The following is a 52,315-nucleotide window of genomic DNA, read 5'->3' on the forward strand; positions in this document are numbered from 1 at the left end:
TAAGTCTCACTACAAGATCTACTATGACATAAGACATCCTGTCTTATGGTGTGTGTGTGTGTGTGTGTATAAAAATAAATCATTTATGATTTTTTTGAAAGTGATGAAGTTGTCTTTAATATACAGCAAGATGGTTTCTCAAGAATCATCTTTCACACAAAAGTTAGTCTAGCTCAAAGCATTAACAGGAATTCCTTTGCATTAATAGTTAACTTTCAACCAGTAGGAAATAGCATCTGATTATGTTCTGGACATGTAAAAAGTAGAATTTAACAAAAGTAGATAATGAGTGCAGCTGAGATCTAACTCGCTAAATCTCCTTCAAATCCAGATTTACCATTGCATCCTAATGCTGAGTTAGGTTCTGCCTCTTGCCCTTGGGGTGTTGAATGACACCCTCAGGGTCCTGCTGGAAAAGAATAAAAGCTTTTCCTCTCAGCTAACCATTAAAGAGCAAGTCAGCTGCACTCCAGAAACACCTATTAAAGCCTAACAGAGTCTCATAAAAACAGTTACTTAAATATTAAAGCCATTTCATTAGAAGTGGCTGGAACATAAGAAAGCAGACATTTCAACTGATTCAAGTCCCTATCGGTTTTAAAAGAAAATTTGTGTCTTGATATTTATAGGCATATGCATAGAAGCAGTACACTAGCCAGTCATTTTATTGCTAACTTCAAAGAAAATTCATCTTTAAGCCACTTATTTCTTAAATCCTGCAATTTAAAATAGCATATAAGCCCTCTACATCAGGGCTACTGTAATCAGCCATTTAAAGGGCAGATAGTCCAAAACAGATCACGGTCAGTCAGACTCATTAATATCAACGGTAGGGTCAAAATTTACAAATTCCCTCAGGGTGCAAAAAACATCAGAAACACCATTTGTCTTTAGACAGATGTGAAGGCACAACAGACCATAGACTTATAAAGCTACAAAGAGTGAGAAGGAAAACAAAAGTAAATGAATACAAATAAATGACCTTAAAATTCTCATCACTGAATCCAAGATAAAAATAAAACTAGTCCTAAAATGAACTTGTCCTAATTCCATATTTGCACCAAATCTTTAAGATGTTGTTTCCCTGAAGTGTAATTCTAAAATTAATCACTGATATCAAAGTTTATTTTACTCTTTCCTACTCTCTTGTTTCACATCTTCTACCCTAAAAACTAGCAGAATACATTTTTTTAATTCAGAGAAATTCTGTTGTGAAAGTAGATAAGAGAGGACACAGTGCTTTCTGCATGAAACATTCGGGCAGCCCCCAGGTAGAAACCTGGTGCATGCAACTTGGGGTTGGACTGAGTGTCCTCACTGGCTGCTCTCATTTGAAAAACAGTTAAGTTTTGACCAAATGGGAAAAATCTTGCATATAATTAAAAAAAAAGAATTCTATGTAAGAAATAATTGAAACCTTCATTTATTCTTCTGCTGCAAAACACAAGAGATGGAAGAAACATGAAAATGAAAGCCCAAGAGTATGACAGCAATGCCCATCTGTCAAAGGCACAGCACTCATCTGAAACCATCCAGTTCCCTTTTGCAGGCAAACCATAATTAGATGGTCAAAGACAGAACAGAACAAAACGAGCTATGACTCAGCACTGAGAAATGGCAGCTTTGCCCACTCAGCATCCAGAGCCACAACTTGCTGCAGCTCAAATAAGGAATCATAAATTAGAGCTATCCATCTCCTTTACTCTCTTACACTGAAGTAAGATCAAATACATTATGCAATTCATCTTACATTTTTCCTTTTAATGATTTTTATAGAGACTACTGAAATAATACTGTAAATTGATATCCTGAGGGGTTTTGCTATTGAACAGAGATGGTAGATTATCTTTGCTAAAAAGCCAAAAGGTCACCTTGGTAACATAATGGGATTCCACTCAGAGTTTACATTCTCATCAGTAGTTTATTTTTTCTGCTTAAGGACTGCTCCTTGATAGATTTTATTTTTTTTTCTTTTAAGAACTGACTTTAAAACGTATAACAATCCAAAACTCTGAATGAATGTAGCCCTACTCCTCTCCCACAAACTCTTTTAGCCTTTGTAATTTCCTAAGAGATACCACATAGAAGAAATTATAATTAAAATAAAGCAATTGCTAGGCTTTGCCATCTCTGTGGCAGTCTGTAAAGCTTAAAGAACATATACAACAAAGTAATATATTTCCTTGAAGAGTACAAAGGAAAACAATGATTAGAATTTGCCCATTGCTTCTTGATGTTATATATGTAAATTTTGGGAATTAAATCCCCAAGCTCATTATCTTGAAAGATTTCTTGTGCTGGAGAAAAAAAAAAGAAAGAGGTAGAGTATGAACAGATCAGTATGAAATTTTTCTAAGAATGCTTCATACGGCATCACTAGGGACTTGCAGTTTGCCTCCTCTCAGCACCGTATTCAATATGCTAACATATACACAGCACTTGACCACAATGCTTATTTGCCTGCTCACTTTGCCCAACTTTGGTTGGGCAAAAGACACAGGTGTTTCTTTCTTGAGTTAGATCCTAGAGACTGTGATCCTAACATTTTGCAGAAAAGGAGACAATTCCTTAGCTTGTGGGGAACAGTCTGTAAAAATAGAAATTCAAAGCAGCCATTAGTTTCTCCTTCTACTTCTGAACAGGTATCAAAAAGCAGGTACCAAACTCTAGTTGCACAGACAGAAAGTTTAGCCCAGCATGTAAGTACACTTCTTCCCCACCTGGTTAGAAACTGACATTAGTATAGTGAGTGTCACTATGAGCATGCCTTTCTACAAGGGCACGCTTCAGAAATGAAGCATCTACAGGACAATCCCAGGTTTTAAAGTAGGGTCTCTAGCTCTTATGAGCGCTAAGAGATGCTTTAAAATAGTTCCAATGGCTTACTAAATATAGGGAAGTCAAAATAACAAACAGCTTCTAATCTTGTAATTTTTAATTGAGCCTCATGTTCTTTAGGTACCAGTGATTTCAGTATTGATATTGTCACGTTGAACAGGTTCCAACGTGCAGATCATCCTCCTCTGTATATCCTGTCTTTAAACACTTCAAGGAAGATACTTGGTTTTTTTTAATTCAATTTTTTTTTTCTAGTAGTAGGATACACAGTATGGAGAATTACTTCAGTACTACAAATTTTGAAAATAAAACTTATTTTTCAGTCTTTGCAGGAGAGCTGGAAAGAAAAATAAATGCAAATACTGCGTCCATTTAAAATATGCATTTCATAGCTCAGGCTGCTAGTTCCTTTCCCCTGAGTCAGCAGGAAACTGAAGGAGACAAGACAGCTTCCCCCTAATTGCTTCAAGAGGCTAACCGGCCTAATTTGATATCTTAGCAGTTCACAAGAATTGAGCACAGAAAGTGGATAGCTGGCAGGACATTAACATTCTCTAATTTAAATGCTAACATCTCCAGGCTTTTTAACCCACATTTTAGCATGATGATGGATTTCTTTGCTCCCTTTCACTCTGTCAGGGCATTTTTCTAGAACAATACCATTTGACGTCGGCATTGAAGTGTTTGTGCTTCAGGCAGGTGGAATGTGCTGCCTAAGGTATGGAAAGACAAACACACAACAACTTAAGACAGACCTTGTGGGGGAAAAAACCCACAAAAATCCCCAGGAATAAAAACATAGAATATATCTTAATAACAGTGCTTTGCTGCACAGAGAAATACAATATCTGAACTGTAAAAAGGGCCCGTTATACTTATATTTCTACAGAGAAAAAAGCTAATCAAAAATAGAAAGCATTTAGGAATTATTTAGGATCTATCAAGCTGTTCTGATCAGGAAAAGAGTTATGTGCAAACAGAGCTATTATTAGCATAATCCTAGAAGTGATCTAGGTACTATAAACAATTTGATACATTTACTAATCATAAGGCAACATTACACAGTGACTGCACAAAATATGGTCATACAAATATTTTTTTTTAAATGTAAAAAAAATGTTAAAATGTTAAAAGAAGTGAAGTAGAATTTTGAAAATTAAATAAAAAAAATCCTTTTGGAATGATATTGATGATCCAGAAACAGCATCAGAAAGCAGTTAACCAGTTTAGACTACATTTCATAGACTTTTCATTCATTTAACCATTATTTTGCCATTATTTCCTAATAGCCTTTCCTTAAATCCACCCTAAGTGTCTGGAACTTCCAATGAGCAAAGAAACAGAAATGGAGACTCAAGCATTGAATCACAGCCAGAAAAAGCAAAGCTGCTGCCACCATATGTTAAATACATAGGTACATGACACTTCACATTTGAATTCAAACTTCCTTGCAGTGTCTGCAATTTCATTTAAAAAGTGTGGGATGATATGAGTAGATATTTTAATACCAATTTCAATACTTTCATAATACTACCTGAGCAATGATTTTACAGCAAGCAATCAACCACATTAATAAGAGATGTCCATAAATTTATTAATGTTTAAATTAAAAAAAGGTCAGTAAAGTCTCATCTATATAAGCTCAAAAATAAAAACACCACTGTGTTGTAGGATAAAACATGAGGGCAGGAAGGTGAGGAAAACAAACAAGGGAAAAGAAAAATAGCATTTAAAAGCCACTCCAGAAATCAGCAAAACATACTACGTTTTCAGAAGGGTGGTGAAGGGGGTACACCAAAAAGTATCAAGCGCCAGAATTTCATGCAGTATTCTAAAAACCTTTGATATAAGTTTACATACAGAACTTTCAAGTTAGTGACAAAATAGTGAGTTATCAACAGGAAACAGAGGTGCACTGAATGAGCTGCACTAAAAACTGATTAAAAAGATCTTTCGCTGGACTGTTGAAACATATAAGCAAACTTCTTTCCATCAGAGCAGTCTAGAAGGAAAAAAGCCATTTCGGGGGAAAAGAAACATATGCTTGCTAGGTACTACACTCAATTCCAAATAATGCCACTATGTAATCCTTTCACTGAAAGTAAATTAAGAAGTTCAGTAGGCATTTGGTTACTTAAGAAGGACAATTCTGATTACAGTAACATTGAACAACAGCTTAGTTCTTTCCAGTTACTGAAAAGTTCAATAAAAAAAGAAATACTGAGGATTTAATGAGGGCGTAAGTTATTGTTTGTCTCCTACTCTGCTGCTACAAAGTCTCTACAAAATCTCAAATCATTAATAAATAGGAAAGCAAATTACAAGAAGTTCACCCAAAGGTCAGTTTCTGCACCCTGTCAAATACGCAGAGCCAGTAAGAAAGTCTTCAATGGAACCAAACTGTGTGAAAAGAAGCAGGCTTAGCATAGTCAGAAAGGCTGGTGAAAATGCATTTACCTTGGGGAAAAAGAGAGAGAGAAAAAAATCTGTGTACAGAAACTTAAGAAAGAAACTTCCAAGAACATTAATGTATTTCAGCATTCTAGGAAGGAAATGTGACAGTGTGTAATTTTAATTAATACAGTATTAAATTTGCATTGCATTATAATACCAAGGTTATCCAATGATATTTTGATCAAGGAATTCTCCCCCCACCGCTGATCTTCCATTCATGAAGAATTTAAAAATGAATCGAGAGGGAACTTAACCAAAAAAGAGCAAAACGATGAAGGCTTAAATCTTTTGCAAAACAGCACAGAACACGTGGTGCACTGCAACTGATCTCACAGAATTAAAACTGTTCAAGAAAAAAGGTACACCATTACTGTTGTTGGGTTTTTTTTTGTTTTTGTTTTTTTTTTTTTTGTAGATTTTTTTGGGAAGTGAGGAGTGAACTTATAAGTCAGCAGTACATTTCCAAATACTTAGGATAAATTCTGTCTCCCAAACACACACAAATTCTTTTGTTCTATGAACGTGTTCCAAAATGTAATTACTGTCTTTCTACATTCAAGAGGTAAGATATTCATAAGATAAGCCTTAGCTGTAGGTACACATATCTTATTACAGTGTACCAGATATTGCATCAAGATTTTGCATGCTAAGTGATTTTTAATTACCTAATGCAATTATTTCAAAATAAAGGTAACCAAAGGTTCTGATTCCAATGCACTATTATCTGAAGTAGAAGCACAATGAACGTGCAGCAAGAAGTTCAGTTACTATTTAAGTATTAACATTATCCATGTTCACTATGCTGTAATTGCACCAGGATTATAAAACAACAGGAAGATAACTAGTACAATTATAGTGCATATAATCTCCTAACATTTGAAAAAAAAATCAGCGGCCATTTTCAGCAAAATTGGTATGAGGGAGAAATTGCATAAAACATAGTTTGCTCACTCTCACTGCCTTTACTTTTATTTTTCATTTTATTACCTAGAACACACTTGATATATATGGATAGGAACAATGATCTGCCATTGAAAATACTTCTGCTTCACATGCTCCTAGAAAAAAAAAAAACTTGGTGACTTTCCATGCAGGTTACAAATGAAAAGAAGAACATAAATTTGCTCCATGAATTTTCTGATAGTTGAAAGCATAAAGGTTCATCTGCAAAGAAAAATAAGACAAAATAAACATTTAATGATGTATGAAATAATCACAAGTTCTATTACTGGTGACCAGCTATTACAATCATACAAAGTAATTCTATGTAGCTCTGGAGCATCTTACACCAAAAATAGCAATACGAATGTCCAGAAGTTACAGAAAATTCAGTGACTGAGCTGTAGCTTTTTTGTTTCATATGAAATCCAGAGGGATCACAATTTCTAGCTGGAGGGTAGCTGAAGAGCCAATGGTAAGCTCAAATCTTAAATCCAACACAAATGGGTTTCCTACAAGTTCTTGAGACAGTACATGGCACTGGAGCTGATGGATTTTTTGTGTCAGCCAGCTGCTGAAGTTGTGTGGAGGGAGAGCAGGGACAGATGAGTGGTCTCAGCAGAACACTGTTGATCAAAACATGATGTTGGGATATCAGGGTTTATAGGAACACACTGTAGATCATTCCTGTGGAGTCCACGGGAAGCATTTCCTTTTCAATGCATTTTCAGTACGTAGATACAGCCAATTTGTGAACTCAGGTGCCAGGAATAAGCAGATAATGTTATTTATGCTTCATGAGCTCTTGCAGTTACGAAAAGAAACACAAACAACTCACAGAAATCCATAAGTTTAGTAAATGCAAGTATGAAAAAAAAAGAATGTTGAACTCATCATTAGAGATTTTGTGATTTTCAGGCTAGCCTTGCAATGGTTAAAACACTTGGGTTTGAAGCTAGTGATGCTGAGGAACCAATAACTTCACACGTAGTAAGTGGCAAAAATGATAAGGTTTAACAGCACATCAGAATCCTTAAGTTTAGAGTTTTATTTTTATTTAATATTATTTCCATGTTGGCATAGCCAAAGAGCTAGTTGAAAACTGCTTTAAAGATTAAAAAAACTTTTTAATTACCCAAAATTATCCAAGTACAGACTCAGTCTGTATTATAAATGGCTGAAAATGATAATTAATAATGAAAACACCAGCAGAAATTGAATTATCCACCATATACAATAGCGTAATTACTCTGTGCGGAGGTAACAGAAGCGCTTACTCCTCTACAGGCTGCAGATCTCCATAGCTGTTAGCACCTTAGGATGCATATCTCACATCCCACTACCACTTCCTTTGCTGTTTGCCATCCACTGGTTTCCCCATCTTTACTCTGTACTCCCACAAAAAACAAAACCCATATCAAAAGCAACCACCAACACAAAGCAAATCAATTTGGCATAACACTCAAGACACAGATCTTCAGTGCATCTGCAAGGATGTACTTACCCATAAAAAAGCAGATCCAAACCAGATGTTCAATTTACACGACCATCAGAGCTCCGATGCACTAATTATCTGGAAATCAGAAAAAAGGAACCACTTTCTTTGACAAACTGCCCAATCCAGATTTAAAAGACTGTACAGTGAGTTTTAATTTTATCAGTGTGGACATGGATCTGACCAGCTGCAGGTAAAAAGGAGAGCCAATGCTACAAAAGGCTGTTCACAAAAATCAAGTGATCTCTGTACAAAGCCCCATTTCTCCAGGGCTGGATTCCACAGTTGTGAGGCAGCTTCCCTGTCATCTGTCACCTAGTTGTTTCTCTCAAAGAAATATCAACTTTTCAGAGAAATAAATCATTAGAAACACATACTGTGGGCCTAAAGTAAAATCTGAATAGTTTCAATTGGGCTGCATGTTGAAATTCAGCAGCACAACACTTCAGTCTTTGCTATTGTTAGAAGAATTAGAGTTTAGAACTTCTAACCAGGTAAACTAAGCACTTACACATTAATCTCTCTTGATACTCCATGTGCATTCCTTTTTCACTCCAAAAGTAAAAGAATTCTACTGCTGACCCTCCTGCATACAGTATTTGATTTTACTGCATTAAAAGCTCTAAATGGGAGTGTAATCACAACACAGAAAAGGCAATAGCAGACGTTTATTTTCAGAAAAACCTACAAGTAGTACAAGTTGTACTGGCTGCATACGTTTTAGTTAAGCAGATTCTAATGCTCTGATCACTTCTGATTTTCCCCAAGTTAAGTGATATAGGCACAGAATTCACTGTAAAAAAATTTGAAACACTGTCTGTTGCATATGCCAAGAAAAGTAAAAATCAACTTCACTTTCCTAGAATAAAGGGCAAAGAAAGGGAAAGGTGCTTCTCAGTAATTTGTCTTTCCATTTTGAATCTTTTAATCATTCCTGGAAGCCTTGTGCTAAAAGAGCCAAAAGTCTTGTTTGTTTCTAAACTCTTTTGTGGGTTTTTTTTTTCCCTGTTGCTCTTTTTTTTTTTTTGCCTAATAAAGTAGTAGAGAATTTGACATAGACAAAGCACAATGCTACTTGTACTAATTCTATAAACTAATACTAGCAACTGTTAGCTAACCTGGTGGTATTACTAGCAGGCAAAGTACATGGAAAAGAAAGGCTAGTTATGAACATGGTTTTGAGTGCTCATCAAGACCCATATAGATTGATAATCAAAATAACAAGCTCCTGGATAAAGTAAAAATGAAAATTTTATCACAGAATGTGATGGTAAGAACTCTCAGGCTAGTAGGTCAGCTTTCAAACCCATTGTCCTTACCCTAACCCTAACTCTTAAGTACCGGTTTCTATTTTGTATTTTTCCCTCTTTTCTTCAAAACTAGGCTATTACATTGCCAACTGACCAACAACTTATTAATAGGCATTGATAGCAACTTATTTTTAATCCGCTATCTCTTAAAAACATTCATGGATAATGAAAAATAAGAAGTATTTTGTAATACAGTTGTCAAGGGTTAAGAGAAAGAAGAAAAACTATGTACAGCAATCAGAACTTTTTCCTCCACCAGAGACCACAATTAACCATCCCAGTCAGGCCTTTTTTGGTGTCACTATATCAAAACAAACAAACAACCAGGAAAAGAAAAACACACAGAAAAGGCAAACAATCAAAGCAAAAGGAACCGGAGCAAAACAAATCCCAAGCTTTATTCATTACCTTAACTTTAATTTGCTCTTTCATCTGTTGGTGGCAATTTGTTCTCCATCACAGAAGAGAATAAACATGTCTTCATTCTCAGGAGAATTTAATTTTTTTCCTTCTAGCAAAGACCTGCCATGTTTTAAAGCAACATGCTGAATATGAACCAGGCACATAAATTACCATTTGTAAATACTAGTTACTAAATCTTTCAGTGTTTTCTCCACAAAAAAAAAAAAAAAAAAAAAAAAGCTTTGATACTTATTTGACTTTCTTCAACACCATTAAGTTGCCTCACATAACTCAGCACAAAAGCTTCACGTAACAGTATTTAACGCAGACAGAACAACACAGGAAATATAACTGAAGACTAAAAAGTTACATTTAGTTTTCTTTAGGGGTTTTTTAAGCCTCAAGGTTAGAGAACCTATTACCAGTATCACCATTGCGCAAGTCGGCTTCCCCTCCTGCTGTTGCTACAATGCATAACAAGAGTACTTGACACCTGCGTTACCACCCTTTTTTCTGCCAGCGTAACCAGTTTGACACCAGCATCAGACTTCTGTCAAGCAAAACCAAGAGCCGGTTCTTGCCTGCTGACTTTCTAGTTGAAAAGCAGTCGGTGGCCGAGCCTGGGCATGTCTCATGTTTACCTTATCTCTCTCTCCCTGTTATGTTTACTACACTCTGATAAGATGCAGGTAATCACTTCCCTCAGGAAATTCAGCTAAACACACTACGTTTTATGGTACTACTTCACCTCAATAGTTGGATTTAATCACAAACTGAAACAAGCCATTTTTCAGCTCATACAATGCTCTCATACCCACTATGTATAAGCATATCTCACCATAAACAGGTATTCCTAAAAAAATTTAAACATAGAAGTTATGCTTTGATCCTTAATAAAGTGCCACGCACACCAATTCACGTATTCAAATTAGCTACACTAACAGTAATTATTACAAGTCACGGTAGATTAAATAAGCACCCACAAATATATTTTGCAACATTATAACACAAATGTTCCAAAACTCTATAACAAGAATTCAAAAGACAAAATGCAAAACTAACTGGACATAGCAGGCACTGTTTTCCTGGCAAAAGAGTCCAAAAATTCAACAGAAAAAAAAAAAAAACGAAGAATCAGAAAACAGGAAAATATTACCATACGCATCGGAAGCTCTGGCAAATGGGAAAATTTGGAAATAGTCAAAATAATTAGCAATACTTAAAGTTACCCAATTATTGTAGTAAGATTTACCCTAATAACATTGACAATGAGTAAGCGTGGATACATAATTGAATTACTGTGAAATTAAGCTCCTTTGAAGAAAGACAGATAAGTAAAAACTCTTGTTTTATAAAATCAGTTTTCCTGCTCTAAAGCAAATTCACTGTAGGACACAGCTATACCTAGACATCAAAGCAATGTACTTATTCATATAGACACAATGTTGTTATTCATGGAGGGAAAACATTTAAGACATACCGTTATTAAACTTAAAACTGTTATATTACAAACACCTGAACAAAGGCAGAGAAAAAAAGCACAACTATATATATGCATGAGATAAAAATTTATTGCTATTAAAGCATGTCGTCAGCCACTATTACTCCAAGAAATGAGGATTATTGCTGGTGGAGAACTCTGTCCCCAAACACGATGACTGGGACACATCTGCTGGCTGGCTTCTCAACTGCCCGGGCCTTCAATACTGGCATGATTTTGGCGGGCCTGATCAAATCACTGAACTTCAAGATCACAGGAAAACACCACTGGTCTCTAATGGTAATTACCATTACCAAATTATACTTGGTATGGGGAACAGAACAATTATCAGATAATACAAAGATGCATGTCATACCTTTAAGACTTCCGTTTTTAAAGAAATCATGTACTGACAAAGCAGTGATTTATTTCATCTCCTATTTTTATTGCAAGCTACCAAGATCTTAAGTGTCCTTTAAAATGAATGCATATGGCCATGAAGACAACCTCTAAGGCAGTTGTGATTTTCAGAGGATTTTCTACAAACATTTAGTTCTTTTTTTCTTAATCAGCATCAATGTTAGCATCTGTATCATTGTGATCTTCTTAATCAGAAAACACAATACTTTATCCAGTCAGTATTCAGAATTCCCTCTCCTAGAAGCTCTTCAGTGTTCAGGTATTTGGATACTTGTAGTTTTATGTCCAAATGTCTGCAATTAATTAAGATCTGATGTAATAAAATCATGTGTATGCTACCACTCAAAGCATTCGAACAGTAAGCTCATACTTAGCCAAGGAATAAAAATCTGCTTAGAAATGTTTACTGACCCACGTTTACTTACTCACGTTTTAAAATGCCACACAACCTGCAAATTTACATTGGTACAGACAATGAATTTTCTTGCACAGAAACCACCACGAGGTCATGCTATTGTGACTAGTGAGTTGCAGAAGTAACAGTGACGTTCAAAATTGAACTTTCTATTTAGAAAACATGTTCACATAGATTCCTAAGGGTTAAAAATGTTAGAAACATAGGCACTAGGCTTATTAGTAAGAATAAACTCAACAGGATGTTAGTTTATCATCCCACATCTTTATAGTTTCACTCAGTCCTCCTGTTAGCCCAAACAGCTGCAACCTTCCCTTAGCCAAAAGGTAGGGACATTGATGTGTATTAGAGTAGGTGACTAAGAGAGCACATCTGCTAATCAGAATGAATCACATTCACATCTTCAGCTTAAAATATAGACAAGCACTTTCACACTGACTAACTTGAAGCTGCTAACTAACACAGCTGAACATCAATTAGAAACAGAGATGCAACTAGAGCAAGCAAGAACAAAATGCTCAACTAGCTTCTCAAAGCATCTCTCCCCAGAGCCCAGAAAATCTTATAAGATGATTATAATTTAGGGACAATAGTTAGATTATAATTTAGGGACAATAGTTAGTTACAAATAGCAGTGACTCAGATTACTTAAAATTAATTTCCTGAACTGATCAAGATCAGGTTTGTTCAAGAATTGTTTTGCCAGTAGGAAGACAGCTTTTTGTGTAATTCTGCCAAAGGAATATTTTGTGTTAGCAACACCACTGCCAATGGAGTGCATACAGTACCTCTCTCCAACAGTATAAGCCGTACTGGCAAAAGGCAGAGTTAGGCTACAGCAATTACCATTATATTCAATGCTTCCGCATGCACAGTCAGGATAGTCAGGGTTGAAAACTCTCCTTCCTTTTCCTTTCTTTCTCTTACTGGTGATTTGTTTTGCCCACAAAGGTGACAGATATTGGTCTATTTTTTTTTAATTTTTCCAACTAACTTGGGTATTGTGGAGGGAAATGAACTAAGGATTTCTAGCCCCCACAGGCAACATTTTCATGTTTTATATGTTTTGTGGGGCTTTGTTATCCTTTTTCATATTCTAACCCCTGCATGGCTCGACACTAGTGCATAGTTACTCTCACTTTTAATGTCTTTTTTAACTTTTACTAGCATGCCGTTTTCTCCTTCCAGTTAAGTCACAAGACAGTTTATAAATGCAGACCTAACTAAGATTCCCAAGATGCCATTCTTGCCTCTCCACAGTTCAATATTTCTTGCTGTTATCATTACACTTTTTTTTCTAATTAAACTACCAGTACAGTCAGTCAGTAGCAACACAGCCACATTACCCTGAAGGGTATTAGCAAATGGTTCTTAGGGGAAAGTAGACCTCCAAAAAAAGAGTAGTATTGAAAGTCTCAAAGCATTTCTTCCGTCTTTGTAGCCCTGATGTATCACCTTCCTAGCCCAGTTCCGACCTTAGTTTTACATTCACTTCAGAGTAAAACAGGGTAAAGAAATGATGAATTAAGCTCTAGGTGAAGTAAGCGGAAAGGAATAGAAACATAACAAAGTAGCATTTTCACTAGGATATATTCCACAAATCAGCCTCTGTCACCAGATGAGATGTTCCAGTTATACCAAACACACTCATACAACTCTGAAAATGCTAGTGTAAAGGTTAAGCAACCAATGGTTATTCTCTGCTTGCTGGAAGTATAAGCACAAGCATCATATGCTTCCTAAAAGAGAGGAAGTCTAATGTAAGGTGATACTACACACATCTAGAAGGTTAAAAAAAAAGAGAGAAAAAAAAAGGTAATTAAATTTTTGGCCATCCGCTCAGATAGCATTTACTCCAGGGAAAAGGAGATTACACCTGGTCAGAAAAGCAGAAACATCTGCTGAACTCACAAACTATTGGATTAGTTCTGCCCCAGGAAGCCAACCTGGTGTACATACCCTTTACAGACAAGTTTAACCGTGCATAGTAAAAAGCAGAAAAGAGAAGTCATGCTGAATTAGTTTCCCATTAGAAACAAGGAGGTGAGGAGGGAAGCATGCTTAAATGCTGAGTGCAGGCTCCTTCCACAAACTTCTGCATAGTTTGTATTAGACTCCACGCCTGAGCTGTAAGCCTAGCTTGCAGATGTAGTTCAAGAGTTTAGGGAACTCCTACACTGCATTCCAAAGAAAGCTAAAAATTGTATTCTCTCTATTTGGAGGTTAAATGGTTCTTAAACCATTTTGCAGTCTCAAAGGACCTTCTTACCTCTCAGGTGAGTCTCTATTTCCAAAGTAGAGGGAGAAAACAGTGGTAAGTACAGTAAAAACATTTCAGAGAGGGAACTCTGAGTCAGTGTTTTGCCATGTCACGTAGATAAAATTGACAGAGTATTTTCATCTGAAATACTGCTTCTTTATCAGGTCTAATTCTTCATTAGATCTAAAGATTTCACACACTGCATTTGCTCAGCCTGTACCAAACTAGGAAAAAGTGCAAGATTTAAATTACTTTCTGTAGCAAACTCAGTAAACTTCTTTCACAGAGTTAGAGTTGGATGTCATGAGCCTTTTCAATCCATCAGGGCTGTTCTGGTTTCCTTCTTTTGAACGTCAGATAGGGAACAAGCCATCTTTAATTTATGTTTCACATATTAATACCATTTAAACACATCAGGAGAAGTCACAGACCAAGCGTTCTATAGGTATTAACTTCACCATCGTGTTCCAGGTGAAAGCCACATTATGTCATAATATAAACAACCATTGGACTAATTCCAAGATAAGGTTTTTCACAGCTGTGAACAGGCAAAAAGCAATATAAAAATGCTCAAAAAGTCCATAGCAAAGCAGAATTTGAGACTCATCAGCAAAGGCACAAAAGGACTGTAACTTGCGGCGAGCCAGTAATAATTAGAAAGGAGCTGAAACACACTGAGTGCGATGAATTGTTCCAGTTCAATGCTCACGAACATTGTGCATTTGCAGATAAGTCTTCAGAAAGCCCAAACACTGACAAAGTTATCTACCCTCTACACAGGAAGTAGTGCCACTTTTCTTACAGTTGGAAACAATGCAGGCAAACAACAGCACAAAGACATCTTCAGATGTTTATCCTCTGAAGGTATTTTAACTTCCTTCCCCTAATAAAGAATATGACTTTTTTTTTTTTTTTTTTTAAATACACCACTCATAGCCCATCTTAGAGGATTGGTATTTCACTATGAATTCCTCCTTAACTATAAATGCTATAAAGGAGGATGTAGTACACTGAAAAGGATCAGTCCTAACGCTTCCTAATGCTACAGTCAGAATGGCATGTTTCAGCTTCAGGGCAATTAGTACCATACAGAGAAGATCTCATTTAACTACAGTTATTTCTACTTCAGCATGTAAGAGAAATCAAATCATTTTTCTCTTGCAATGACACAGTATTCTTTGCTCAAGAATATATAAATTCTCAACATAAATATCTATAAATTCTCAACTTTCTAAACCAGTAGGTTCTACCTACCTTTATGGCATATTTACAGTTAATCTTTCCTGTTCCAGTATAATAAATGTACGTACACTAAAAAGTGGAATAATACAGAGAAAAATTCTCTTCAGTGTTCAAAAAGAATAGAAGAAAATACAAGAGATTTTATGGAAAAGTCTACCAAACAGTACACTAACTTTTATAATGTTTATGTTAATAAATACCTAACATTGGGCCTCTGGATAAGTAGTCTTTCCACATTCAATCGCATATATCCTTCCTCACATCCTCTCCCAATTGTCTGAGACAACCTCAAACTCCCAATAAAATTTTTAAAATTGACAAAAAATCCCTGCAAGAAAGAAACAAACCAGACTCCAAAGGAGATAACCAATGTGCTCTAGAAAAGGAAAGAGCAAAATCAGCAGCTACTTTTAGATTCTCTGAGCAGGGTCCCCTCACCTGCTATTCTTCAAAGTCAGTAGACAATAGATTAACAAGAATGATATAATAACAAAGAAGCAGGAGCATACAGAACACAGTTTTGGGAAAAGATGGTTGTTTCTCATTTGTGTTCCAGTTTTTGCCCATTGCCCCTTGTCCTGTTGCTGGGCACCACCAAAAAGAGCACCAACCACTTGACACCTGCCCTTAATATATTTATAAGCATTGATAAGATCTTCCTTTAGTCTTATATTAGTCTTCTTCACCAGACTGAACAGGCTGAACAAAGCAACCTACAAAAATCACAGTAATCAGAGGCAGGTAACCATAACACAACGCTCTTTTGCCAGCACATTCATTTTCTGCCCTAATACACACATGACACACCACAATTATTACTGCTTTACTATTGCCACATTCACAGCAAAATATTAACAGCACATCTGTTTCATTAAAAATAAATTATCAAATACAGAGATTATAAAACCTTATAGTTCTGTGAAAATAGCTGTTATTTTTAAAAAGCACCTTGAGGTAACAGGAAGTCGCCATATTCACTGTCCTTCCTTTCCACCATGGAACATAAATGGGCACTAAAAACTTGCTAGATTAACAGCCTTATGCAGAGCTAGCTTTTATTTCAGTGACACACTAATCTCCAATAAATACACTGTGGTTTTCCTAAAGGCATTATTGTTTATCTGATAAAACAGTACAAGTCTGATACTTATTTTAAAAATGAGTAAGGAAGATGTTCCTTAACACTGAGCCACAGACAGCTCAGAATTATTATGCATTAATTCCCTTACTTCTACTGAATGAACACAACCGACTGAATTGCATGAATTTAGCATGTATTTATGCAGCAGTCTCATGGCAGTCAGCAGACTGGATTATTTATCTCTTGCAGATTAAGAGGAACAAGGATCACCAGCAACCACAGGAATGCCAAACATATGAGTTTCTGTCAGCTCATTAGGAACATTCACTTTAAGATGCTTATCAGAAGACAAAGATAAGGAAGTTTACTGAGGAACAAGAGAACATGACCAAAAAAGGCCAAAAGCCCAAACCAAAGAGAAAATCCACCCAGACTTCTTTCCTTCTACTGAGAAAATCCCAGAGGCCCCAGAACACTGATAACTTTGAAAGCATCCACAATCCAACCCCAGATAGCTCTGAAACAAAGAAACACATCAAGATGACAGAGATTACATTGTTCATTTAATACATTTTTTTTAGGACTGTACAAATTAATTTAAAGACCACAGTTTGTGAAATTTATTCCGGTTTTACATCTCCATAACAAAACCTCTGAGGTTATATAGCACATTTAGTAGTCTGCATTCCAGATGTCTCAGGCTCCTAAGTGCCGTTTCCAGAAGTAACTTTGGTACGTTATCCCCACAATCTCTTTGATTTTCAGAAGCCTTTTAGAGCATTTCTGGAAATGTTTAAAGTGAACCACCAAAAATTATTGTTGCAATTACTGCCTCTTCACTTTTGCTTCTTGTTCAGAAGAATACCTTGAACTCAGGACTCAGCTCTTAGACTGGCCTGCAAGATCAATACTGAATGATCTGAACATAAGAATTTGAATGTATATTCATTTACAAATTAGCCATACTGTAGTTTTGGGGACAGTAAATGCATTCTTAGAATATTTTTGGCAACAAAGAGTACTGAAACAATCTAGGTAGTATGAGAGGAAAAAAAGACATCACTAAACAACCATGTATGCACATGAAACTGCGGTTGAGCATCTTACCATGCCTGAAGTGACAGAATACTCTAACACACATTGAGCTGAATTAATTTTAAAGAAATGGTGATATCCTTGATGTAGATCAACCTCTTTTCTAAAACCAAAAGGTACTGTAAAGCAGAGGTCAGGAACTCAGTTGCAGGCAGGTGCTAAGCTATCCCTCTGTTTCACTCCACTGACAAGGGCATATTCTTTGGCACTGGCAAGCTGTTACTGAGCTGACAAGCAAAGAAAAGAATTCAAGTAAGACTAATGCCTCTACTTACCAGCAGTCTAAAGTAGCGCTTGCATCTGAAATGGGCACTTTTCCAGGCAAAATTAAGACAGTTGCACATTCTTAAACATTAATCTTATTAAAAATCATTTTAATGGATTGTGTTAACAAGAAAAGTCAAAGTCAGGGTGAGATACTGAGTATATTTGGAATATTTTGAGTAGCAACTGTTTTGCATGATGAAAATATCAGTAAAATAAGTGAAACAGAAGTGTACTTCTCCAACACTCACCCAAGGCCAGCAGCAGAAACCCCACAGGATGCTTGTAGGACATCCTCTCACCGTTATGAAATAATCTTTCCAGTCAAAGTCATATATATCTGCGATCCCAATGTGATTATCATGCAATTATGTAAAATAATTACAGCCTAATGCTAATCAGCAGACATCAAACTTCAGGAGCTGTAACAAATTTCTTCATTCCACCTCACAGAGGCGATACAGATATCCTATCTGTAGAACTATGAATATTTCATGAGGTACAGTTTTCAGAGATGAATGTTTTACTTCCATTAATTTTTCCTATATTCTGCTATCTAAAGGTCCTTTCAATCTGAACTCTGAGATACTTTTGGAATAAATAAACACACTGTAATTGTCTAAATGTTCCATGAGATAATTTGTTTGAAATGCAGAACTTTCACATATTTTGTCTGTGAATATTAATTCATAATTCATACATCCCTGGCACTTAATAGACAAGATTTTAGTAGCTTTATTCACAAACAGTAATAACTTGGGGCAAAAATAACATATTTTGCAGGCAGTTCCTCTGACGTGAATAAATGCATGACATTACCATTGTCTTAATTACTACGCAATTTATACTTCCTTAACTCCACAGCCATACACTCTTACAATCACTCACAGATAAAGACACCAGAGACACCAAGGCCATCCCAGCGGTGATAACAGCAAACGCACATTTTTTGAAGCATCTACTTATAAAATAAGGGTATCAGAATGGCTCAAGAAGCAGCGCTGTTTCACAAAAGCACATGATTTGCAGATGCATTTTGGAAAAACAAGAGAAGTTCTGAAGGTTCCTATATAATAAATGTTATGTGAGGGCTGCTCTGAAAGTAATGCCTCCTTTGTTATGATGTTGGCCCACAACATCAGAAGCGATGTTGGTGGGATGGCAGTAGAGGCTGAACCTTCCCATCAGTGTTCTGTAACATTTTGTTGCTGTGTGACAGATGGCAGCAGAGGGGCAGTCTGAAAAAAAACGCATCTGACACAGAAGCGTGTATGAAGCAAAGATGTGCCACCAAATTCCTCCATGTGGAAAAAATGGCACTCACTGACATTCTGAATGTTTATGGAGACCAAACAGCAGATGTGAGCACAGTGAGCGGTGTGTTTCAGCAGTAGTGACAGCAATGTGAAAGACAAGCCTGGTTCCAGACAGCCATGCAGGCTCTTGTTCATTGCCAGTAAAAATGCAAAGTTAATGGTGGTGGCTATGTTGAAAATGAGTGTTTTGTAGCTAAGAATTTACTCTACCAAATAGTGTTATTGTGTTCTTTGTATCTGTTGTAGTTTCCGTGGAAATAAATAGAAGGCATGACATTCAGAGCAACCTTATGTACATGCTGTGTAGTTGTATACAGAAAGATACATTAGTATCTAAACAATGGAGACATAACTGGATATATTGGTGTTTAATTATATAACCATTCAAGGAATACTGTAATAACAAAGTATAGCATAAAAAAAATTGCAAGTTGAAAGGTGTACATACAGCCCACTGACAGCACACGCAGTTTAGTCCAGGTGAAATTTTCACTTGTTCTCAGTCATAAACAGCCCGCACTGTGTGGAAGGAAAGCACCTTCCAGGTATAGTATACACATCTAAACAGAGATACTTGCACCAAGGAATGAATGTTAAGCAAAACATTAAGTCAAAGACTAAATATTCATATCTGGTTTTAATTTCTTCATTCTAAGTGTGTTCCATCATCTTATTAAAAGTCACCACCAACAGAACAAAAACAATTCATTTGCATAAAACGAGTGTGCATTGCGTGCATCACTTCTGCTTTCAGCAGAACAACCGGGTATCAAGCCTGTTCCAGCTGCCCAGGAGTTACACATAAAGAACAGGAAACGATAAAGTTATCCATGAAAAGTCAACAGCATATTATTTGAATTTACAGGCAGAAAAAAATACCATTCAAGTTGTAATTGAATCAAAGCAGTATACTGGGGAACCACAATTTGCATAGGATTTGCTGTTGCAAGGAACTCTCTCCCCAGCGTTAAAGCCAGTCTACCTTGGCTGTGTTTCTGAACTGCTGGTCAGACCCTGCCAAAATAGACAAGCTAATTCCTTATTTCCTGTCACCCACATTCTCTGGGAACCAAATAAGTGTACAGGTATGCATACACCAAAAAGTGAATTTATAACAGAGCTTAAGGGAAGGACAAACATAGGTGTGCTATGTGGAAGCAATAAGCACTGACTAAAGTAGGTCAGTTAAGAAGCAGAAAGACCTGTTAATAGGATTGACATGCGATGATGTGAACAATAATAGTAATAATAAAATAATACTAGGAAAGGTCAGAGGGATAAGGAACAATAAGTCTCCTGAGTACATAAATACATAAAATGCAAAGTAGGTGAAAGAATACACCTAAAAAATCATAACTACTTGATATCTGTAACATCTAATTTCTGACACTATTAATTACTTATGTAAAAATATGGTTACGTAGAAAGGACAGTCTTCCACTTGAAGTCCATTTGTGCCGTTAGCGCCCTATGATAGACCTTAGTGAGTTCTCATAAAGGCATGCCCATCGTTTTTTCCCATCCGCTGCTCTGCCATACTCAGGGTGCAAGATGAGCTGATATCTCAACCCGTACTAACAGCCTCTGGTGCATGACCAGGGCACCCATCGGCTTGCCCTTCTCAGGACTCTTCAGAATTAAGCTCACTCTATAATGCAGCTCTGTAAGAGGAGGGCTATCGGAAGTCCTTATATGGCTTTTATCTTTTAAAAATCTTGCCATTCCCACCATGTTTGCAACTCAGGGCTGACAACAAACACTGGATGGTAATGACATCACGGTAAGTAGTTAAGATTCACACCAACTTCATCTTAGTACTGCTTTTTAAACAACAGCGAGCTACCTTTGTAAGCAGAATTTATACAGAACTTAGATAACCTTTGTTTTGGTGAGGATTTAAGAAATATCTCTGGTAATCTTCTATCTTTTCCTATCTGCCATTCTTCCAAGAGAAGCAATTACATACAAGGAAACAACCTATGCCTAATGAACCACTTTTTAAAAATGCACTTCCACTTGTCAGGAGGTATTCAACTATTTCTGAAGTAGATATTCTTCTCTGCCAAAAAAAAAAAAAAAAAAAAGAAGATGAAAAATGAAGGGTATGTGTTGAGCACAACTCTACCTCACTTTCAGATCGCAGGCTTTCATCTCCTTGATCCCTAGAGAATTGTTTATAGCCTCTTGGTTCCCCAGAGATTACCACTTTAACATCTAATTATCACTGTGAGCAATCACAGCAAACACTGGAAGCTCTGCTGAAGTTTGCTAAAGAGCAATATGCAACACAGCACAGTCTGTTTATATTAATTGGTCTTCAAGAACTCATAATATTTGCTAAAATAAAACACAACAGTAGTACAGTAAAAAGGATATTCATTCTTTGTCTCAAAGCTGAAAGACTAAAAAAGTTTCCTTCAAGGGCAAGAAGGGAATGTCTAGGGCATATTTGTCCCCAGCTGATAAGTTCCATACTTCTTTTGTCCAACAGATGTTTATAATGCATTTGCAGTCCATAAAGCTGATTATTCAATAGTACCCTATGACTAGATAATTTCCTAGCAGAGTTTTAAAGGACAGTTTTATAAACAGACAATAGAAGACTCTTACAAAAAATTGCATGTTTGGGTGTAAGAGGCATATAACAGAGCATGCCAAAAACATTAAACAATACAGCTAAGTACATGACTACTGGAATGCCCCAGAACATGTGTCTAGAATAACAGGGGAAGAGTTTACTGTTATCTTTGTTTTGTGCTGTAGTTTCATGCAGTTGTCACACTAAACAAAGCCTTGAAATTAAAAACTCAAAGAATAAAACTAAGACTTAAAAACTTGCCGGTTTTTATGATGTTTGAGAAGGAGTGCCTAAAATGAAATAGACCTAACTTTTCCTATCAGCCTACATAATAGAAGTGTCCATTCACACGGACTGCTAGAGTGGCTCTAACCTCATCACTCTCCTCCACAGCATCAATGAACACAATTCCTGTTCATGTTGCTGAGTATTATTCCAGCTGTAGCTCAGGCTCAGTATACCCAAATCATGCTTAGGAAGAACAGAGTACATATTTACTATTAGTTTAACAGGAGCTCACTGAATCAGAAACTGTAACCCTGGCGGTATCAAAGCATATCTAGGATGCCTCACAGCCACCAAGCAAGGAAAGTTAACTCACCTCCTTTCCAAAGGAAAAGTGAAACACGACCCAGCTGCAGGCATTAACTAGTATTGCAGACACAGTTACATGTGTACATTTCAACAGAGCCTGTCTCACTGAAAAGGGACATATGATGGAAATTCACTCAAGAATTCACTTAAGAGTAGTTCAAAAGTAGTTTCACTGAAAGCACGCAATTCATATGATTATTACAAGACAAATATAGAAACACAGAATCACCAAGGTTGGAAAAGACCTACAAGATCATCCAGTCCAACCATCCACCTATCACCAACAGTTCTGACTAAACTATGTCCCTCGACACAATGTCTAAATATTCCTTGAACACCTCTGGGGGTATGAAAGAAATACAGAATATATAAATATAATATAGAAAATATAAAAGAAATAAGAACCATGCTGAACAAAACAATTGAAATCAGGGCCTTGAACTCTCAGGAAGAATATTCACTGTGTGTGTGTGCGTGTCCTGGAATAGCTGCACTAAGAATTGAGTTATGTCGTCTCTGCTCCACATAAAATCAACTGTTCTTTACACATAATGTTGCTATGTAATTCAGTGTTGCAGCTGTTTAACACATGGCCAATGAGTAGGCTTTAAGATGGAAACTCTGGGGAAGCTTCCAAAAGCTTTATCATCAGCTTTAATAGGCACCAGGCTTTTCTACATCAGAACATGAAATATGCCTAGATAGACAAAACTACAACATTTTGGATTAGGCAAATATACTTAACCATGAGCTTGTAAAATGCCTATGTGGTTATTCTCAATTTGAATTAAAGTATCTCAATCTGAATTAAAGCTCTTTTAAAATTAATACACTTTCATTTAGGGTAATTAATAGTTAAAGTGATTCAATCAACTCCCTGAACTGACATGTCTCATTCAGAACTGATCCTGCAGTCCCTCCTGGGCACCAGCTTGGAGTCCTAGAGACAGCTCTATCTCACCTATTTCAGGAACAGGCATTCACAACTGCCCCCAAAGTCTGACTGTGTAATCAACATCAGAAAAAAAAAAAAATTAGAATTATTTGTAACTTCATGTGCAAAAACAAGCAAACAAATCCAAGCAGTGCAAAGCAGTGTTGTTCTTCCCCCCAGTTTTTAATATAATGTATTGTTACAGAACTACTGAAGTGAAAACATTGTAAAATCACAGAAAGGCAATGGAATTCCTGTCTGCTTCTCTAATGGTGGTTTTTTTTTTTTTTTCAATAATTAATTGTTTTTCACAATCAACAAGACCATTGTAATGAACTGAAGTGCGTCTTGCTCCCCTTGGGTTAGATTCTACGGACAACACAAAGACTGATGAAATGAACATTTGGTTTGAAAAGCTCAAAATCAAAGCCAGGAGCCACCCAAACATAGTGCTTCTCTGCAAATTCTTCCACAACAGCATTTAACTTCCAAAGCTTTCCAGAATTAAATAAGGATTAAATGCTGCTAACAGCAAATGCAAATATACACGTAAGTCTGAATACAACTTCAGTGACACCAGACTGCTTCTCCTGGTGGTGCGAAGGCTTCTAAACCTCCTAGGCATTCCTTAAGAAAGACTCCGTAATTCTGATTTATGTGTAAGAGATGCTTACTAAAATACAAACATTTCACTTCTATTGACGTAGAAGAATAGGTTACATATGGGTTTTAGTATATTTCTGTTTTAATCAACATTAGAATCCCTTCATAGCAAATGCATACCTGACACACCTGCTGCCACTGTTAACACACACACAACAGGCTGTTACGCACACAGATGCAGAAAGGCCAAAGTTCAAAGGATTTATTTCTTTGCAGCCCCAAACCCTTTACCACAAGGAGCAGGCACAGCAGTTCTGGAGCCTTCAGGACCTGAGGGCAGCCAGCACAAGGCCAGGAGCTGTGCACAGAGGGATCTGCTTCTGCCAGACCCCTGAGGCCTCACAGGCATCGGATTTGTGATAAAAGGGAAATGAAAACCAGAGTTATTCATTGGGATGCATCTGTAGCACGCAGGAGGCAAATACTTGCTTTTACCTCATGCATTTTCCTTAAAGCCCTTCAGGTTCTGCATCTTGGAAAAAAAAAAACCATGAAAATATACATCAGAGGTATTTCAGTTTCCTTGTTCAGCACTCAGAAAAACAAACAAAAAAACCAAATACCACAATTCTGAATTGAACTGTGCATTTCTTGAGCACAGGAAGAAGTACCAGAACTGTGCTCTGTGATAATGACTGTATGTACGTGAAAAACGGATGGAAGAAAACCCTTTTACCTCAAGCTTTTTTTTAAAAAACAAACAAAAAAAAAACAAAAAAAACACCACGATCCCAGAGAGAAGCGGTCACTGGCGCCTACGTGAGGAAACCCTTGCCCCGCGCTCGCACCACTGCCATTGTGTCGCGCCGAACGCAGCACACAGAGACGAGCAGCCGCCTTCCCGCCTTTTCTCGCAGCACCGCCCCTGAGGGAGCAGCGAATCCCCTGGCGAGAGCCGTCGGCCACCCCCTGGATTCGGCACTGAGGGGCGGCGGGGCCGCTCCCCGAGGAACCGAGGAACGCCCCCGGGCGGCGGTAAGGGCCCGCCCTCCCGACCTCCCTCATCCGCTTCCCGCCGCCTCCAGGCAGGACGGGCTGCAGTGCCTCTGGGAAGGTGGAGGCGGGCTCTATTTCTTCCCAAATAAACGGTTTCCGCTGTGATCATGCGCAGTCTTCCCAGCTTCTCCGTTGCTGCCCTTGCTAAATTCTCCCTTACACATCTAAAAAAAAAAGTTGGTAACGAACCAAAGAGAACTAGAACTTTACAGAACAATCCGTTGTGGATCAACACGGAGGCATTCCTCTCACACACAGGAGAACAGACACAGATAGTGGGGTAGGTATGTTCAGCAGTATGGAATATGCAAGAAGCTCATGGGAATTTCTAAGCCCGCACATCTCAGTGAAGGAACATCTGCCCCCTCATAGCCTGTTCTCTTAAGTGTGGAAAAAAGTGTCACTGTAATATGCAAACATCACCAACAAAATGCCATGCACACTTAATTACTGATGTAATAAGTATGTAACCTGCATCTACATGTGCTATTATTCATTTGTGTAAATTTTTCCTAATTTTCAGTAGAAATAAACCCAGTTTGTATTCCATGTAAGCATGCCCAAAGACACTCAGAGCTGTGCGCTGTTCAGCAGGATGATTATGAAGTGAGGAGCCAATCTCATTTTTATTAACACGCAACAAGGGCTCAAAACTTTTGACTAGTTTGGAATGCTAATGATACTGTGCTAGAAATGGCCTGGACAGCAGCAAACAGCTTAAGTAGCAACGAAGTGACAAAAAAAGGGCAAATGATATAGGTTTGCTTTTTTTTTTTGTTAGTTTTTTGACACCTTCCAAGCATTTAGAAATCAAACATTCTGATTCCTGGAAAGTTTAGAATAGTTCAGGTGTCCAAGTTAAGAATCAAGACACATTTCTTAACAAGACACTTTAAAGGGGAGTTAAGACAGAGAAAGTTTGTTTATAATGTCAAGAAATACCATAATGATACCATAGATTTATCAGCCGAGCACTGCATTTCCCATTCCAATAAGTACACAGAATAGATACAATTAGCATTATAGAATTTAATAGTTTACAATTCCATGCTGGTCAATCAATTTTCAGATGTTTGTTCAGTTGCCATTAATGATGTTATGTTTTAAACAGAACTCAACATTATAAATGGAACTTAGAAATTAATTTAAATTTAATTTTAAATGATTAAATTTGAATTTAATTCACACACAGCTAAGTTTTAGCTTCAGCTAAGCCATGGAGAAGGACTTGCATGCCAGTTTTTCTGTATTTGCCCTTTTGCAGTTATTCAGTGCATTTATCTGAGCAAAAAAAACATTCCTTGTTCTTACTTTTCACTACAGATTAGTGATCCACAGTGGAGACTCATCTTTAAGAAAGTCTTATTAGAGGTATGTCTTCAAAAAACTTTTTTTTTTTTAAGAAATAATTATGGCACCTCTCCTTGACAGAAGTCAAACAGAAGTTTATAAAATTATAAAAAAAAGCATGTATACCTATATTAAGAAAGTGAGACCTTCAATTATCATGAATGAATAAAGTGCATGTCTGATTTTGCCTGTTGTACAAATGATGAGGCATACTGGCTAAGGATTCATAATAAAAAAATAATACAGTCAGCACCTCAAAAAACTTATAAGGGCTTTGCATGATTAACAGCATAATTGTAAGAAAATTTATTTTTCAGAGTAAACAGATTTGTATGCTTCTTTACATATGCAAAATGCATTTGGTCCTTCATTAACCTAAGCTTAACAGAAGTGAAGACAGATTTGGGTGTGGGGAGGAAGAACAAAATTTTGCAGAACCAATTTGTTGCACTGAAAATGAATAGAAATAATAGCCCTGAAATTACAGTAACAATTTGCTTTAGAAAGATTAATAACCTGTTTAATTTCCCAATTCTAGAAAATGCTCATGTCACTGTAGTTTCTGCGTATAATCAAAATAAAAACAATTTTACATTTAGTACAAATACTCTGTTGTCACATTAAAGATACAGTAAGGATGTCTTGAACCTTGAGAAAACATTTTAGTAACAAACTTGAAAGTACTGATAAGCCTTCTCACAAACCATACCACTGTTCTTTTTGATTTTGCTAATAAATCCATTACAACTTCCCCATTACTTATTTAGTAAATAGAAAAAATATTAGGAGACCAGATCATCTCCAACCGTACCCACTTTTTGTCCAAATTACTAAATGTTTCAGAGAGCCTTCTGAAGTCATTTCTGATGGCGTTACTGAATCATGGCTCATATACAATCATCATTAAAAATCATTTTTATGCACGAAGTGAAAAACTAAAATGTGTTTCCCATCAAAGTTACATTAAGTTTGCAACATTTTAATGAATGATCCTTAGAAAAGATAAATACTTCTCCAACACTAGAAACTACTTCCTGCAATGTTTCTTTAAAGTGTTCTAAATGTTTTTTAAAATGTTTTTAGAAATTTTTGGAATAAACTAAAAACGTGGCAAAGAAGCAGGAAAAAAGCCTGCTATAAAGTAGTTTTTTCTATTTTGATTGTTTTTTTTCTTCACACATGTCTGACAGCCAAACTCTTTGTACATTTTAAGTGAGGTAGGAATTAACTCTCATTCCATCTATGCCTTCCAACATTGTCATCTATATTCATAGTCAGTAAATCCCACTGGAGAAAACTTATGTACAATTTATCACGTTGACCTTGTCATATGACTTAAAAATATACATTAACACATTTCTCCTACTGTCATCTCTATTAATACTACTATTAAGAGCAAAGCAGGTAGAGCTGCCTTTTTTTAAGGCTTTCAAAGACTTCCATTTCAAGTGTACTATCTTTAGTTGAATGTAACTTATTAAATTTTGAAGACAGAGTTGTAAACCCTTATGGGACAAAAAAGTAACCCCCAGTAAATTTACAGGAATAGCTTTTTAATGTACAGCTACGTAGCTTCAACCTTGTATTTAAATATGAAAAAGTAAACTCTATTTAGTTCTACATTACGTGTTGCCAAACAAAACCAAATCATATACACCGCCTTGTCTTGAGTGGTTAGCACTTCACTACTTTGCAATTACATGGATCTTACCTTGCAGATCTCAACTTGCAGACAATCAGCGTATGCTTCTATTTAACATCCATGAAAAGGCAGTCTTTTGTGCAGTTTGCCAAAACCAATAAATCATTGCTGTTAGTACCATACTGGGGAGCACTCACGCTTTAGCATTTGAATGGATTATTCTTCCAGCTATCTTGGATGTCCTTAAAATAACAAGAATCCTATGATGTAATCCAGTGTATTCAATGGGCATATTTTCTCAGAAATGTTGCCTTCAGCAGAGGGGTTCAAGTCAGATTTCAAAAGTTAATCCACCAGTTTATATTCTTATTATTTTGCTTTATTTTCTACTAAACTGCTGTTTTTAAATACAAATTAAATCTTAATGTCAAAACCATGAATGCAAATTATGCAAAATGTCAGGACCTGTGTTTCCATTATGTCTGTATGCTAGCGAAGATATGTTTGGTACTGCTGAACACAAATATTTTAAAGGAATTTGGAAATGAAGACAACTTGCAATAGTAAATTGCCTATTAAAAGTTCAGTCTCTCTCTGACACCACTGCATTTTACAGTGGGTAAGAATTATCACTTCCTTTGAAGTCAGCCACTGTACAACTTCGCCAATTTAGATTGCCAAGCGATAAGTACATCCTGAGTTGTCAGTGAATGATCATCCAAAACACTGAGAAATAACAAAATGTTTAATAAATATGCAAATGTCAGGAAGATAATTCATATTTTCATTCTCCAGTTTAAGTAAAAGAATAAATTACTGAAAATAGAGGCAAGAGCTAGCCACCCGTAAATTCTCTTAGAAGGGAGTGGGTAGTAGATAAGTGTTCTGTTCACTACCTCATTGTAGGACAGACTGCCCCACGACATTACCTGCAGCCCAAGCTATCCCCTTAGCTATGAGATAAGAGAACCTCTGTGTCCTGGCTGTGAATGGGAAATAAATAGTTCAGTTCTGCGTTCTTTCACATTTTGAGGGTTGAGAGATTTCTCAGAGCAGAAGCCAAACGGGATGTAGGCTAGAGAGTGGGACAGCTGAGGGCATTCTGAGGACAATTTTGGGCTCGGCTGCATTTGCTTCAGAACAGGTTTCTAAGGAGACTTTGAATGTCTTTCAACAACACCATAGGTAAAGGACACCTAACACTGGATATCTGTAAACCCATGCTAGATCTAATCACACTCGTCAAGCATTAACTGCAAACTCATAATACATCTATGAATGCTAACTGCACTGAAGCCTGAACAACCATTATCATCATGGCTAGCTTCGGTAATTCTGTTGCACTGACGTTTCTTTTATCCATCTGATTTATCTGTCCCATTGCTTGCCATATAAATAAGTATGACAACGTGTATTTAAAACAGTCTGAAACAGGCTAATAGCTGTGATAGGCACTAGCAGCTTCAAATGCTGAAGATGGATTATTGCTATAAATAAAAAGCAACTGAACTCCAATGCAATACCACAGTGTTAACATAGAAAGCAGAAACTTAACTTGTCGCTCACATATTTGTTTTACTCAAGATTTCCATGTACCGTAGTAGTAGGGCCAGCTTTCAAGGTAAAAGCGAGGCCAGCTAAAAGACATTAGCTTTATTCTGCACAACTAAGAAAAGCAGAACTAGTAATCAAAAGGAAAATGTACAACTTTGAACCATCTTTTATCACAAAGTAGTACTGCCATCAGAATTTATGAATAAGCTATTGAAATAGTGTTCCTTCATATCACAAAAAACATTGTTTTTCTGGGATGGAATTTATGAGAAGAAAAGCTCTGAAAAATAGATGGCAAAAAAAAAAAAAACCAGATGGAAAAAAAGCAGCACAGCAGAACAGGACAGCCTACTGACAAATCTGTAGGCTGGGAAGTACCCACCAGAGAAACATTTGGATCAAGGAGCAATAACAGCAGCTGGATCCCTGCAGCACAACTGCCTGTTCTCAAGAAGTGAGATTAAGAAATGGATTGGCTGAAGCGTACAGTTAATAAAATACCTGATGCTCTTAGTGAAATCTTCCTGGTAGGCTCTTCAGAGTAACAGAATCAGCTAACTTCTCTTTTCCTCTGGTAAGGAGAACCTTTCAGATAATATATACTCATTTAAAATTATGATAAAATAACAGTACATGCTTTGACTAGCTCATGAACAATGCAATCTTTAACAGTAGAATTACAGTGCTTAACTATTGCATTTTCTCTACCTTTCTGCAACATTTTATCCATCTGGTTTTGACAGTTTGGACCAGTACAGGTAGCTACGTGCAACCGAGGGAATATACGTTCAGTGCTTCACAGTGAAGTGCCATACTCAAGTTCTGAGAAGGAAAATGAATAAACATTTATTTTTAGAAAATTAGATTCTAATTGTTAAATTTCATCTGAAACTTGGCTTGTAAAGACTCATAACTGATATATCATTTTTTAACAGTTCTAAGAAAATGCCACCTGTGAAAGCTGCCAAATTTTAACCACAAAAGAGAAAATTCATTATACTCAAATGCTTCCCAACATTTTTCACTTCCAATATTTCAAAATTCATTTGAAATACCTACATTCACTTTTAAAATGAAAATCACTCTGGGATCATTTCCAATGCAGCTAGCTAAATCCACAGAAAAGATGAAGACATGAGGAAGATTTTAACAAACTCTTAACTGAACTTATGTTATAACTTAACCATTTTGAAGCAAGTTTTGAAAAAGGCAATAGATGTTCATACTGGTAGGAGCAGCAGTCTAGGTACACCAAGCATACCTCTCACCTTCTTTTCAGACTGAAAGGAATTGTTACATTGTGTTTTTCCTTTTTCAAGTCAAGGAAGAGAATTGAAAAGCTCAAAAATAATTGTCTTTCCTACTGTGTAAGTGCTAAGTCTGGAAGTACACATCATCTTGAGAAGCAGAGAAACATAACTGAATGATGGAATAGAACTTTCTTAATAATGAAGTGAGCAGAGAAACTGAGACTCTTCTTCAGTTGTGAATGAAATACTGTATTTCTTTTTTTATTGTATGTCTTTATTGGTGATAGTCCACAACCAGGTGCTGATTTGAACTTCCTAATCTCAGCACAGCAGGAGAAAATAATCATAACCTATCCATAATTTCTTTCTCATCCAGCAGTCAGTCAAGGAAAAAAAAAAAAATCCTGTTACTCACTTTCTTCAGTATGGCTAATAAAGTAGAGATTTTTCTTTTCTCAGGAAGTACAGAAGATCAGAAAGAGACCAATGATAGAGAAAATGCCCTCAGCAAAATGGGCCTGGAGAAATTCTATTCACTGTTGCTGACAAACTACACCTTAAATTTGTTCTTTTGTCCCCAAATCCTTCAGTTAAAGTATTTTTCAGTACTTTATTTAAAAGATTACACAGACAATCCATAAGGAATGATAAAAAATTCATGATATTTTAAGATTTATTCATCTGATAATTTTCTATTAGAGTTTTACCCCGTCTAGGGCTTTTATTCCTCAGAGCTGATCTTTCCCTTTGCAAGCAACCCAGTGTCGCTCTAAATGGGACTAGGTTGCTGTGATAGCTTTCAGTAAATTGCTAGCGTAACGCAGAAAGTGATTTCTAGCTAATGTAACAGTTCTCCCCATGGAAATCTTATTCTTCAGGTCTGGGGGTAGTCCTGAACTGGCCAACAGGCATAGGCTACAAAGCAACTGACTCAGTTCACGAAATTCCATGGTATCTTGGTATGAGGTGATGCCTGTCTGGAAAAGAAGCAGCTCGCTGTGAAAGCAGGTAACACCACTTATATACCATTTCTATGGTTCTGCAGCATGCTACGGACTTGTTGGTATCTGATCATTCAGAAGCAAATTTAAAATGTATTACTTTGGATCTTAACAAGCACTTAATATAGGTAATTATTTCTGCTGTTTTCAGAAGGTAACTATGGGTCCTGTAGCAGTGCTTTCCCCAGTTACTAATATGATCACGATAAAGTTGATTACAGAGACATCTGCCCTTTCATTTTGAACTCCCGTTTCATATCTGTTTTGTTAAATACAGCCTTGGATTACATGGAAAAGTAATTATCAAAAGCGTCACAGGCATGCTAAAAATAATTTCCCAGCACAGTAGAGGTGGGTAGGCAGGTTAATTTGCCTTTTCAGGATATCTCCTGCTTTCCTGGGGCTTTTTCATCTCGAGTGCATTGCTATATCATTTGAAATGAATGTTTCCTTCTCTTCCATTTTAGGTTTTGCCTGAAAAATTCTGTCACATTCACATTTATTATAAAGATGGACATAAAGCTTTGTACATTTTTAATGAGCTCTCCCTATAAATTCAGCTGGTTAAAAAGTAGTATGAGGAAAACCTGAACATGTCAGTCTGAGTTTGGCTGAAGCCAAAAGTATCAGTGCCCTTAGAATGACAGAAGTTTCACCCTCAGAGTGTCAGCTTAGCTGAACTGTAAATGATTCACACATCTGTAGTGGTTCCTATTCACACTCTGCAATGCTACCAGATGAAATGAAGCATTTGTTTTACTCTTTTCCAATACAAATACTCACCACTGACTTCATGGTGCATGCTAGATAAGCTTACCACATTTCTGCACTGAAACAAATTAACTGATTGAAAGGTATTGGGAAAACTTCAGCTCAATTCTCAAAACTGTCCAGTAAAAAAATCTCAAATGTTAGGATTTCCTTAAAACACTGGGTCTTGAACTGAATCCAAAAGGACGCCACCGCTGAGCCACTGTCTTCAGTATAGCTTCTTTCAAAATCCCCAATTGCCAGCATGGTTACCTGAACGCGATATTTTCCCCTCTCTGTATGGTTCCTTTAATCCGATGTGAACCATCTGAAATGCTACAGTTTTTGACTCAAGACCTCTAGCATTGAGGTACCTATAATAATGATGTGAAGTCTTCTGCAGGAAAGTCTTCCGAATAACCACAAATTTACTTTCGTATTTACAAGTAAAACGAAACCTGTCACAAAGCTTATGACACCACTGACCTCAAACACTTGTATTTTAGTAAACGCATGCCACACTGGCACATTCAGCTCTGTCTCTCATAATATGCTTTGTACATGTAAAGCACACAATTGTGTATGAGGTTGCTAGGTATTTTGGAAATGTCATTCTTGGTGACTCCTTTAGTTAACATTAACAGTTGAGGTGTCTTTAATATCATTACTGTAGTTACAGCTTTCTATGTCGTGAAACAAAATTCTTCACAGAAGCCAAAGATACATGTTTATCTGAGAGGAGATCAGAAAACAAAGGCTATATCTCTCTCGGGTCCACTCAACCACCGTACCAGAGATAAAGCAATAGTTTAAGGTATTTCCTACTGCAAGTTTTGAGCATTCAGTTAAACAGAAATCACTAGTTCAGCTATCTATATATGATCTGGCATTATTTATGAACAGACCTGTCTCAGAAGAGCCTCAATGTCTGCTTACCAGACCTCAATAGCAACTTGATGCCACTAGAAAACACTGCAAGTTATACAGTGGACTCACAGACAGACACAGCTGTGATTTTCTGAATCCAATTACACAGAGGATAAATGCAAAATGTTAACACGCACTTCATATCTGTCATTTACAAGTACCAGACCTAAGCCATAGCCTATATCTGCACCAACATTTGGCTAAGGCACGTGTGATGTAGAGTTGGTGTAACGTGTTAGGAAGGACAGCAATAATAGCAGAATGGCAAAGTCTTTGGCTGCAGCAAATGAGGACAAGCCCAAACGCAGCAGCCATGGATACAGAAAAAAAGGAAAAAATCTGCTTACCTTCAGAAGGCCTCAGGTACTCAGGGATCTGCAGCAAGATACCCCTGACTCCGCTGCCAACCCTTAAATGAGGTCTGGGAAGAGGTGGATCCTGGCTCCACCCCTTCCAGTCACTCAGGTGCACTGCATGCACCTGAGCTCCCCTGGGTTGGCCCTGCATTTCCAGGGGCTCAATCACTGTTTCAAGCCATGACTTAGCATTTCTGCTACAGCTGGGGTGCAGGCCTGGTCACTCAGGTTTATCATCAGAAGGCTGTTTGACTGTGAGCAGCTCTTACAGTACACCAAGCAGCTGCACAACTGACCGAATTCATGAATATCAAAATTCTTGAAGCAGTTATTTCCCTACTCCTTCCCTCCCTTCACTACTTACCCCTAGAATTTTAAGGAATAAAATAGGATAATAAGTACTGTAGAAGGCACGTTTACTAAATAAGCATAAATTTTAAAAGAAAGTGTAATCTAACAGTTGATTTCAGCAGGCTCCCTCCTAGGTAACTTGCAGCATTTACTCAGCCACTTACATTGCAGTTTGGCTCTATTTGTAGATCTCACACTTCTCAAGAGATGGGAGACATATTAAATGCATTTGCTCATAAAATTTTAACTACCATTTCGAAAAATTGGACAGTGCTCTGAGGATTTCATAAAAGAGAACTCCTAGAGTGAAGTGGCTGTTGCTGAACAGTTTTCAGAACAAGGAAAAGCTTCTGTTTCTGTTTTTTTATTATTATTATTATTATTCTTATAGCACACTGCTTTAGTTCTTGAATGCCAACAAAAGGAAAATCAAAATTATTATATAAAGCCTGCAGAGTGGATATACATGATTACTGAAGCTTTTTCAAAGAAAGACTTTTTCAGGAAGCCAATTTAAGAAACCGAATTCTGCAACCTGTTATTGCACAGAGCACCAAAACAATACAGGCAGGAACTGAAGCGTGAAGAGGGAGGCTGATGAAGGTGACCTTAGGAAAAGCTGGCAAGGGCTGAATCACTATGCAGGGAATCTCCTTATCGTTCCATTTCTTTATTCTGTATCCGGCACATTTTCAACACGCTACTGAACAAGACCACCACAAGAAAGTTATGATTGAGAAACACAAAATTACTTGGTAGATAACCACATTTTCTAAGTAACTGCATGCAAGTGGCAATACCATGAACATAGCTGGCTCCTTCCAGCCTGATGCAGCCAATTGACCTATTTATTTCTTAAGGGGGAAAAAGGAGATGCAAATGCTTCAGTGGTGCAGAGGCAAAGTCACTTTCCAAGACAGGAGAGGAAGAAACAGAGACATGTTTACGTAACAACATTATTTTATGTTTGTTCTGCTTTTTCATGCTATCATCTGACAGCTCAAGTTGTCTGACAGTATTTGAGCAAAGCAGAATTCCAGAAAATGAAACAAATTCTGAGGTGCATCAGATTAGCTTGTATACAGCTGTTGTGTTGGGTGACAAAGCATCTCCTATATCAACAGCAATGCACACCAACCCAGACTTCATCTCCCAATTTATTCTGTCACTGATATCGGAAATTTCAAAGGAGCAAGAACTGTGATTTTAACTTTCATTTGCTCTCTATTTGGGATTATCACTTGCAATAGGGACAGTTTACAGGGTCATAAAGACATAAAGATGACTTCAAGTTGAAAAATACTGTTACGACATCTTAAATTTCCCTTTAGATATATATATATAAAAGGAATAATAGCATGAATATTTCCCCCATTGAGAATATTTCTTATATGAGACAGAATTTTTCATTACACTTTCTTACATTAAAAAATAATTTAAGGAGGAAGCAAGAAGACGATTACAAAAGTCAGCAGATGCAGCTCTTCAGGAGCCAGCTTTCTGCTTATTCCTTCAGGGACCAGCTAAATGGGACCTCAGTCATTGCCACAATACAAATTATAATAACTACTGGAGAAAGATAAAATAAGTATTATTTCCTACCTTGAGTCCTATCTGACTAAATATTATTGGAAATATCTATTTCATCAGGGAATTCCTAATGTGTTTTTTTCCCCTATATTCCCTATTGTTATGGTTTTGTGATTTTTTGTTGTCGGTATTCCACATCATTACATCATGTAAGGTACGGGCAGTTAAAGAGTTAATCCCCTGGTTACTGCAAACTACCTTTTTTGGTGTGGCCCTCTGAGGGGGAGGGGAGGCGGTGCACGCCCCAGGGGTCTTTGCGTTGGGAGGGGGTGGTGAAGCCGCGTGGGAGACGGGGGTCTGTTCTTCCCAGCCTGGCGGAGAAAGCACGTGGTCCTCCTGCAGTTTCCTGTGTAAGATTTTCAGCCTGTAGACCCTCTATCATAATTCTACTAGCCTCATTTTGGTATATTTAGTAAAATTAGTTGTTCCTCCTCAGATCGGTGCCGCTGTTTTTGTGTTAGATCCGTCTACGGGTCCTCCTCTTCCCTTTGGTTTTCCCAGGTTGCAGCTCCGCGGCTTCTCTGCCGCTTTAGCCGCCGGACCCCTCGGGGAGGGCCGGCCCCTGCTCGCCGGCAATTTTTTTTTCCTTCCTCTTTTTCTCGTTTTTTTTTTCTTTCGGGCCTGTCCCCCTTGTCACGGACGCAGACCCTTAGATAATACCGTGACACCTATATTATAAATGTAGAGCACTTAGCCCACATTTAGCATGACTGGTATATACTTCCTGACCAGGATTTTGTAGATGGATGGACTGTGCTCTTTAAGCATAAATTCAATGGGATTATGAGAACTTATGCATAAGGTGCATGAAAAATCATGCAGACATCAGGAAGCAGATATCAGAAACTCTCTCGTGACAACAATAATCACGACGGGCTTGTTCTTACCACACTATTTGTATGCTCACTGTGCACTACTCCTTGCTATTCACATGTACCTTTCTGTTGTGTGAATGGACTAACAAAAGATGAATACTGAAAATTTGCCAATTGCTTCGATGAACTCAGATGAAAGCCCTAATAGCTATTTAGCTATCCAGGTGCTATTGAGGAAATGAAGGTAAATTTGTTTGTTGCTCACGCAGTGAGAAGGGGAATACCTCAGTAAAGCCCTTAGAGTTAAACTAATTTATGTTCAAGCAGACCCAGAAAAAACAAGCATGCATTTTGGTGGTACTGTTTCTATATATTCTTAATAGCAAGTCTTACTTTGGGATATTATTCTGCCACTGCATAAAGACATGCAAAAAAATGCATCTGAACTCCTCCTATATGATAGCATGGTCATGTTTCAGATTGAGGCAGAGTATTTTTGATGAAACATTACCATTAGTGAGACTTATGAAAACGGGTGTAAAACTGCTAAGTTTACAGCCCCAAACTGACACATGACAGACAACTTTTCACAGGCATCAGGATTCTTCTTTTCTTCTCTTTCTCCTTGAAAACACAATCAGGGCTGCTGTTTTCAGATTAGCACAGCTATTTTGTTTCCATGACTTTGCAAAAGCTTTCTCATTTTCAGCTATGGGAACTGAAGCAAAGAGCTGTACTTATTATTTCAGCCCTTACTCAAGATTAATCACTGCTAAACCAGCTGAACACATTTGGGGAAAATTTCCCCTAGTTGAACACGATGAAGATGGGCAGAAGTCCAAGGGAAAAAAAAAAAAAGAGAGCGAGCAGCAGCTCCTTGATAATCTCAATACACACCTTTTCTAAGGGGTCAAAAAGCATTAAGAAATCAACTTACCTTTTCATGACCATTACAGCCTATAACCTCCAAACCTCACCAGAATGCAGAGTAATGTAAACTTTCCTTAGAAGCAGCAGAGCTCATTAAGTTTGCTTTCCTGCACACACTTTACTCACAGTTGGGTGCTTTAACCCAAGTTTTGGCCAAGTCCTCATTCCTTGGTGGCCGCTCTGGTGCCTAGTTTTGTGTGAACCCCAGCTGCAGTATTCCCCTTCATAAGGGTGCTTCACAGGGATTTTTCCCTTGAACACCATCAATTTCGAAGAAACTTGTTTGACTATCTTTTTACTGTTTCCTCTTATCAATTTGATTAAAGTTAGCCAGGGAGAAACAAATTGAAGAGGTAATTTGAGAGACACACACAGACGCTCTGATGGATAATGGGAATTCTTTAGTCTTCCCTACAGAAACTGGGCAAAAAACAGCAGTAAGACAATTCCTCTAGTACAGTGAATAACAGTATCCAACATACCCTGCTTTGTTTTCTCTTGATTTGCACTCAGCAAAATACTGTCAGCTTGACCATGTTAGTCAGTTCTTTGACAAAATGAGTACTGATACAGACGTAAACCAGCAGCTACATACAACAGAATCCCAATCTAAGATACTATTTGAAATGTTAATTACTATTAACACGCACACTTTTCCAATTATCTGTAAGATTAAAACATTGCCTGCCTCTGTTTAGACAAGAATATCAGTGGTTTTATCATCACTCCCCTGACACAGTTGCTGTTTGGGCCCATGAAATGTATGTTTACACAGTCAGTTCTCTGCGTTACTAAAACCAGTGCCTCCATTTGTACCAAGGTAAAGGAGTTAGTAATTGATACTGCTTGAATTTAAATGCCCTGGATTCTGTTTTTTTTTTTTGTTTTTTTTTTTAAATCCAGCTGCTCAAGTAAGCCGTATGCTTTGATTCCAGAGACAATTCTCTCTACTAGTTAATGAGGGAGACCTACAGAGAGGCATCAGAAACAACAGGGTCTGAGAAAGGAGACCTCTGGCTACCTAACATATCAGTGGGCAACTTTTGAAGCAAGAAGATAAAAGCCCTTTGGGGGTTTGATCTTCACCCTTTCTGAGATCATGATATGCTTGTCATTTGTCAGCTAAAAAAAAAAAAAAAAAAGTAAAATCATCCTATACAATGAACATACAGTTCATACACTACAGAGAAGTACTGCTATATCACACCGCATGTATCTGGGGAGCTGAGCCGAGAAGCAATATGGCCGGCTTTCAGAGTTCCTAAATATGCCGTCTAATATCATCAACCAGTTTAAAGCAGAGATCTCATCCCAATCCGCAATAAGCATGCGAATAAAGCAAGTTCTTACTCCTTACAGCCTGACATAATCCCTACATTTAATAGAGAAAATAAATCTACCAATCTACTAAAACTAAAGTTCTTAACTATGGTTTTACAGAAAAAAATATCTAGCCCTGACCAAACACCAGACATAAATGTAAGAGTAAAAGCAGGGCCTATAGTGGCACCACCTACTCATCTAGTACACAACATAGGCAGCATCATATGTCATATACTTTTACATTGTGGATCTGCAACCACAACAATACAAATTCAGCTAGTACTGCTGGAAAAGCTAACTGAAAGTTATGGGTGCATGCTGTTGCAAGACAAGTCTTTGAAATACAGAATGCAATACAAGCTGCAAGTTTTTATTCTTTTTCTGACTGCCCATTCAAAGCCCCAGCTATAAGCCTAACCAGGATACATTTTCATGACAGAATGCACACAGAAATGAAACACTGACATATTCTCTGCCGAAATAGTCTCTGTGTGATGTACTGTCATTCCAAAGACAATTCCCTTTCAGAAAGATTTTCATCTGCACAAATATATTTTTCTCTTTTAAGACAATAAACAAGCTTTTTAAGTGCAAATAAACACGAGTAATTCTCAAGAACAAGATAGCTACAGTTAATGTAACATAAAAATAAATTGAAAATGGTCCTAAACCAATCACTGGAAATACAGAAAATATACATATTATATTAACTAGATAACATATGTCCTTAGTAGTAACATAATCCTCTTCCATCACCATTTGCTGCAGTATTGTCCAACAAAACAGTTTTAAAGTAGTACCATCTGTGCTAACAGGAGAGAAGAAGCCATCTGCAAGTTTTCACAGCCTCTACACTCTGCTCCTGACCTTGAAACGTCAGTCTATGCCACCATCCTAAAACTTGGCTCACACCAGTTTTGGATCATACTTCAAATTACATGCTGTTAAATAAAGGCTCAAGTGTGTTACTCTTCAGTTTTATGTGATTGTTTCAGTGCATCAAGATGCATCAGGTTGTGCCAGCTTAATACCTGCATGAAGGGTGTAACACAATGGAAAGCGCAGCAATGACAGCAGAGCAGCAAGGTCCTAGGCTGCAGCAAGTGAGGATTTGCTCAAATGCAACAGCCGTGGGCTCAGACATAAAGGAAAGAAGCTGCTTACCTTTAGGCCTCAAGTACTCAGGGATCTACAGCAAGATACCCTTGATTCCACTGCCAACCCTTAAATGAGGTCTGGGAAGGGGTGGATCCCGGTTCCACTCCTTCCAGTCACTCGGGTGCATTGCATGCCCCTGAGCTCCTCTAGGTTGGCCCTGCCTTCCCACCAGGTGTCCCATTGCTAGTTCAAGCTGTGACTTAGCATTTCCACTACAAAGGGCACTGTGGATTTTCAGAAATTCAGCTAAAACCGAAAGTATATTACCTTCAGATAAAATCTATGGATCTCTGAACGATTATATATTTTAGTTCTACTACTAAAATACCTTCGCATGTTGGAATCAAAAGCTTCCTTGTCAGACTGTTATTTCTAACATACTCAGCATCATAAAACAAACAACAGCCCTACCTTAAGGCATAGGCATAGACAAGCAAAATTGAGCAAGAAAGCAGAAAATCATGGATAACAGCTTTCCAAGCTTTTACTAGCCTTTCCAGTTTCTCCTTTCAAGCTTCCACTAGCTTTGGCAGGAGACTTGCATTCCTGGAGATCTCAAGTGAAACACCATAAAGTATCAGGTGAAAATAGGTGAAATAGTCCTGTATTCCTGGATTTGTATATTGCTTTAACTGTACTGGTAGCTTTTACATCCTGTACTTATTTAGATAAGGTAATACAAAAACAGAAAAATATGGGGTACTATTGGGACATAAGATTCACAGTCATACTGTGACTGTATCTATTCTTACCACCACCATGCTTTACTTCAAGAGGATTCCATCTATTATTTTATTTTAGCTATACCTCCTATTTCACCTCTGTGTTTCAGTTCCTGTTCCGTTACGGACTTGCTGTAGGACTCTGCATAAGTAATTTCATTTCTGCAGCCCTCCAGCATAGTCAAGACATAATAGATAAGAATGGGAAATACTGTCCTGTGAGTAAAATCAATAGTTTTTCTGAAGTGAAGTAGCATCTTATATGAGATGCAAACACCATCTCAGAAGTGATGTAAAAGAGCACATTTTTTAGGGCTAAGTACTTCACAGCCATGACGTAATATGAGTAACAACAGTTGCTCAGAAAAAGGTATAAATTTTGAGGTATTCATCTTAAATTTAGTACACTTAAGACTCCAACATGGACTTCTATTCACTAAGATTAAAATTACTGATTTGCTATGTCTCATTTCCCTATTTTAAAGCACAGATGAAGTGTTTCATGACCTTCTCTCTGTTTTTTTTAACAGGATTTTTTAACCCTATTAGTATCCTGTTCCTGTCAGATTCTACTGTCATGTGGATTTTTATTTTTAAAGCATATAATCAACATTAGGCTATATTTTAAAATAAAACAAGAAATCTACAAGATTATGTTCTTGTAAATATCCCTGCAATTATTTCTGAACTCTTTTAAAAGCACATTTTATATTCTCCATTTTCAAACTGGCTTCTCCTGTACAGATAAGTGTTTGCAAACAAAAAACAGGACTAACAGTAAACTCAAGAAGCCTATTTCTAAACTAGAGAAAACATTAAGGAATTGAATTTATTAAATAACTCAGTATTCCACCTGCTTACTTGGTTCTCAGCTGGGAAGGAACAAGATTTGCAAGTGCCTTGAGTATCTGAGCTGGAAAAAAATCTGTGGTGTGCGTATCCAAATTTGTACTTAATTCTCTAATGGTGTGAATTTTTGTCCTTAAAAATTAGTATGCATGGAAACAATCTACACAGTGTGCTGCCCTGGCAGTTGGGAGGCAGGCGGGCAGATGGGACGCAGTTACGTAGTAAAATGAACAGAAGATAGATTGTCATTCTTCATTACAAATTTAGATTCCCCTGTCTGAGGAGCATATTCGCAGCAGCTTAGCAGGGATACAGTTGTGAGTGTGACTCACTGATAGGAAATGCCCTGTTATATTCATAGCTACTTTTGAATAGTTACTGACCCAGAGGATGTGTTCTAGCACAGAGACAGCATCACTAAGCCATATGGTGGTACTGCTCAGGATATTATTTCATTAATCACCATTCAGGAAACAACACCAGCTCAGAGAAACAGATGCTAAAGGCTGGAACAGTGGTAGGAATACAATGCCAAGCAATGCATAGGTCACCAAGAGTGACACCACCTCGTATGCGCATTTCTGTATCTACACCTTGGCTTCTTGACTGTCCTCACCCTTATTTCTTAGCGCAAGCAGAGAATCTGAGCTGCAGCAGGAGAATCTTGAGAAAGCAAACATGGCAGCCCTGTCTCAAGAATGATGTTATTGCAGATCCCCTAGAAAGTATTTTTTAGTCTTAATTAAGCCTTTGGTAGCGTGGTTAAATGGGCAATTACTGCTTGGTGCATGGATTGGGTAATATCTACTGTACAGAAGCCTTTCACTTTATTCTCCAGCCTCTGCTAGATATTGACACGTCCACCACAATGGAAAATTTGTCATAGAGATGGAGAGGAAGATGTCAGAGTTTGTAACTGCCAAGTGACCTGAAAGGACCCAAAGTGAATGTCTCATCTTTTGCATATACCAGACTGTTGTTCTCTCTTCTCAGTTTGTATTTCCAGCATTTTTAATCAGTATGTATACACATCCATGCTGACATCAGTGCAGAGGGTGCAGTAGCATTGGTGAGTGACTGCTTAATGGTAAAAGCCACCTCAACTTCCATGAGTTTCACTAAGATAAAAACTTGCAAAGAACCTCGTGACACCAGGAACCCAAGCACATTTAAGCAAGCAGTGATGAATCCCTCCCAACAAGATGCCCATACTTAAGATGCCTGCAGAACCAATGTCAAAGATGGCAAAAAAAGAGTTATATATGCATAAGCTCACTCATCTCTGCAAGGAGCTAAACATTTTCACCACTTGGAATATTTCCTGTTGTTTTTCACTATTAAAAAGCCTTTTTTATTTCCAGCTGGTAAGATGTCCCAGGATGTTATAAACAGAGACCTGAGAACAAGAGATCAAAGACCCTGCGTCCGTGCCTTGCTGCCAGGAGACTTCTGTAATGCTTTAGGTCCATACTCAGGCCACCAAACCCAAATTCCTCTCCTGTTATGACTGTTTTTGTATTGCCCCTAAGGGGCCAGAACTCAAGTGGCCTGGGCAAAGGGCATCAGAACTACCATCATGACACCAGTTATTTGAGGCCTGAGAAGGGCACAAAGCAGATAGTATGTATAAAGCCTTAAGAGTTGCCCTTAATATACGGTCAAAGTTCCATATAACAGTTAATTTACCATTTAAATGTCAGTAACTCTAGCTTTCTTCAATTCATGCTGTAACAAATTCCAAAATAGCATCCATATTGGACTATAAGCACTCTTAGGAAGATGGTTTTACAAATTCTATGTAATGTGAAGTGAAATATACTGTGCATATATATTGTTCAGAAGCCATAAAACAAGGAAATCCAAAACCCAGTAAAACCAATAGGAAACCCATTCTTGCCTTCACTAGGCCAGGGAATATCAGACTGAGCTAAATCCCTGCCATGTTTTAGACTGCTACTGGATCACTGAAATGCATGAAATCAGATGAGATCTGACTGCATCTCCTTATCTACAGAAATTCTGTTTTCTCTCCATCCGTAGGGAAATTCTAGCATTGACAGGACTCTCTCATGTATCCATTTGCTGAAATATATCACCTAAATCTGTGCTTCCAGTATAGCTTTGCCAGCTTTGTTTTCATATCCTTTAACAATTTCCCCCCCAACTCTCCTTTAGTTCTCTTTTCCAGGATAGCTTTAAAGCTATTTATTTCAATAGTATTTCTGCTTCATTAAGCTCAGCCAATAAGGATGCAGCCATGACAGATTTGAGATTTCCTGGGGTACAACAGTTTAATGCCTCAATTACCTCTCTGACTGACCAGTTCCATTTGCTGAGATTGTCAGGATCACTATGGAGACAGGAGCAAAAGCTCTGCCAAAGAGCTAGCAGATTGATTATTTATACATTTTTAGAGATGCATTTCTCATGAGACCTGTTTGAAGATCTCAAATTTAGCCCAAAGGGACCTCCTGCTGGCTTTACATCTCCATAAAACAAATATAAACATTTTGTATTTGTGGAAACAGCTCTATTTCAATAAATTCTGGTTTGCGTTAGCTGAACTGTGGTACTACTTTCAGATGGTAATTGGAAGCTGTCTCTGCAGTAAATGTATGTAAGAGAACAGTACCTGTTCTGTTGAGAACTGAAATTGTCAGATCCTGCTGGACAATCTGCCCTTGTTTACAGCTCCTAGACTGTTGTGTTCTGTTGCCACTGACATATAGCATAAGAGGCACAAAAAAAAAACAGCGCCTCACACACATTGTTCTCATCTGTGATCTCCTGAGATCCTGTAAGCTTAACACAGGGGCTAGTCAGTACCTGGATGTAAGACTCATGGGACAAATCCAGTTGGCAGCAATAATGAAAGCTGGAAATTCTGTTAGCAGGGGCCTCTTGCAGTCTTTCAGAGTAGCTTGGCTTGCAAGCTGTACCATATCTGCTCATGAGGTTTCTGTCAGTCACAGACCCAATCAAGATCCCATCACAAGTGATAGCATGGGAATAAATACCATCAGGAGACTAAGTAGTTAATAAATATACTGCCCATCTTGAGAGAATGACAATTTATCACCAAAACAGCTGGAACAGAAGAAACAGTGCTATTTACTAAATGAAAACACTGACTGTAACATTGTGGGTTTTCTTTCTCAGCCTCTGAGCCGGACTGAAATACGCTTTGATTGCAAGAGACTGTGAAATCATAGCACCAGATGGGATACCTATGAGGAGTTGTACCCAAAAAAGAAACCTGTACTAAAAGCTGCTTATCTTTGGGTATTGCAATGAGGATACATAAATGTTTTATTTTGTGTGAGTGCCTTATAAATTGTTATATCTTACGAATTCCTCAACACTAACCTCAAGAGCAAGTTTCTCACCAACTTAAATTAACAGTGTATCAATCTTTACTTAGCAATTGCACACTGAGAAAACCACACTGAGTTGGTACGGTGGTTACTGCAGAGTGCTCTGACGTAGGTTTTGATGTTACTTGCTTTACTCTGATATGTGAATGCCTGAACTCCAGGGTTTGTCTTCTTAACACCTGTTTGAACTACAAAAAGATAGAAATTTTTCAAGGATAAAATTACTTGCCAGTAATCTTACAGGATTTGTAATGCTTTGCAAAAGCAGTGAAGTAAAGGCATCTTTAGCAACATAATACTCACTTTTCTATCACCATACCCAAAGCCTCACAGAGATGAGGAATCATACATTCATACTGGTATCCGGATTCTCCTATATTAACAAAAATATTTTAATATCCTTTGTTTGAAAACTACAATAAATCTGATACAAAATCTATTTACTTCTAGATTCAACTGCAGAGATATAATGTACCATTTCCCAAATTTGCTGAGAAAAAGAGGGAAAAGATTTAGCTTCACAAAAGAAAATTTAGTGCAAATCAAAAGCGAAGAAGAAAAATAATTTATCAGCATATCCTCACAGTGATAAAAAAGGGAAAAAGAGATAGAAATGCACATTTTTGGCAGCATAACAACACTAGCTAGAGTATATCAAATAATCAGTTGGCAGCGGCAAGCCTTTGATTCAACTTCTTCACTATGGATGAGTTTTGCATTGCAAAGCAGGCTTGTAAAATACAATAACGTTCTCATATCATAAAATCTGTTCTTCCACTAAGTCTCAAAATGAGCTGGGGGCCTTCTGGACTTACGCGCTGTTGGGCACTGGCAAAATGAAAGGGGAGATTTTCAAAGACAAATGGTATTTAAGCATCCAGTGCCAGGCTTTCAGGATGACTTCCAATAGGAGCGAAGTATTTAAATGACTAGTTATGCAGGAGAAAAAAGACATCATACATACAGTAAAGCATGACTATAAGGTACCTTCCTGCAGTTGTGGTAGTACCTGCCATATTCCTCAGGAGGTGGTCTCGTCAGACATACCGCTCTGTTTGGACCAGTGAGACATGATTATTCCAAATTCCTTGCTGTTGTTTCAGCATGACAACACATGCACTCACACCCTAATGTTTTCCTGAAAAAATGAGCAATTTAATAAAGCCACACCGTCAAAACCATTTATGTCAATATATTTATTGGGAAGGATTTGTGTTTGAGAGCAGAGTCACACAGATGCCAGCACACCTAAGAAGAAAATTGCCTCCAGTAGCACATGGTAATAAGCAGAAGAACCAAGCTAGGGAATAATCCCTTCCAGCTGGCTCGGGATGAAGCACAGGCAAGCACAGCACTATGGCTGTGTGGCTGCTCCCAGGCCAGGAGAAACAGTCTGTTCCAGGTGCTTCCATCCCAGACCAGGATGCAGTCAGGCCTGTGTGCAAAGCAGTCTAACAGCCTCCAAGTCTGCAAAGAGAGATGGAAAATTCAGACACTTGAGCAAGAAAATATAATCCCCATTTCCTTCAATCTGTAGTTCATGCCCCTTCATTACTGCGAAGGGCATGACAGCCCACCTTTGACAAGATAATATCGAAGCTGAATCCACAGCTCTCCTTCAGAACAACATGCTTGATCTAAAAAATATATTTATACTTTTTTCATTTCAGTTCCTTATGATTTTTTGTGTAGTGATTTAAAAAAAGCCTGCTTTTCATTTCACGTTGCGGTAAAAGCAGTTTTTCTTACTATAACACAAACTAAAAACATTTCAGAAGTTTCTATTAATAAAAATTCTCACAAGTAATACTGCTGATCAGATAACTTCTCTAAAATTTAGAAAGAGTGCCGGCCTTCCCACTAAGATTTGGAAGCAGTATTACATAATCTTCCAGCAGAGATTAACAGACAATGCAGTTCACAGCAGCAAATAATGGGAAGGGGAGAACCTTCTCAGGAAAACAATGGGAGCATAAAAGCCAGCTTTTCAATAACAGTGTTGAAATTTGTAATACAGACTGTAATACATTGAGTTCTTCTATTATCACACTGATCAGCCGAATCCATCTCAGTTTACACATTTGGCTAATTTCTACAGAGATGACAACATGATTTACGAGTCAGACACTGATATACATGGCACAGCTCCAGCCAGGAAAGGAAGCACTTGCTCTTGTGACTCCTAAACAACAGAACCACTGCAGCCTGGAAGGTCAGACAAACACGGGGCAATACTGCCAGGACAATTGATTAACCCAACATTGCAGACACAGTTGTAGATGCTTACTGCAATGAGGAAGGAGAAGCTAAAACATGCTGCAGTGTTTGATTCCCCCCTTAGGATAGCCTTATATCATATTACCAAAAAAAGTAAAAAGATACTGTACAGCGGTTGGCTAGTGCAAGCACCTCACCCATCAGTGTTCCTGAATCAAATGCGTTCAAATAAACATGATTGACCCAGGCAAGCAGGGATTGCAGAATCAGGCCTTCAGAAGGATTCAAATAGAATTATTACAAGGTTACTTTTCAATAGCATTCTCATTTCAAGTATAACCAATAGGAAATTTAGTGCCTAATATTAATAGAAAAGCTTCTACAAAATGTACACATCGCTGCTGCAAACCAGCAATTTTGACAGAAGATACAGCAAAAACAATCCAAAGTCAGTCTGAACTAATTGCTGAAGATGCACAAAAGCTGAGTCAGCTGTGCGATTTCACTACAAGATGTAATTGCTGACTCGTTATTCTGATTGTTTTTAGAAATGATTATTAAAAAAATCACTAAAAAGACAGCATTCTTACTATTCACATCAAAGATCAAGGCAACCGATGTCACTTTCCCACACATAAGATCTTTTCCCAGACTACTGTAAAGCAAAGTAAACCCAAGGAAAGAAGGAAATTAAGGAAACTACTTATCTCAGATACAAACAACACATGACCAAAGTGACCCTTTATTGGGCTGTCTGCACTCACTCCTACTGGTTACATTGATTTATACGGACAATTGTTAGGACACTAAATTAGAGCACTGCTTCTAAACAAGAAAGTGAGGTTTTGAGGCAACCTCCCAGTAGAACCAGTAACCTAATTAGTCTAAAGCTGAGGTATGATCAATTTATGAATGGTATTACATGTCAGAAATTCCTATTACAAGAAGGACCTAGATTTAATCAAACGAGAATCCCCTTTTGGTCTTGCATTGTTATTAATTAGTTGGGACTAATTTCTTGGCATGTAGCAGCTAATCAGTACTTCCACTTCTTATGTTTGTTGTCTTTTGTTAAAATTAACAGTCTGAAACACATTTGCATATACAACAGTTACATTAAACTTACCTATTTTCACTGTTTTCTGCCCTCACCTATGGAGAGCAAGGATATTTAAGACTGACAGCTCTAAAAATCGATTTTGGAATAAGTAGGGCAGATAGTTCAATTGATTTGTTAATTCCAAAGCTCGCTGTTAACAGAAACATCTTTGGTGGTTGTTTATTTTTAAATTTTTAAACCAAGTAGGGCAAGTCAAGCTTTTATGACTATCAACCTAAGCAGAAGCTATGCACATACACTGAACCCTCCATTACAAAATGCTCAATAACTAGTAAAAATCCAACTCTAAGAACTTGAGCTTTGATTTATATGTGAAACTCTTTACATTCAGTCACTCTAAATTCCCCATGTGTTTCGCATACTCAGGGAAAATTCAAGAAAGCTCAAACATTTGCAGTACTGTGTAACTGGAAAGACATTGTTTATGAAAGTGAATGTGTGCTAATTCTGTGTTAGGACACATTCATTACTTAATGTTCGATGACCTTACCTGTGCTGCAGCTAACTCTGAACTTAAAATATTATCACTGTCTTTCACCTTCCAAGTGCTTTTCTGAGACAGTCTTGTGCTTTTCATTCTGTAGGAGATTTCTGATTGTCTGTAAATAAGGAAATAGTGAATTAATCTTTTAGACATTCTTTTCATGTAATTTTGTCTCTGTTAATGCTGTCTTACTGACTTCCTAGTAAACTAGAAAACTGAAAGTGGAGGCATGTGTCAGTGGGTGGAAATAGTGCTTAGAGAACAATGACTGGAATTGCTTTACCTGGTATGCAATTCCCATAAGACCATAGTACTGTTTCTGCACAAAAATTCTCATGACTAGCAAAATAGTGCAGAAAACCATGCTTTTGTATAAAAAGCTGCTTCTGATAAAAGGAGGATAAAATTTCTCCATGAAAAGACATATTTGCGCCTGAACAAATTTACCGTTTTGCCCAGAGGGAGAACTTCATTCATTTACACCAGCAATAAGAGTGTTGCCTGGCAGAAAGAGCAAACCGTACGCTGGATCAAATTTTCACATACTTGCAAAACTATCAGTTTTCATATTAAGTGAAAATTGGTAGTTTTATACAGCTCTGTTTTCAATATTCTTGATCACCATGAGGCCAGGGACCAGAAATCCCAAGGTCACGAACAAACCTAAGTTTTGGAGTCAAAAGTTCAGAATGACCTCTTACAAAAATAGTCATCTTTTCACTAGTCCCTCTAGGTCTCCTGGAGCTAAACTGCTTTTTCACAGTGAAACACTTAAACACTTCAGATTAAGAAACCAAATAATTTCAGATATTACAGGTGGAAATGCTTTTCTTCCCACTAAGTCTCCTAAGTCTTTGAAAGATTAACCAAGCAGAAGCTAAAATAAATGATGTCGAACTACACCATTTACCCAACTTACGAGTTTGCAGAAAAATCAATTTGCATGTATTATTAGAAACCTAAAACATTCTGCATTAACAGTGGCTGCTTGTAAAGCATCTGAACACGTTTGTCTTAAAAGGAGCATGTCTAGGGCTTCACAGATTTTTCAACCATGACTAGGACTCCTCAACAGTAGGATAACAGTATTCATCTTAATACGAATCTCCTCAACACAACTTAACAAAAGGCTTCAGCTGACTGAGTTTAAGTTATTTCATGTTACAGTCACCTCACGGTGACCATTTTGCAGGAGAAAAATAACACAGAGTCGAGCAACCAACACTGATCTCAGTGAGCCTTCAGTAAGGCTCTCATGGGTTACAAAATACCTCAGTATTGCATTTTAAAAAATGCAATTTGGGCTTACAGGAAAGAGTTAACTGTTAGGTCAAAAGTTGTGTTCTTGAACTACAGCAATATCTTAATGTTTTTTGACCACTGGTAATTTGAGGCTTTTCTCTTTGGGGATGCCTAGTAATTATTTTATAAAGGTTGAAAGAGATGTAATTGCACCTCTGGAAGTTGGAGCGATTTCTATCATAAAAATCAATACATAATGCTAGGAAGAGAATAAATGAAGGACTACGTAAGATAAAAGCAGATCAATCATTCTTACTATATCCTCGTTTATCCTCTGTTTCCTTCTGTTTTGTACTAGCATTCTAAGCTCCATCAGTATATTGTTAATACATGGGTACAGAGACCTCTGGCAAAATAGAATTGAGCTGGTGTTCAGCTGGGCTGTTTTCCCACTACAGTATCATATTTTCTCTATGTGGGAAAAAGTAATATTAAAATCTTTAACTCTTCTTGACAGAACATTATTACTGACGAAAACAAACAGAAGAACAAACTAGCTGTATCACACAGAGTACAGGACTTAGGTACCCAGAAATTAATTGGCTGCTTTGCTGGTTTTTTGTCCTGAGAAAGAACTGAACTTTAAGTGAAGTTCCAGATAGTCAGAGTATAGGTATGGACAGTACAAGATCTCACATTCCAAATGTAAACTAAAAAAACACCAAAATTCTGAATATTTACACATATCTGCCTGGAGCAAGGGAAAATACAAAGCAAGGTCTTAACCTCCAAACTTTAGGGGATCTTTGGCACAGAGAGCACCGTTTGTCAAGAAGACAATAGCAAAGAACTCATCTGGAAGACAAGATGGTTTCTTTCAAAGAACCCCAAGCAAGGCAGACTGTTTCCAGGCCACAGGAAATGGCATGGCAAATCCTAGGCTCTCCTTCAATAAAGGAAATTTAAATACATATAAACCTGCTTCTCTTGGTAGAGACGGTATTTATTTCCAGTGCTGAAATGGAGCTGTTGTGTAGAAGACAAAAAAATATTTGGAGAAGGAAAGTCAAAGAATATACAAAAGGAGAAGAAACTTCATGGCAAAAGGCAAATCACTTTTTTGGAGCAAAACCATGATTGCGTTCCATGTTTCCCATTTTAGTCAGTGATTTGAGAAAAGAGGTAAGAAACAGCCAACAAAATACCTCCATTTTCCTCCTTCCTTTCCTCCAAGTTTCCTGAATTCTTTACTGTTGTAATGCATGCTAAAAAAAACAACTACAACAACAAAAAAACAACAGAAGCAGGAAATGTAAATCTGAGCCAGGAACAGCCTATCTCACACTTCTGAAAGGCAAGAATCTGCTAGACAGAGAATGAATATGAATCTGAGATTCCTCTTCCCTTCCATGAGTGCTCTTCCCTTTTTCCTATTTGTAAAGCAAAACAAACAACAAGCCAGAACACCACCACCTATACTGCCAAAGAAAGATGCCGTTATTGCTTGCATTTTTATTTCCTACTTTTTTCTAAACCAAGCTCCTTAAGGAATCTGTAAAAATGAATGCCGAGTTTCAGGATCAAGCTATATGTTCCTGTCCTACACTAAGGCATTTATGGATACAAGCAGAGAAAAATTTCTAGATGCCTGGCAAAATAAAATGCCTGGGCATTCCTACAGTTCATCTATAGCAGCAAGAGATCTTTGGCAAAATGTTGCCCCTGTGTGTACTGCTCTGCAACAACTAAAACAGTGTATTATCAACATTACTTTTCTCCTAAATCCAAAACACAGTATCATACAAGCCTCTAAGAAGGAAACTAACTCTCTCCCAGCCAAAACCATGACAGGAGGAGAACCAGGCAGAAAAGATTTTGTTCCTTATTAACAGCTGGAATCCATCCACTTTCCCCAACTTACTTTTGTACCTGACTTCAGCAAGGAGGAGCTACACTGAGCATTCAGAGAGGCCTGGGAATTGCTACAGCTTTATTTCATCTCCCTTCCAAGTTGCATTCTGACACAAAGCTAAGGAGAAACCAGGCACTAGGAAAGCTCCTCTACTGGTTCTCCAGCACACGCCAACCAGAAAGACTTGATATAATTGTGTTAAGATGCATATATACATATATGGGAGTATATATTTTTACAGACCATCTCCTCACCTATATCATTTCAGTAGGGATTTACAGCTCTGAATTCCAATGTTGTTTCATCTTTAGCAAGGAACAGGAAGTTTGGCAAGTATTGCCACCGCATATTGCCAACTCTCCATTTGAATACTGAGGAATGTCTTTTCACAGCTAGGGAAGAATGAACCACTACATTTCTCCACCATTTATCCCTCCTGAGATATTTAGGGGGCTCTAGTTATGTCTTTTGGGCTTTTCTTTTAAGCTAAAACTTTCTAGTTACCTTTCAGTGGCTATTCATATCTGCCAACTCTAAAAATCCCATCCCTCCCAAATTAATTCTGCATCCCTTTTCCTGAATGAGGGCTATTTTTGTTAAGTGAGAAGTTCAGATTCTAAGA

General features: G+C 37.5%; 2 long non-coding RNA genes across 3 annotated transcripts; one reads left to right on the forward strand and one right to left on the reverse strand.

The window, feature by feature from the left end:
* LOC110398795 lies at positions 4,413 to 33,705 on the reverse strand. 2 transcript variants are annotated; one of them, XR_002438621.1, is made up of 4 exons: positions 33,598 to 33,705; positions 9,445 to 9,558; positions 7,736 to 7,804; positions 4,413 to 6,857 (listed from the first exon to the last, which is right to left on the reverse strand). It is a non-coding gene; the product is annotated as an uncharacterized LOC110398795 (long non-coding RNA). The 2 variants fall into 2 exon arrangements; XR_002438620.1 differs by lacking the exon at positions 33,598 to 33,705 and adding an exon at positions 9,861 to 10,259.
* LOC110398796 lies at positions 24,975 to 33,555 on the forward strand. Its single transcript, XR_002438622.1, has 3 exons — positions 24,975 to 25,056; positions 26,100 to 26,147; positions 31,451 to 33,555. It is a non-coding gene; the product is annotated as an uncharacterized LOC110398796 (long non-coding RNA).

Source organism: Numida meleagris, chromosome 4, assembly GCF_002078875.1.
Source record: "Numida meleagris isolate 19003 breed g44 Domestic line chromosome 4, NumMel1.0, whole genome shotgun sequence".
Classification (NCBI taxonomy): Eukaryota; Metazoa; Chordata; class Aves; order Galliformes; family Numididae; genus Numida; species Numida meleagris.